Raw genomic sequence first — 66,679 nt, forward strand, 5'->3', positions numbered from 1 at the left:
CTTCAGCAGGAACACTGACCTCTCTTGGAACTCTCCACTGGAGCTTAGGATGAACGTGACCATGGCTGCTTGTCCTCAGTCTCAGTGGCTTCTCACCAGCTGATTCGAATAACAGATTCCTTCACTATCTGCTGGTCACTCCTCATGATCTTATCTTTAATTATGTGGTGGGGGAGGGGTAGCTACACATAGTATGAGTGTCCCAGAAGGCCAGAGGAATAGGATGTCCTGGAACTGGAGTCACAGGCAGTTGTGAGCTGCCCATGTGAGTGCTGGGAACCAAACTTGGGTCTTCTGCAAGAGCAGTAAGGCTCTTAACCACCCCATGCTTTCCTGAACCTTCCCAGTGGTGACAGTGTCTTTCCCAAATCACCTCTGTAGCCCTGTCCCCTTCCTGCCTGCTGATGCCTATCCTTGTGCTGAGCCTTTCCAGGACTTCTGACTGGTCAAGTGAGCAGGGATCAGGTCCATCCGAGCCTGATCACACCCGTTAGTGGGGATGACTACCAGGACAGTGCTTGCTAGTGCTATGGCAGTGCTGTTCCCATGGCAACCAGAATAGCCTGTCCAAGCAGGTAAGTGTCAGAGCTAGGGTAGACCTATTGGTGTCTCCTGGGAATCATCCACAGCTCTTCTGCCCAGCTCTGTTACACTTAGCTTAGTCTGCCAAGCATGTGAACTGTCTAAAAGACTGCTATTCCCAACCCTGCACAGGCCACACCCCTCCCTGCAGCTTGGCCAGGACCATTGTGGCTAGCTGTGCCCAGAGCAGCTCTGGCCTCAAAGCAGCCTTTGTTGCTGGGCCTTCAGCTGCATGAGCTACTTTGTAACTTGGCTGGAAAACAGGGCCTCTAGTCTCCAACATGCACTCCCACCTCAGCCAAAGATGAGGGAAGAGGACCTTAGGATTTCAGGGAGGCAGGGCCTGAAGTCAGCCAGTTTGTATGCCTCCTCCCACCTAACTAGAATCTACTCCCACCAAACTAGAATGTCCCTTCTTAACCCTAGATAACTCTTTTGCACCCAAAGAGTCTGTGGATGTGTTCATGAGTTCTCACAGCTACTTCTAAAAGTCTTAGGTCCTAGACCAGTGCCTCCTGCCCACTACCTCAGCTGAAGGTGGTCTAAGTATCCAGCATATTGGGAATCCAGAGCTCTGACCATTGTAGTGTCTGCCCAGTCCCATAGCCCAGAGACGACTAAGGCAAAGTTCCTGGGCCAGCCAGTTCTTTATTCCTTTCCCGATTTGGAAAGGCAGGGATCTCAGTGGATTTACTCATTGTCCACAGTGAAGGTGAAGGGACTGAGCTTGTAGCCAGTACCTGAGTAGAACTTGTTCTGGAACTCCACCCTGGGGGTGAGAAAGGGGCCAGTGAGGAGAATGCCACCCTCTTCCCTCCATGCCAAGGCTCACTACGGGTGTGCTCACCAGTGCAACCGCAGGGCATGCAAGAAGGCTGAGAGCCCTTCCATCACTAGCAAGATGGCCACAGTCAACACAGCAAAGGCAGCAAACACAGGGACCAGCACCACTGCTGCCACGCCCATCTCTCGACCCATACCCAGGCCTATGCGCATCACCATGGCCCACAGGACCTCAGATAGCTCTGCACATAAACAAGGGGACAGTGGGATTAAGGATTGAATTCTCCCTGGAGGTGGTGAGGCACCTCTGAGGGGAACCCAGTTTGACAGGGTAGGATATGGATGCCTGGGAGAAAGGTCACTCACGGGCATGGGCTAGGCTCAGGGCCCAGAGACGCAAGTAGGAGGCTGTGTTGGAGATGCAGCCCAGGCAGAATTCAATGGTGTGGATGGCCTGGTGCATAAAGACCTCAGAGGGGACAAACTGCATGATAAGAGGCAGTGAGACAGCAGCTGAGGCTGGCAGCCCCCTCCCAACAAGGAAGTGCTGCACCCACCGACCTCAGCTTCCTCATCATCCCCTGGGATCCCAGCCTTCTCCTCATCAGGGCTCCAGGTATTCTCCGAGGTGGAAGCATCGGAGGAGGCCAGAAGTTTGTCGCTGTCCTTGTCCTAAGAGCAGCAGGTAGCATCAACAGCTCCAGCCCCAGAGACAGCCCATGTCACCTGCCCATGCCACCCACCCAGCCGCATGGGGCCACAGGGAAGCAAGGAGCACCTCCCACACGGCCCTCCTTCCCCGTACTCCTCCCTATTTCTACCTGTTGGCCTACCGGCCTTCTCTGAGTATTTCTGTGATGGTGCTGCCGCAGCAGGTACAAGGGTGTGCCCAGCAACAGGATAGGAACAGTGGCCAAAGCCAGGACCACCAGCACATACTGTACCACTTCCTGTGGACAGAGGGCAAGGCCACCACACACAGTGTGTGCATGCGATGAGTGGCTCGGTATGGGACCCCTGAGAAGGGACTTGAGGTTCCCAGCACCCCCTGGTAAGGCCATCACCTTGGACATCATTGTCTGCAGGGATTCTAGTCCACAAGCCATTTCTCAAATGGCTCTGCAGGTCCAGGTGGCCCCGGCACTAAAGTGGGGGTCCCCAGGGAAAAGGGTCTGAGCCTACCTGCCCATGGAAGAGTGGCTGATTGGTCGGGCTTTGGGCAAAGAGGAACATATTGATAAAGTGGATGAGGATGCTGGGAGCCGTGGAGGCGCTGGCAGCTGAGACCTGCAGCCACTTGTAGACAATGAGGAACACAAGATAGCCAAAGAGGCCCAGCAGGAAGATGAGTTCGGGCAAGGTCTCTAGCAGGAGCCGGTGTGCCTGGCCAAAGTGCCTGTGGGAAGAGACAGGTCACAGAACACTCCTGGCCCCACGAGGACATTGCCCATTCCCACTGGCAGCTCGGGCTCACATGTGGTTGAAGATGCTGAGAAACACCCCGAAGGCCATATGGGTGACCCCAAGGATGACAGACATCTTCATCTTGAAAGAGTTGAGGAAGCTCAGGTGGTTGGTAGCCAGGCTCCAGATCTGGGGCAGTGGGAGAAGTGGGTACTGAGGGACACCATGGTCAGTTTTGCCAGGGCACCCCCAGTTGTCTCATCACCTTCCTGCTCCCCGATGAACCCAACCAGAACTCCCTCCCAAGTGTTTGAGTCACACCTGTGCACCATGACCTGCAGTCTGGATACTATTTTTACAGGCCTCTCTGCCTGTGTGCCAGCCTTAGCACAGAAAGTGTCCCGTGCCAACTGCCAAAGGGGGCAGTGGACAGATGGAGCTGTGGCGCCTTGGCCAGCCTCCCAACGGCCTCACCACTCACATGCACCAGTGTGGCCCCACTTACCGGGTCAATGCCAAAGGGATACGGTCCCAGGAAGACACCAGTGATGTTGGGGTTCAGGGTGAGCATGGGATGCTGGGACAGATACTTGTCACTGCAGTGATAGTAAATGATGTCAGGGCTGCACAGTGGACCAGGGGCCCTAGGTGGGTAGGGATATAGGTCCTACCTCCAGCCTGACTGGTTGGCCATGGCTGCCACACTCCAGCCCGAGGGGAAAATGGTAGTGGCGCGGCTGAAACACTCATTGTAGATGAAGCCAGTGTAGATGGAGAACAGACCCATGAGCAAGAGTAAGTAGCGCCCCCCGAAGAAGGTCTGCCAGATCTGGGGGAGTCGGGGAGATGGTGTGATGAGAGGCTAGGCTACTCAACGCTGTCCTGTCGTCTACCCCTGCCAGGCATGGATGGTTCGTACCTCATTTTGTGCGGCTTTCACGGCTGGCCGGTTCTCCGTGAGGACCATGGCCAAGGCGAAGAGAAACATGAGCAGTCCGTGACCCACGTCACCAAACATCACAGCGAAGAGAAAGGGGAAGGTGATGATGGTATAAGGAGCTGTAGGCAGACAGGAGACAGTCAGGCCGATTCCCACGGGGGGGGGGAGGGGGCAAGACCTGTCAAGAGCGTGTTCGTGAGGCAAGGATCACTCACAGTGTCAGCCCTGTCTGCCTGCTTCTCCACCCATAAAATGGAGATCCCAGTGCCACCTCGCAGGCCTGCAGGTGACAGGCTGTTCAATGACAGCCAAGACCATTATATAGAGAAACTGTCTCAGAATCAGAAAACAAAAAAACAAAACAAAACAAATGAAAAAAAATGATGTGGGGGCTGGAGAGACAGCTCAGAGGTTAAGAGCATTGCTTGCTCTTCCAAAGGTCCTGAGTTCAATTCCTGGCAACCGCATGGTGGCTCACAGCCATCTGTAAAGAGGTCTAGTGCCCTCTTCTGGTCTGCAGACATACACACAGACAGAATATTGTATACATAAGAAATAAATAAATATTTTTAAAAAATGATGTGGAACTCACTCTTGTAGACCAGGCTGGCCTCAAACTCACAGAGATCTGCCTGCCTCTGCCTCCTGAGTGCTGGGATTAAAGGCTGGGATTAAAAGCGTGCGCCACCACCACCTGGCTGAGCCTTGAACTTTCTATGTAGCTGAGGATAACTGAATTTTATCTTCCTATTTATTTATTTGGTTTTTCAAGACAGGGTTTCTCTGTGTAGCCCTAGCTATCCTAGAACTTGCTCTATAGACAAGGCTGGCCTCAAACTCAGAGATTCATCTTCCTCTGCCTCCCAAGTACTGGGATTAAAGTTGTGCACCACCATCGCCCAGCTATGACTGGTTTTTTTTTTATAAATATTTGTAGTTGTTGAAAATTTTTATTTATTTATAATTTATGTATGAGTTCTCTGCATGTATATCTACATGCCAGAAGGGGGCATCAGATCCTAACACAGATAGTTGTGAGCCACTATGTGGTTGCTGGGAGTTGAACTCAGGACCTCTGGAAGAGCAGCCAGTGCTCTTAACCTCTGAGCCATCTCTCCAGCCTGACTCTGAATTCCTGATCCTCCTGAGTGCTGGGATCCTGTGCTCAGTTTCTGCTGAGGATTGGGCCCGGGACTTCGTCAACTTGCAAGCACTCTATCAACTGAGCCCCACCCTCACCAGTTATCCCAACTTCCTAAAAATGCAGCGGGGCCAAATGCGCCGCCACTACAGGCTGCTCCGGGCGCTCCGACAGCCACCAGCCTTCCCAACACTTCTCTAAGGTTTGTGCTACTACTCTCGTGTTATAGACCGGGAAAAACGAGACCCACAGAAACTAAGAAACTCATCAAAACCAGTGAGCTAGACTTCAAGCCCCTCCCAAGCCTGGTTCCTGGACTGATCCTTGCTGGCTCCTTGTGGATTTAACAGCAGAAATAAATATAAAGTCCCAATGGGGACTAAAGCAAACTGGGGAATAAGCCTCTATTGCAAGAGGATGAGGTGGGCCCAGCTCCCAGCCCTCTCAAAGTGTGTACCCCGAAGGCAAAGGCCACCCTGAGATCCGGACAGAAGCTGAGAAGGCTGGTCCCTAGTGAGGATGCAGTGGCTCTCACCAGGGTTGACTTCTCGGTAGCGGCCCACACCATAGGCATCCACAATGCCCTGGAAGCTGGCGGTGAAGCGGTTGGTTCGGATGAGGGTCGGAGGCATGTCCCGGCTGGGTATGCGGTGAGCAACAGCACTCACTCCTGCCTCGCTCTGGGGTGCACGGGGGTAGAGAGGCAGAAGCTGATGGCGCAGGCTTCAGAAACCCTGGAGCCCCCACCCAGGCCCAGCCGAGACTGAACATGGCAATGGGATGGTGTGGAGGAGCTTGGTCAGCCTGTCAGCATTTGCCAAAGGAAAGTGTGCCTCTTCTCATCAGGTAGCCCAGGAGAGGGGCCCATGCCCACTCTGGAGAACCAGCTCTGCACCACCAGGTGTGTGCTATAATGTCCCCTTGGGCACCACCATTGGGAAGGGGCCTGAGGTCACATAACCGCTGCTTTGGAAGCGCAACTTTATAATTCTCTTGTGTAGCTTGCAGAGACTCCGAGAAATTGGAGGAGGGAGGGTTATGGGGCCAGGACCATGTGGGTAATGCCCCGGGGGAAGGGACTTCTAAGAAAGAGACCCCCGTCCCAATCCCACGGCAAAGGTGAGGTACTGGAAGCTTGAGGTGCCGAGAGCAGAAGGAGGAACAGCAAAGCATTTGCTCCTGGCAGCCCGTATGCTCACTGAGCCATCCTGGAGCGCCTGCTGGAGGGTGGGCAGGTCCCGCGTGGCACACCACACCTCGGCAATGAGGCACTTGTGTGTGGTGCTCACACTGCACTGATTGAGAGCCAAGTACACAGCCTTCATCTTGCGGATCTGCACCTGCCCTGGTGGCAGCAGCTGCTGTACCCGGCCCAACACCTGGCTCAGGAATCGTTCTGCTTCCCCCAGGACCTGGGACCAAAAGTGGCAATCAGAAGGGACAGTGAGGGAGGCTGTGGGGATCAGGCCACGTGGGTGCTCACCTCCTGAAGCTCCTGGCTCTGCTGCTGCAGCTGCTGCAACACGGCATGCCGGGCTTCCTCTTGCTCCAGGTAAGGAAAGACGTGACAGTGGAAGCTGGTGGGGAGATGGGGTTTTAGGAAGCCACCAAGCAGAGCTGGGGTCAGGACAAATTTGTTGGTGTTACAGGGGCCTGGGGTACACAGGGTCAGCAATATCTATCTGGGAGCCTAACGCGGCAGTAGGGGGCTGGACACCTACGGAGGCCGAGTGGTCACACACAGGAGGCTCACCAGTCTGTGATCTTTCGGATCTTCTGACCGATCTGCTCACCCCAGTAGGAGATGACAAAGGTCATCCAAGTTGCAGGCTCACCCTGAGGGAGTCAGGCTTAGTTAATCCCTGGAGTCCTGGCTCCTCCCAACCCCCCCTCACCCCGCCCCTTGCCAGCTCACCGTCACCGGGTCCTCCAGCTGCCCCTCCGTCTCCCGAAAGCTGGCAATGAGGAAGCCGCGGCAGGCTCTCCAGAGCAGGCGCTCCAGGGCAGCAGCCTTGTAAGGCTCCACAGCACCTGCCACAAAGCTGCCAGCGGGGCTGGAGGGGGGCTGCAGCCTCCCATCCCACCCACCTCAGCAGGAAGCACCCCGGGCATGCTCCCACATGCAGAGACGCAGGGGTCATCCTGTCCCTTCTCTGACTTATGGGAGAAGCCAAACTACACCACTCACTTGACCTTCAGGTCTGCATGTGGCCCCCGAGCGTCTGGAAGCAGGGGCGTTCTCTCAGAGGAGGGTCCCTCAGTGTGGGTAGCTGCCATCTGGGCACCAAGAGACATTGTGAGCCCCAGCCCAGGTCATCTCCTGCCCCGTCCCTGTCTTGGCTGGGGCTCACCGGGGAGCCGTGGCTCTGGCTGAGCACAGCTGAGTGGAGCTGCAGCTGGTGCAGCTGGGCCCGTAGTGCCTGCTGGTTGCCTCGAACATTCCGAAGTTCCTGGGCCAGGCGGTCCGTCTCCTCCTGGATTCGCAGCAGCTCTCGGGGAGGTGGTGCTGGCAGTGTCCCCTCAGGTGGGGGCAGTGTCAGGCCAGCCCGCTGTACTTCTTCCTGTAAGAAGGCTAGACACAGAAAGGGGGGTCAGGGGAAGCCACACAGGGTCATGCTATCTAATAGCCACTATTAGCTAAGGGCTGTTAGACATGCAGGGAGATCCCAAATGCTCGGCAAGTGCTATTACTAATCCACTGAGTCAGAGAGTTCCAGAAAAATCCCCGGTCATACTGCTGTTCAGAAAGCTCTGCTCCCTGGGCTCTGCCCTCGCCTCTGGCCTACGAAGAAGCAGCCCAGCCCTCGACCCCAGCCTCTGCCCAGACCAATCCACCTAGAGGAGAAAACTCAGCCCATGCCTCTTGTTTTCTGCCATTTATTCTGAGTTGTGGACTGACTCCAAGCTACTCCACCGCGCTGTAGGGCCTCTGCTCCACCCACTCAGAGTAAGGACACCCTACAGACCCCAGCAGCAACTCTGGTCGGTTCTGCCTGCACTCCCTGTCTCTGCCTTCTACCTGGGTAACCGAGGTACTTCCCCTCAGACCAAGTTCGCCCAGTCTCCTTCCGGGAAGGCAGCCTGGAACATGGGCCTGAGCCCAACTTACTGAAGGTCTTCTCTAGCTCCTCGCAGCGCCGGACATCCACCACAAAGCGCCTCTGGAAGGCACTCACGGATGCGTTGAGCTGAGAAGGATATACAGAGGATTCAGAGTCTCAGGGAGGGGACCAAGGAGATCACTGCTCTGGGATCCAGCCCCGAGGCATCGCCTCCAAAACGTCGCTAGGTGCCCAATTAGTCTAAAGATGAGCTGGAGCGGACTCAACCCAAGCCAATGGGCATGGGAAGAGCACCTGTGCTAGAAGGAGGAGGTGGGATGCTCCTGCAGGGGGCCAGAGGGCCAGGGGCCTTAAGAGGGCCCTTCTGGATGTGGGGTTACCTGCCCAAGACTCTGTCCCCACTCACGTCTCTAAACTCCACGAGGCCCAGCTCACCCAGCTGGCTCACGCAGGTGTAGGCAGCCGCTGTGGGCAGCAGGAGCTGGACCAAGGCCACCTCTTCACTCCGGAACATGGAACCCATGATCCTTAGGACAGGCAAAAAGGTTAGTCAGGAGCCCTCTCCAGGCAGGCGTCCATACACCTGCTCCCATCCACTGGACAGATAGAGAAACTGAGGCCCAGCAAGGTGGAATGAATATGAAGGTTGTCTTTAAGCTAGCTTTCCATGGCCTCCTTGTCCCAGGCCAGCCCAGCAGGGGCCAGACACACTGGCTCCGCCCAGTGCTCCAGAACCTCTCTCAGCCTGCCCTTGCTCTAGACTCCTGCTAATCCCTGGGATCCCAGGCTCTAGTCCTGAGGCTGTGACAGCTGACGTCCAGTGCAGCTGAGCGTCCAGTCGGCCTCCCTACACAGGCAGTGGGGTGGAGGTGGAGTGCCCTCTAGGTCTCCTGGGGCTAACAACCTGAAGAGGTTGATCGGCTGGGAGCTGCTTTTGGCCAGCTGGCTTGCCAGCATTTCCTGTGGGGTTGGGGACAGTTTTAGTGTTGAAACCAATGAAAGTGAAACTGTGGAGCAACGAACAGGAAGGCCTGGTGGCCTTGCTCCAACCCCAGCAGGCACAGACACTTCCTGATGAGAGTGGACTCCAGTGGGCCCTGGTCTGCAGCTAGGGGTCCTACTGGGACAGTTTCCTAGGCACACTATGGAGAGGAACTTTAGGGCCCAGCTTGTTATATGGGTCTGCCCAGAGACCACTTCCTCCCCAAGGCCTGGTTTTCTTAACTTAAAAGGGAACCACAGTCCTGTCCCTAGCCTGGGAGCAGAAAGAACTCAGAGGGTAACCAAAGACTTCAGAAGAGACAGGCCCTGAATAGGCAATGGTGGGCAGAAAGGGCTGGGTGCCATCACCCAAGAGCATGGCTCTGGCCACAGAGCAGAGGGCTAAGCACCAAGTCTCTAGGGTGCTGCCTAGATTGTGACCAACTCTGTGCCACTAAGGAGGTCACTTGCCCTCTCTGGGTCTGTATTTCCTCTTCATTAAATAAGACTCGGCCTTGCCGGGTGGTGGTGGCGCACGCCTTTTAATCCCAGCACTCAGGAGGCAGAGGAAGGAGGATCTCTGGGAGTTAGGGGCCAGCCTGGTCTACAAGAGCTTGTCAGGAGGCAGAGGCAGGCGGGTCTCTGTGAGGAGGGAGGTGAGCTAAAGAACAGAACCTCTGTATCTTCTATAAATACCACCACGCCAAGGCAACCAGCCTTTTTCTTTCTTTCTTTCTTTCTTTCTTTCGCTCACTCTTTTTTTTTTTTGTTTGCTTGTTTGTTTTTGTTTTGTTTTTCAAGACAGGGTTTCTAAGTACCCTGGTTATCCTGGAACTCACTACATAGATCAGGCTAGAGATCAGCCTGCCTCTGCCTCCAGAGTGCTGGTATTAAGGACGTGCAACGCCGGACAGCCGGCGGCCGCCACCACCACAATGGCCCACCCCAGCCTCATCTTATAGGTGAGTCAACTCAGGTTGAGTCAGGTGAAGTCTAAGGTCACATGGTCAGCTAGGCCCAAACCAGAGAGGGGTCTGTTGGAGACCAGCGGGAAGCTGCTATGGTGGTCACGTTCTGACCTGTCCCAGCACCATAACCAACACCGCTGGGCTGCCCCAGTCGCGGAACCCCAACCATCTAGATACAAGACAAACGGAAGTACCTCCCTGCCCCCTGCAGTCCACACTGTGCACTGGGATTTAACAGCTCCTGTCTCCTGCAGCCAGCAGGGCATCATCTGCTTGTGCTCCAGCCTTCCCCGGATGCCCTGAAGCTCGGTTTCACTCCTGCACCCCTTTCTTGGTCCTTCCTTCAGCCTCTTCTCCCAGCCCTTGCCTTTTGGAGGATAACGGCACGAGGAAAGGAGTTGGAATCCGCCTCGAGCCCCGCCACTTCCTAGTTAGGTGGCCTCTGTTTCCTCATCTGTAGAATGGGTCCCTCCCTAAGAACCAGACGCAGCAGGAGGCTCCCTGAGCTCAGGCCGGGTGAGGTGAACGCCGAACTTGCCCAGAGCTAGCAACCCATCCTCCTGTTCCTCCTTGCGGCCTGTCTGCACCCCATACGGCCTGAAACCGGCGCGTGGCCTCTGAGCTTCCTCCACCCGGAGTCGGGCGGGGTGCCTGGACCCCTGCCCGGGCAAAGGAAGCAGGTCGGGGGCAGGGCTGAGACTCCGCGGCCCCGCGGGACACTCACCCTGGTGGGCACGTCGCTCAGCGCCGGTTTAGGATCTGAGCCCGGGCAGCCGGCGGGAGCAGCTCACTCCAGCTCCGAAAGGCAGGGGAGTGGGCGTGGTCTGCAGCGCCCCGCCCACTGTCCGTCCCGTCCCGCCCCCGCTGAGGTCTGGCTGTTGGGGGGGGGCGCGACTAGAAGGAAGGTGGCATTTGGGAAGTTTCTAGGTGTCTCAGAATCGTTTACTCCCGGAACTGGGAGATAACCGACAACCGTGGTGCGGGGTAGGGCCTTGGGAATAGGCCACCTTCCCTTCCCTCTTAAAACCTACGTCCTGATGGGTCCTAGAGCACAAAGGCTGGTACTAGGATCCAAGATCTGTTGCTATCCCCACCTCACCCAGACCAGTCTAAGCGTCCCAGAAGGCTGGCACAGGGCTGCCCCACTCTTTGGGTACCTCTCCACTGGCAGCAGGGCGTTTGTCAGGCCAATCTTTGCTAAGGAAATTGCACCCAGGAGGCCAGAAGACTCTCCAGGAGCTCCCGGTCTTGAGGTCCCAGTGACTGGAAACTGAAATTCAGGGTCATTCAGCTGCCTGCACTTTGGACAGACTAGACTGTACCCACTGGGGACCACAGGAACAAGGGGCCCCTCAGCTCTGATGATCCTTGGACCCCATATAGTAAACAGGGCCTTGGTGTGTGTGGGGAGTATGGAATGAAAGCCTGGGGCTATCTAGAAATGGAGTCAAGGTGGGCATTCTCAGGACACAGCTGTGGCATGCCTGATCTGAGGTGTGAGAAGGACCCTCATACAAGTACAGCAGGGGTCATAGGTCAGTGCTCTTCAGTTCAGGCAAACCAATGACCACAGAACTGTTATGATTGCTCTGAGGTAGAGGTATACCTTCAGCCATGAAAAGCCAGCAGCCTCCCTGTGTGCACACATGGAACAGCCACCCTCTCCGTGTGTGTGTGCACACTGAACAGCCAGCCTCCCCGTGTGTGTGCACACTGAACAGCCAGCCTCCCCGTGTGTGTGCACACTGAACAGCCAGCCTCCCCGTGTGTGTGCACACGGAACAGCCAGCCTCCCCGTGTGTGTGCACACGGAACAGCCAGCCTCCCCGTGTGTGTGCACACGGAACAGCCAGCCTCCCCGTGTGTGTGCACACTGAACAGCCAGCCTCCCCGTGTGTGTGCACACTGAACAGCCAGCCTCCCCGTGTGTGTGCACATGGAACAGCCAGCCTCCGTGTGTGTGCACACATGGAACGGCCAGCCTCCCAGTGTGTGTGCACATGGAACAGCCACCCTCCCAGTGTGTGTGTGTGCACACATGGAACAGCCAGCCTCCGTGTGTGTGTGTGTGCACATAGAACAGCCACCCTCCCAGTGTGTGTGTGTGCACACATGGAACAGCCAGCCTCCGTGTGTGTGTGTGTGTGTGTGTGTGTGTGCACACATGGAACGGCCAGCCTCCCAGTGTGTGTGCACATGGAACAGCCACCCTCCCAGTGTGTGTGTGTGCACACATGGGACAGTCAGCCTCCGTGTGTGTGTGTGTGTGTGTGTGTGTGTGCACACATGGAATAGCCAGCCTCCCAGTGTGTGTGGGTGTGTGTGCACACTGAACAGCCACCCTCCCCGTGTGTGTGCACACATGGAACAGCCAGCCTCCGTGTGTGTGTGTGTGTGCACATGGAACAGCCAGCCTCTGTCTGTGTGTGCGCACACATGAAACAGCCATTCCAGGGTCAGAGGAGCCACACAGCTTGGCTGGGACTGCAAACTGGGAAGCTGAAGTCACGCAGCAGTCCGCGCGGAAGATGCAGGGAAAGGGGATGTAGCAAGAGGAGACATCCAGCTCAGAGGCAGCAGGACCTGTGTCATCCCCTTGTGACTGTCACCCCATAGCAGGCTTCCTGTTCCCTAAAGGACACCCTGGCCTGAGAGGCTCTCTGTGTAAGTGTACACAGGCACACTCTGGAGCACGCTCACAAGGAAGCCGGAGGCCGATGGCAGGTGCCTTTCCTCAGCTGCCCACCACCTGAGGCATTTTTGAGACAGGGTCTCGCATTCAACTTGAAGCTTGCCATTTTGACGAGATGGACTGTCCAGCGAGCCCTCAGGGATCCTCCTGAGTCCACCCCCAGCAGTGGGTGGCAGACGTGGCCGCATTTGCATTTGTGTGCACTCTCAGAACAGGGACACTTTACTCACTGGGCCTCTACCCAGCCTCCTGGACTCTGACGGACTCTGGCCTGAAGCCTGGGAAGGCTCCAAGTCCAAACAACTACAGCAATGTAGGTCTGAGAAGACAGAAGAACTGGGGTCCAAATCTCAGACAGCCACTACCATGGGGACAACAGGCCCATGGTGACCAGCATAGCCACGCCCTGCGGAGAAGCCCACATGTGTGATAGTTCAGGGTCCTGTGGCCAACCACAAAGAGGCCTGCTGGGCCTGTGAGTCAGAGGATGACGGGGTCTGGCTGTTAGGTCTTGTGGGCATGTGAGCTGCTGGCGCCCACTGAGGGAACAAGGCCAAAGGCCCATGCACCCTGGTCTGGCCAGAGGATGCCACAGGCCTCTGGCTGTGTGGGGTGGGTTCCACCCTGGCAAACAGATACAACACAACAGGCAGTTGTGGGATCATAGCTTCTTTATGGGCAGCAGGGGCCACAGGACTCAGCCAGGTGGCCCGATCACCGGTACAAGTAGTCAGCCTGGATATTGGCGGAGATCTCGGCCTCCCACTTGTCCCCATTGTTGAGCAGTTTTTCCTTGTTGTACAGCAGCTCCTCATGCGTCTCAGTGGAGAACTCAAAGTTGGGACCCTGGAAGAGGGAGGAAGTCAGCAAGGCAACCCCCGCCCAGGAGCCTCAGTGCAGGCTACCTCACCTGGCCCACTCACCTCCACAATGGCGTCAACAGGGCAGGCCTCCTGGCAGAAGCCACAGTAGATACACTTGGTCATGTCGATGTCATAGCGTGTAGTCCGGCGGCTGCCATCGGCTCTCGGCTCAGCCTCAATGGTGATGGCCTAAGGGAATGGTCACAGGTTACTGCCCTGGGTCTGCCCCTCACACGGATGCCCACATCCTCAGGCATCTGCTCAGCCCTCCATGAGCACCCTCACATGGCCCCTGTAGCCTCTGCCAGAGTTTTGCTCATCTCTTGACCAGGTGACCCTCCTGTCTCACAAGGAAAAGGCTTTGCTCCTTGAGAACCTGTGCCAGGCGGTGGTGGTGCACACCTTTAATCCCAGCACTAGGGAGGCAGAGACAGGTGGATCTCTGTGAGTTCGAGGTAAGCCTGGTCTACAGAGTGAGTTCCAGGACAGCTAAGGCTGCTACACAAAGAAACCCTGTTTTGAAAAACTAAAAAGGAAACCTGTAACCCTAAGGGGTTCCCTGGGACAGTAAGTGCCCAGTGACTGCCATATTGAACAACCTTTCTGGCAATCCCCACTGTTGGAGAAAATTAAGACTCAGAGAGGTCAAAGGATTTCCTGAAGTCACACAGTAATGAGGCACATAGACCAAACTTGAAGGTATATCTTTAACTGTTGGTTTCTGGGGTACAGCTGTATGCCAACCAAGAGTAAGGAGGGACAGCCTGGGACCCACAGGCCAGGAGAACTGTTAAGAACTTGACACTCCCGAGTGGCATGCTCACTACTCACAGTGAAGCCTTAGGAGGCTCATCTTTTTGTGTTTTTAAGAGTGGGAATAAAGCTGGGAGGCAGTGGTGCACTCCAGCACTCGAGAGGCAGAGGTAGGAAAATCTCTGTGAGTTCGAGGCCAGCCTGGTCTACAGAGCGAGTGCCAGGACAGGCTCTAAAGCAACACAGAGAAACGCTGACTCAACAACAACGAAAGAGTGGGAATAAAACCTCTACCAGCTACTGCTACAGTTATAGGGAGGGTATAGGGATGAGCCTGCTCTAAAGAGTGCCCACTGCCTAGAAGCCATGCCCGCTACTAATGCCAGGGGCATAGCTAGGAGCTGAAGCTAGGCATGGCAGGTCTTAGGGCTGCATCTGCTAGGGATCCTGCTGGGCACACCAAAGCCACCTCTGCCTCTTACTATTTCCACGAACAGCCCCCACGGCAGACGCTTCACATAGTGCTCATGAGCATGGTCATGCCCGAGGAGCAGCAACCAGGGATGGGAGCCTTGGCTGTAAGGCCTTGGCTCAAAGCCAGGACAGGCACACAGACAGGACTCCCGACACTAGCCCAAGGCTCCTGAGCCCAAATATTACACGGTCGACTGACTCCTAGGGTGGGGTATGGGTATGCGCGCCACATGGCCCACTTGGGATGGAGGCCACCACCGGCTTCCTGACTCAGCACCTGGACATCAAGGCCTCACTGTCCACTCACAGGATGAGGGTTAGGACTTTTGCCAGGAGGTGCAGCAGTGTGTGTCTTTATCTTGGTATTCCAGAGGCAGAAGCAAGCAGGTCTCTGTGAGCTCAAGGCTAGCCTAGTCTACACAGCCAGTTTTGGGCCAGTCGGGGCTAACTAGTGAGACTCTGTCTCAAAAGAAAAAGGGACTTTCCCAGGGCTGTGTATCAAGGCAGGGGCAGGGTTAGAGCTCACCTGCGCAGGACAGACGGCCTCACAGAGCTTGCAGGCAATGCAGCGTTCCTCCCCGGATGGGTAGCGGCGCAGTGCGTGTTCCCCCCGGAAGCGTGGACTCAGTGGGCCCTTCTCAAATGGGTAGTTGATGGTGGCAGGCTCCCGAAAGAGGTAGCTCAGGGTCATGCCCAGTCCTGTGAGCGGCACAGAGCTAGCATGGGGCTGCTCTCCTCCCCACACATCCATACCCGAATCCCACTTCTCCCCACTCACCTCGGATGAGCTCTGTCCACATCAGCGTCCGAGCTGCACGGTCAGTCACAGACTTCATGTCCATATCCAGCTCTTGTACATTCACATACTCTGCAGGAAGTCAAGACGGAGGTTAGGGAGTCTGCTCTGGAAGATGCAGCTCAACTCTCAACTCTAGGTGCAGGCAGGTAGGCTTAGTGAGGGCCCTGGGAAGCCCGTCTGCGGCCCTGGGAAGCTAGTCTGTGATCCTGGGCAGTCAGTGCAGCCCTGGGCAGCCAGTCTGCGGCCCTGGGAGGCCAGTCTGGGACCCCAGGAAGCCTGTCTGTGGCCTCTAGGCCCCGGAAAGCCAGTCTAGGGCCCCGGGAAGCAAAGCCTTACTGGTAACCCAAAGAGCCCCCAAGCAAAGCTTTTCAAGTTCCGGGTGAAAGGGTCGTGGGTCCCCCTAATGAGTCAAGCATTCCTCTTCAGCACACGCCTCCCTCCTTCAATGCCACCACAATGTCCGTCAGTCACATTCTCTTTTGATGAGGGTCCCTGGCCTCAGGTGTACCCGTGACCAGGAATGTCGGAAGACACCAGGTGGTACTCACTGTATGTTGCTGCCACTGCACTGCTATGGAGGCTTCGGCCGCTGAGACGTCCTGTGCGCACGGCCTGGGCCAGGGCCCGTGGTAGCATGGGTGAGGTCAGACGGTTCATCTGGAGCACAGGAAGGAAAGGAGGTGACGGGTCTAAATCTGCCCTCTCCAGCACTGACTCCCACAGCGCCCCAAGCCTCAAGCTGACCTCACTCTGCTAAGACTCGCCTGGCACTCCAAGTTCCTTCTACTGCAGCTCCTAAGAATCTCACTGAACCCAGTTCCCCTCTCTACGCCTCATCTGTAGCTCACACCTAAACTCCCTGACCACCACTGCATATATAGAGTTAACGCTGAGCCAGGCAGGCCTCAGGCCAGATGCCCCAAGCCCTGTCGTCCTGACATGTTAAGTGACTGTCCCAAAGTTAGTGGCACTGGAACCAGGGCAGGAACCCAGAAGTCACCTGCAGAAAAACCTTAACGGTTTAAATAATTCTCACGGTCAAGTTCCTCTCCCCAGCCCAAGGACTCTTCCCAGCCTGCCAGGTGACCTTGGGCAAGCGATGTCCTCTGACCTCAGGCTTTAAGCTTTCGCTAGGGGGGGGGGGGTCCCCGACAATTAGGGATGCATGCAACCAAGGGGATGTTGGCCAAGAACCTGTCACTCTACCAACGCTCCAAAGAGCCCCTCCTGTGACCTTTGACCTCTAGCGGGTCTGCCAACTTTAGATCCAGGACCACAGGTAATCCTGGAGCCCAACCTACCACTTTCTCTCAGACCTTCCCCTTGACCTCTGACCCTAAGAACGCAGAAGGCATCCGGCTATGCAGCGCATGCGCCTAAGGATGCCGGCTTTCGGCCTTACAGCTGCAAAAGGACGCAGAGGCCACGGGTACCGAGCAGACTCCCCCGGATCCCAGACTCCATGGAGTGAGCGGTGACACTACATTCGATCCCGTCGTCACGCCGCCACCCAGGCCCTGTCTTCGCCGCCTTGCCCTGGACACCCACCTTGAGGCGCGCCGGCTCCTTCACTGGCCCAGGTGTGGTTCAGCCGGGGGGCGGAGCCTAACTTTGGGATGCTGCCATTGGGCGAGCGACTCAAGCCTTTTCCTTGGTGACCTTTCCTGCTGTGGTCCGATTGGTCTGTGGTGCGGCTGCGGAGGAGGGTCCGAATTAACTTTTCTATGATTGGCTGACGGGAACAGGCGCTTGAAGTTTTGTAGGGAGCTGCCATATTGTATCGGCGAGGTCAATACGCGGACTTCCGAGCTGCTGAAGGCGGGACTTCCTGGGCGTGGTTTGGGACTTTCAATTCCCGGTGGGCGGAGCAGGGCGGTGTGGCTCATTTGAATACTGTAATGGTGGCGACCTCTTCTCTGGCCTAAGCGCTTTAGCCACAAGGCCTCATCTGGTCCTCGAAACAGCCGCGGTTAGCAGGACTTTCCTAACCCTGCCCCTGTGACTAGAGAGCCATGAGGCAGTCTGCATGTCTTGTTTGGAGTGGTCAGGGAAGGCTCCCTTTAGGAGTCCTGCGGGCCAGGAAGGACATGTTGACTTGGTCAAACCTGGCCGGGAGAGGAGACAGGATGTCAAAATTTGGGGTTTTAGTAGTTGAGTGGCTGGAAACGCCATCCCATGGAGCGTGGGGCCGATGTTGGTGGGATGTTTCACTTCTGAGTAGAATGGAGTAGATGGGGGTACCATGTGCAGAATTGAGGGGAGGGGAGTCATTGAGGGAGAGATCTTAGCCTTAACCTTGAGGCAGCACCTCCCTCCAAAAAGAGACAAGACACCTGTAGCTTGTGGTCAGCCCTCCTGCTTTTAATACTCCCGGCGACTGGAGGCTGTTAATTCGTTCCGATTGTGCAGGTAGAAACCCGAGGCTCCGCGGACCTAAACATGCCTGGTCACAGGATGTGGCCTATGCCATGTACCACTGCTTCCCTGCAACACTACCCACAAGAAGGTGGGCAGTTCAGAAGTGCCCGTTCCTCCCTAATGCCATGGGTAGCACTGGAGGAGACAGGCCACACCCCTTCTCACATCCACCCATAGCCTGTCCCAATCAGAACAGTCAGAGGTCCTAAAGGGAAGCCCCAGAGGGAGGGCGGCTGAGCCAACTGCTCTGCCACCTGGCCCAAGCAGACCACTTCCCCAGCAGCTGTGTCCCAGGGAGGCCCTGTGGCCCCAGTGCCCTCATAGTAGTGTGCAGCTGCAGCTCCTCTCCTCCATGGCCATCAGGAGCACCCTGAGGTTTCGGCTGGAGTAAGGCGGGTAACGAAGGTCATTGATTTTCTCCATCCCGGGGCTGCGCAGCAGACAGGCACGCTGGTTGGAAAAGGTGTCGAAGGAGAACTTGCCGTGGTACCTGCCCATCCCGCTCGATCCTGTGGGCAGCATGGGACATGGGCTTTAGGTCCTTAAAGGCCAGCTAAGAGGACATCACATAGACTGTGTTCTAACGGGTGGGCTATCTGAGCCTCTTTCCCCATCTGTTCAGTGGACTGATCGCAAGACATTACAGATAGAAGGCTGGACTCCGAGCCTGCCACCAGACCACTATGCCAGGTTTTGATCTGGAACAGGCAAACTGAAGTCAAGGGCATGAATTCTCGAGCCCGGCTGCCCAAAGTTAAATCCGAGCCCTGTCCTAAACAGGTATGTCGCTTGGGCAAGTGACTGCCTCAGACTCCTCCTGTGACAGTGGCACCCTCCTCCTAGGGTTGTGGTAGACATCTTCAAACCTGTATAGTTCTTAGTGTCTAGGAAGAGAGAAGGACTCAGCTCAGAAAGTCCAGGGGACATGGCCTGGATGGAGTTGGGAAGAATGGAGCTGGCTTGTTGGAAGAGTAAAGCCAGAGGAACGTAGAGTGAGCCAGATAGAGTGTGGGTGGGGAGGAAAGGGGGTGGGGAGGACTGTGGCTTGGGGGCAACTTAGCGCTGAAGGTGGGTAACATGTCAGGGCCAAGCTCAGTAACCCACAACAGACTAAGGGAGGGGAATGGGAGCAGGGCTCCAGGGCAAGACCTGGATGGGCCAGACCATGCTGTCATTCCAGTACTGATTATGACAAGGACACTTTCAGTGAGAAAGTAGACCCAAAGAAGAAGTGACTGCCAGGGCCACATGCTTTTAGGCTTGCTGGGATACAGCTGTGACATTTACAGTTGTGTGGGGGGGAGCATCTCCACATCCCTCCGGGAAGCAGAGGGGCCCAGAGCTGGGGTCGCCGGAACTGTGAAGGCTGAGGGAGCATCATCTGACCCTACCATGGAGGTGAAGGCACCAGGACTGAGTGTGTGGATGGGTGGCTATGAAAAAGCCAAAACCTGAAGGTTCCACCACAGACTGTAGGGAGGTGGGAGGCAGGCTAGGTGGACACGGTCTGTGGAGGGGGCTTCCTCTCGTGTCCGCTCCCCTGAGGGTGAGCCGCACGTCCTGTAGTCAGGGCGCTCGAGCAGCAGAGTGAGGATGCGACCGCGGATCAGCCCAGGAGGCAGAGGGCTGCTGCCACCTACCCACTCCTCCGAAAGGAAGGCTGGACAGGGTCAAGTGCATGAAGCCATCGTTCCCGCAGAAGCCTCCGCTGCTGGTCCGGGCCAGGACTTGTTTGATCACCTGGGAGAGAAAGAGGAACTTGCTTAGCACATCTGGCTGCACCTTGTTTCAATAGGGACTGAGGTCTAAGGTGGGTCTAATGGAACATACCCACAGACTCCACCCCGGGGACACGTTCTCTGTGTGTCCACCTTTGTGCAACCCTGGCACAAAGGAGAAATCATAAGACCTGGCATCATCTGGGAAAGGTAGAGTGGGCACAAGAGGTAGCTGCTGAGTCTTGTGACAGTTTTCATGAGAGAGAAGGGAGAGACTTTGTGGGATGAGTTTGGGCCGCTAAGGCCAGGTTTGGACTCAGCAGCCTGAGATTGGCCTTGCCTGACTTCCTTGAAGGGTTTTCCTGCAGTCTGCAGGTCTGAGAAGGCTCAAGGGAAAGGAGACAGGTTTGCCCTACTTAATTTCGTGTTATTCAGTGATGCCAGCTCTGAGGTGGGCTTTGTCTGGTGAAGTGCACAGGGTGCAGAATTGCCTCAGCCCGACCTCATTACTGATGGTTGTGAGCCACCATGTGGTTGCTGGGAATTGAACTCAGGACCTTTGGAAGAGTAGGCAATGCTCTAGCTGCTGAGCCATCTCTCCAGCCCGGGTTTTTTTTTTAATTTATTGCATTTATTTATAGTGTGTTTATGTGTACTAGTCTCAGTGATGATTTTGTGGGAGAAAACCATATGGGAGTCTGTTCTTCTACCACAGGATTCTTGGAGATTGGATGTTTTTACTGACTGAGCTATCTCACCGGTCCCCTTAATTGGTCAGTTGTTTGTTTTAATCTTTAGAGATTTATTTTATGTGTATGTTTTGCCTGCATGCATGTATATGTACCACGTATGTGCTTGGTGATTGAGGAAATAATAAGAGGGCATCAGATCCCTGGGATCTGGAGTTGGAGTTATGGGTCATTGCCAAACAGCAGGTGGTGCTGGGAGCCAAATCTGGGTCCTCTGCAAGAGCACCAAGTGCTCTTAACTACTGAGCCATCTCACAGCCTAATTTGGTAAGTTTTGTCTCATGTGCAGGAAGCATTAGATCTGTTTCCCCAGGATCAAAAATAACCAGGTGTCAGTGCACGCATTTATGGTCCTAACACTCAGGGGTGGAGTCAGAAGGGTCAGGTTCAATCCAAGACTACATAGTTTAAAGCTAGCCTGGGCTTCATGAGGCCCTATCTCAAAAAATTGTCTGTGATGTCATCCAGGAGAGTTTGGCCCGGGTAGGGTTTGACTTCTGGGAAGGAGGGCAGGGGCAAAGCCAAGAGGCCACCATGCCTGAAGTCCTATAACTACTCAGAGGGGCGTGTACCCTCTGTTCCCCCCCACACACACACAGCTCACTACTGGTACTTCATCCCACCTGGCTTCTCTTAGAGAAGGTGTACAGTGCGAGTGGCTTCTCCCGCCGGTTGATGAAGTCAATGGCCTCATCCAGGCTCCTCACAGTCACCACAGGCAGGATGGGCCCAAAGATCTCCTCCTGCATCACAGGCTCCGTCTCCTGCACGTCCACTAACACTGTGGGTGCTGCAATACAAGGGGCAACTCAGCCTCACCCATGGGCAAGACGTGTCCAGCTAGAGGGGCTCCAATGAAGGCAAAGCCTGTTCTCCACACAGGGCAGACCCAGGGCCTAACTCCCTAGGACCTCACACTTGCGGTCTAGAGTCTCACAGAGCAAGAAAAGCTAGAACAAAAGTTTAAGCCATACTCTGAACCTCTCAAGTGGGGTCATAGCCCAGTGGATCCAGAGTTGGGGAGTCACAGGCTCAAAGTCACAGTGATGGGGTGCTGTGAACTGGGCACCCAGGACTGGGTACTCAGGCCAGGCTCGAGAAGTGGGGCAGAGGATTCAGACACAGGCTGAGACCTGTAGTCCAGCATAGAAAGGTCTTGGCCCAGGTTGGGAAGAGAGGGACTCACCAATGTAGAGATTGCTCTCATCGCTCTGGCCACCAATGACCACGCGGCCACAGCCCAGCAAGCCCTGGAGCCGCTTGAAATGTTTCTGGTTGATGATTCTGCCCAGACTGGGGGAGGTCTGTGGGTTGTCTCCATAGAAACGTGTGATGGCATTCTGCAGGGCAGGTACCAGCCGCTCCTGCATCTCCTGGCTACACAGGATGTAATCAGGGGCCACACAGGTCTGGCCAGCATTGAAGTAGCGAAACCAGGCCACGCGGTTGGCCACAGTCTGGGGGTCGCAGTCATCGTCCACGTAGCAGGGGTTCTTACCCCCCAGCTCCAGGGTGATGGGCGTCAGGTATTTGGCAGCAGCAGCCATCACGATCTTGCCTACATAAGCGTTCCCTGGGTACATGGAAAGGGCCTAGAGTGGCTCACTAGTCAATTGGCTAAGTGGGTGGCCTCACCTGGATCCCGCACAGGGGCTCCAAAGGAAGAATTTATCCTGCACTCCCAACAGTGAATGGGACTCCATGAGCCTCTCCCGGGTGGAGCCTTCAGCTTCTACCTGTATCTGCTTCTGTCCCTGGCCCAACTTACAGCTTTTTCTCCAGCCTGTCATAGCACAAGGCATCTCTCCATCTCCTGAAACCTCTGATGTCCTCTGCCTTGTCCTCTAAGGCCACAGCCTAGTTCAGCCCGACTGATGCTCAGTTCCTCCTCTCTGTCTCGCATTCTTCTTCCCAGAGTTCCTGGTCTGCAGGCTCCTCCCCAAGTCCTGCCCCCATCTGCTCCTCCTCCAGGCCGTCCTGGTCCTTGTCTGCAGCACTGTAATTCTCCCAGTCCTTGTTTGCTCTCTGCTCTCTTTAGTTCAAACACTGCAGTGGCACCTGGCAACGGGACGCTTGCCTGTGCCTGTGATCCCGGTGCTCAGAAAGCTGAGCTAGAAGAGTACCTCAGGTTCAGTGCCAGCCTGGGCTACACTGAGATCCTGTTTCAAACAGTGGCTCTGATTGTACAGTCCTGTAATTCCTGCACTGGGGAGATAGAGGCCAAAGTGTCAGGAATTCCAGGCCACCCTCAGCTACATAGTGAGTCTGAGGCCAGCCTGGGTTACATGAGACCTTGTCTGGAAAAAAACAAGCCAAACCCAAATAAGAGCGACAACCCAAGGGCTGAGAGTATGGCTCAGTGGTAGAGCATTTTCCTGTCACGAATGAAGTTTGGGGTTTCATTCCCAGCACCTTACACACTGATAAAAGACTCCAGAATCCTAGCACTCAGGAGGCAGAGGCAGGCAGATCTCTGTGAGTCCGGGGAAAGCCTGATCTACAGAGCAAGTTCCAGGACTGTCAGGGCTACACAGAGAAACCCTGTCTCCAAAAACAAAACAAAAAGAATCCAGAACATACAGCCTCTGACATACAGTCTTGTGTACTCAACTGGTTTTGGGAGGAGGGGCTGATGTTCTTCCTAAGGACTGTAGCTATGGTAATGGATAGACTCTGATATTCTTCCTAAGGACTATAGGCTAGTCATGGAAAGACTCTGTCTTCTATGCAGACTGTGTTTTGGATTGCCTCAGCTGTACAGATGAGAACAGACTGGATCAGTCATGGGCCTTGCAGCGAGATCTCAGCCAGGTCTGTTGGGACCTGCCTTGAAAACTGGCCTTGGGCTTTGCCTTGCCTCTGCACCTAGCCGTGAGAACCTCACCTAAGGGCCACCATGACTGAAGGTGTAGGGGTGACTTTGACGGTCCCTGCCTCCTACCCTGCCTACTGAGACTGTTACCAATGGTTTTTCCCCACAAGGAAGACCAATCCACCTTTGCTTCGGCAGTTTTCCCTGTCCCCAGCAGGGCCTTTCCTAGGCTTGAGGCAAGATCTAGAGGGAAGTTCAAAGCCCACCTCTCACTTGCTCTAACCACCTGCACATCAGAAGCCAGCCAGCTTTTGCTCAGGCCCTGGAAGCATGCCCACTACCTCCTCTTCCTTTTCTATCTTTCAGAAACTGCATCATGGTCCCTTGAAGCAAGCTGTCTGGGACCGGGGACTTGCTAGTATAATGGCAGGTGACCTCTGAGAGCTAGCAGCACTAAGTAAGAGCTTGGGTGCAGATCCTATCCTGGCCAGCAGGGCAACCCTAGGTTGGGCACTGCAGCCCTTCAGCACCCCGGGGCAACCTCTCACCTGTTGGCACAGGGCCTGTTGTTAGGGCTAAAGGGAGGTTGTGGGGTCTGCTCTCAGGGCTGAAGGGAGGTCGTGGGGTCTGCTCTCAGGGCTGAAGGAGGTCGTGGGGTCTGCTCTCAGGGCTGAAGGAGGTAGTGGGGTCTGCTCTCAGGGCTGAAGGAGGTCGTGGGGTCTGCTCTCAGGGCTGAAGGAGGTCGTGGGGTCTGCTCTCAGGGCTGAAGGAGGTCGTGGGGTCTGCTCTCAGGGCTGAAGGAGGTCGTGGGGTCTGCTCTCAGGGCTGAAGCAAAGTTATGGGGTCTGCTCTCAGGGCTGAAGGGAGGTCGTGGGGTCTGCTCTCAGGGCTGAAGGGAGGTCGTGGGGTCTGCTGTTAGGGTCTGACTAAGTAGGAGCTTGGCCTGGGCAGACTTTTGGCTCAAGGTTGAGCTTGGTTGGTGGTTGTGAACATGAGCATCTGTCTTCCCTAAGGGTCTGGAGGCTGGAGCCACCCCCGAACCTTACCTGTGAAGAAGATATAGTCGAACCTGTGTTCCAGCAGCTGCCCTGTCTCCTGAGGTCCACCCAGCACCACGGCAAAGCAGCTCTGTGGGGGGCGGGGCAGACAGAAGTCCTCAGACCCAGCTTCTGAGTTCAGGGGTGGTCCAGCCTGCCTGGAGCCTGCCCACTTTGCTTCATCCAGACTTGGACAACCCTTCCTGAGAACTTCTGGGGGGCTGAGCAAGAATGAAGCTAGGGCCAGCTATAGGACCCCAGGGGACAGACTGCCCTGGCTAAATCCTAGAAGGGAGACTGAAGTGGGGCATAGTAATGTAGCCAAGGCCGTGCAGCTCAGAAGGGGTCCCCTAGCCAAGGACAGAGACTCATTCCTGTAGCTCAGCTCTCAGGAAGCTGAGGTAGGAGGAGCACTATGAGTTTGAGGCTAGCCTTGGCTACAGAGTGAGGCCCTCCCCCCCCCCCAAAAAAATAGAAGAGACCAAGACTGGAGAAGCCACTCAGCAGGCCAAGTGCTTGCTGTGCAAGCATGAGGACTGGAGTTCCATCCTGAGCACCCACTGAAAAGCCAGGTGTAATGGCAGGCATGTAATTCCAGCACGGAGCAGTGGAGAAAGACAGATCCCAGAGACTCACTGGCCAACTAGTCTAGCCAAATTTTCCATTCCAGGAACCAGTGAGAGCCCTTGTGTTAAAACGCGGGGTGAACATTTAAAGAAACACCAGAGGTTGAGCCTGGCCTCCTCTTACACAGAAGCATGCTGTGGGAGCTAGCCGGTGGTCTCTTACACAGAAGCATGCTGTGGGAGCTAGCCGGTGGTCTCTTACACAGAAGCATGCTGTGGGAGCTAGCCGGTGGTCTCTTACACAGAAGCATGCTGTGGGAGCTAGCTGGTGGTATCTTACACAGAAGCATGCTGTGGGAGCTAGCTGGCGGTCTCTTACACAGAAGCATGCTGTGGGAGCTAGCTGGTGGTCTCTTATTTTTTGTATCTTTTGGAAGTCACTTGATTGCACTTCTTGTTTACTCAAGTAATATTATTTCCCTTCTCAGGTCTTTGATGTGGTTGAAGACTAGACAGTCAGTTACTTTCCTCTCATGACTTAGCTAAGACATTTTTAATATAAGACTTAGAGCCCTTAGGATAGGATAACTATTGAAACATTTAGCATATGTTTCTTGTTTGATGTTGTTCATGCTGACTGTAATTCTAATTTTTTTGATATTTATTGAGCTCTACATTTTTCTCTGCTCCCCTCCCTGCCTCTCCCCTCCCCCCTCCAACCCTCCCCCAAGGTCCCCATGCTCCCAATTTACTCAGGAGATCTTGTCTTTTTCTACTTCCTACTTCCCATGTAGATTAGATCTATGTAAGTTTCTCTTAGTGTCTGCATTGTTGTCTAATAATTCTAATTTTTATGTATGTTTTTGCCTCTTCTTTTCCCTGGACAATACTTGATATTTGTTCTTGTATATAGTTTTGTATTAGTTAGAATGCTCTTATTTAGACAAAAGGAGGAGGTGCTGTGGGAACTCAGCCAATAGTCTTTATGATACTGGCCCACTTTGGGCCCGGTCTCATGTACTATAAATACAGACATGCATGGGGCCTTTTTGCTGCTGGTCTCTGTTCCAGTTCCCAGCAGAGGACTGCATATGGCTACCTTTTCTGTGAGTTTATCCCCAGATAAATAAGCCTTTGTTATACTCTATTCCGGGCTAATGTGGAACTCTTTTGTACACCACCATAAACATACATGCGCACACATACACATGAGCAAGCACAACCCCCCTCAAATTCACTCCCCCACACTGAAGGCCCTCCTGAGGTTGGGACGTGTCCCCTGCCTTACCCCCACAGGGAGCTGCCCAGTCCTAGGCCTCCACTATTCTTGGTTACCTGGTCCAGGTAGCGGGGCAGGACCTCAGCCAGGATCTTCTCAATGGCCTTGCTGGTCTCCGAGGGCTTGAGAACCACACAGTTTCCTGCAGTCAGCACAGAGGGAAGACTCGGAGAGGGCAGCCATGCAGGGTGTGTGCTGGCCACACTAGCTCTCAGTCAAAGAATCAGAAATGACGGACAGACCCTGGCCAGGGGCCGCCTGGGAGCAGGGTGCCAGCTCCCCTGCCTTCCTTTTCTGGTTTCCTAGGTAGCCCTGTGTTCTCCAGTGACTAGGGCTGTGGAAAGGTAGGGGTCTCACCTGCAGCAATGGCCCCCACCAGCGGCACAAGAGTCAGGTTCAAGGGATAATTCCAGGGCGCAATGATGAGCACCACGCCGAAGGGCTCCTTCCGGATGAAGGCTGAGTCCAGCTGTGTGGCCTGGGCCAGGGAGAGCAGTGAGGCTCTGTAGAACCACACTGTGGGAGCAAACAGTTCCCAAAGCCCACCTGCCGTCCTGTCCCTGTCCCCCAGCTTACCAGATTCTTGGACACTTTCTCATCCTTCATCCAAGACCTCAGGTTCCGGAGGGCCTGGTCCACCTCAGCCTGGCTGATGGCGATCTCAGATACTTCTGACTCAAAAGTTGACTACAGAAGAGAGTGAGGGTCAGGGCTGTCCTAAAGCAGCAAAGAGCTGGAGAGTGGGGAGGTACAGCTTTCTTCCCAAAGGTGCTACATCTCTGTCCTTCATTTATTCATTCACGCGCTCCAGGGAGCCATGGGCACCTGGAGGCAGAATACAGTGGGAAGAGAGCCTAGCAGGTGCAAAGACCCTGTGCTGGCAGCTGGGGCTTGCTCTGCTTCTGCTTAGAGAGAGGGGCACAAGGCATGATTCTCCTCGGTCAATGGTCTTTTTCCCACAGCCCAGGGGGACAGTACCTAGTGTCAGGGGAGAAGTAAGAAGACAAAAATCAATGGGATGGAATGGAGATGGGATTCAGCAGTAGAGAGCTTGCCTAACAAACACAAAACCCTGGGTTCCATCCCCAGCAACACGTAGACTGGGCACGATGGCACACACCTAGCCCTGAGGAGGCAGAAGCAGGAGGGTCAAGAGTTCAAGGTCATTCTCGGCTTTGTAATAAGGTTAAGATCCCATCTCAGAAAAGCCAGGACCATGCTTTTGCGTTCTGCAGGCTCTACACTCTGCCCCGGACTCTAGGAGGGACCCAGGCTTCAGGGTCAGGGATGCCAGAGCCAGGATGAATTGTGGCCATTGAAATACGAGTTCTCTTGGAGAGCAGCAGAAGAAGGAGGCCTGCAGAGGTGGTTCAGAGTGCCAGGAAGACCATACAAGGGGCTATGCCATGCAAAGCCAGGTGGGTGTTCTGAGCCACCCAACCCCACTGTACTTCCAGTAGCTGAGCATGGTTCAGGCGATGTTCAGCCACACACCACTCACAGCAAGCCTGGCATCTCCTGAGGTCCCTATCGAGGTTTGTGGGGTGGGGCAGTTAGAAATCAGTATGCACACAGTGGGCACAGTGACCTCAGGAGACCTTCTTCCTCAGGTCCTGCTTTTCCTGACTGTGTGTCTCTAGGCAAGAAACTGCCTTCTCTGCACCCTCCCCTGGGGATAGCTGGGTGTGACTGTCCAGCAGGAGGAGTGCTTGGGCTCAGATGAGAGTCTGACCACTGGGCAGGCACCACGGGCCAAGGGTTGAGACAGTGAGTAGTCTGACTGGATCAGAGGGAGGAACCAGGTTGAATTTTCTGGGCCGCTGCCTCCTTTATAAGGTCCAGATTTATGGAATCGAATATCACAGCAGAGGTGGAACCTGAGCAGAAGGGGGAAAGGTCAGGTCTTGGGGGTGCTGGGCGGGGCTGGTGAGAATCAGTTCCAGGAGCACCCATCAGACTGGAGAAGCCACTAGGGTAACAGCAGGGGATAAAGAGGAGAGGAACTCACTGGGACAGATCTGTTGGGCAGCCATCTTAGGACTGGGAGACCCGGCATGGCTGCTGCTGGATTTGGGAGGACACTCCAGAACCTCCAGGGTACAGAGGCTGTGATGTCCACAGTGCCAAGTGAGACCCAAGTCCTTCAGGGCGTGGTCCACTTCCTCAGGCCTTCTCACCACGTCTCTCTGTCTCTCACTCTCCAGCCCTCTGGTCTCTGTAGTTCCTCAGTTACAGGCACATCAAGCTCTCCTGCCTCAGGCAGGACCTTTGCCTTTGCTGTTGGGCCTCTTCCTCTGATGTCCGTGCAGCTCTTTCTCCCTGCTTCCTATCTCTGTTCCAAGGCCTCTCCTTCTCAGAAAAACCTGCATTGACCCCCCACATATAAACCAGCACCACCGTCTGACCCCTGACTTAACACTGTGATGTCTGCATCTCACATGTTACCAGATCACATGCCATATTGTCTCCACCCCTTCCCCGGCAGAGGTCAGCTCTGGAGACACAGGCTCTTTGCTCTCTGTGTGTTCCTAGAACCTGTCCTGGCACCAGTACCAAGCACATACCAAGTTTCCCATAAATAGCTGCAGAGTAGATAGGGGACAGATGGACAGGGGCCACCAGTCAGCTGTGGTTCACGACAGGAGCTGGGGTTCCACGGGCTTTCAGCTCCTCTTCGTGGAGGATGTGGCTGAGCTGTGTCCCTTATCCCAGCTGTACCACCCTTTCTGACCCGGGGTCATGCACACCCCTACCCCACTGTCCCTCCTCCATGCTACCTTGCCTAGGTCCTGGGCCAGCGCCTCCTGCAGCTGCTGTTTGTTGTCTTGAAGGAAGCGGCCCAGGCCTTTCAGCTGTGCAGCCCTGAACTCCGCCGGCCGCGTCTGCCCGCTGTTGAAGGCCTCCCGCAGCTGCCGCAGTGTGTCCTCAAACGAATCCATCCTGCAAGACAGCACAGTGTGAATCGCGTGGCTTGGACCACCCCCACCTTGGTGACCTTCCCCAGCCCCTGTCCAGCACCAGTGCCTCACAGTTCTCCCCAGGGCCTCCCTGGGACAACTCCACTGGTGACAAGAGTGGCCTTTGAGACAGAGGCGTGCCTCCCTCTGCCGGGTGGGCTATAGGAGGCTGCAGGACAGGGTATCGGTAAGGCTGGGCAGGGGAGTTCAATGGATTTCAGTGAAGTTAGCGCTGACGCAAGGCCCCTGCTCTAGTGCCCTCCCAGGGGCTATACTCCCCCCCACCTGCCTGGCCTGCGTAGAGTGGACAGGAATGGGAGACAGTGAGGGACGCCACTGCAGTCACCTAGCTCAGGAGCACTGCACAAGAGGAGCCAGGCTGGCTGGTGGCAGCTCAGAGATCTGGGGTGACCTTTGGCACACTTTCAGCCCCCTTGGCACAAAGGGAAAAATGGCTTGGGCTTCCCAGAGACCCTCCTGCTCACCTCAGCCGCGATGCCAACTGGACCACAAGAGAAGGGGATGGGTAGGGAGGAGTGCCAGGTGGGCTGATGGGCCGTCACCAGCCGGGACTGGCAGACAGGAAAGGGGCCTGATATTCCCCTGGGCTCATGCCTGTTTACAAGAACCTCATCAGAGGAGCCCTATGACACATTTGCTGCTTGGCCTGGTACCAAGGACCGATTGGGGACCCTTTCCTCTTTCCCTGTGACTTCAGGTCTCCGTGTAACTGAAACCCACTCCAGTGCTCTTCATCACTCTTACAGTGGCCTCTCTTGTGATGTACATGCGTGTATGTATGTGTGTTCCCAAGACCATACAGGCCCAAGGCTAATGCTGGGTCCTCAAACATTCTCCACCTTAATATTAAGTCAGAGTCTCTCATCTGAACCCCGAGTTCACAGATAAGACCAATCTAGGACTGGAGTTGTGAACTCAGCAGTTAAGGACAGACATGCTGCTCTTCTGGAAAACCTGAATTCAAATCCCAGCACCCACATCAGGTGGCCCATGCCACCTGCGACTTTAACCCCAGGGGATCTGGCACCTTTGGTCTCTGCAAGTACCTGCACTCACTCCCACAGACACATAATAAAACACAAAGCTTTGAAGGGGAACTAGAGTAGCCAGACAGTCTGCTCTGGGGATCTATTCTCTCCGCCTCTGGGCTACAGAGTTCCTGGCAGCTGTCACACCACCAGTGCTTGTGTGGGCGCTGGGCATCTGTACCGGCAAAAATTTCATCTGCTGAGTCATTTCTCCAGCCCCAGGTGTTTTGTTTGTTTGTTTTCTTGGCTCAGTGTGAGGCAGGCTGCCCTGACACACACTCTGGAGCTATGATAGCCTTGAACTTCAGGTCCTCCTGTTTGTATCTCCTAAATGCTGCGATCATAAGCACACAGCATCGTGTCTGTCTTAGCTGTCAGGTTTTGTGAAGATGAAATCTTGCTGTCTGCTGCTGGGCCCAGGTGGGCCCAGTGCTTTGCTCCTGTCAGGCAGCTGTTGTCCGGGGGCCTTTGTGGGAGCAGTGATCTGGGGCGATGAGCCACCTCAGCGGCTGTGCCGAGGGTCCATTGCTGACCCTTCAGGCCTCCTGCTCCAACAGAGACAGCAACATCCTCCACCCCCACCCCAGAGTGTCATCAGAGTGTCCTGGGGCTCTCCTACTATCAAGAGACCTGGGGCAAAGCCTCTTCTGACCTGCCTCAGTTTCCTTGCTGTTACAGAAGATGAAAGCCTGGTTTTCTGGAAGATCTGAGCACAAGGCAGCTGCCGTTGTTCCCGGAAGGCAGAGGAAGGCCAGCAGCCCATGAGTCACCAGCAGAGCAGGGAGGACTTCTGTGGTCAAAGCTCTTGCTGTGCAAGCAAGAGGACCAGAGTTCAGATTCCCAGGCCCAGGTAAAGGCCAGTGCGCATGCATGTGAGCTCCCCACGGCCCCAACCTCCCTCGGAAAGCAGACAGGACAAGCCTCAGATTGGCAAGTTCTGGGTTTGACTGAGAGACCCCACTTCAAAGAGAATAAAAGTGGGGAGCTATGGGGAAACCTCAGGCCTCCTTACACATACAAGCACATGTGCATCCCCCAGACGGTGAACTCACACACGTGAACGCACATAGCCCTGAGTAAAGAAAAAGAAATCACGCCACCAACAGTCGCTTCCTCCCCCCTGCTCACTGGAGGCTCTTCAGCGCCCACAAAAATGTCAAGCATGCCTACCAAACACTGGCTTGTGGGCAAGGGAGCTCTGTGGGTGGGCTCTATATGGAACATTCCAGAAGTGTTCCTGGCAACGCTGATGCTAACTCACCATGGCAGCAGGATACACACCTCTCCTGCAGGGCTGCCCACCGGGCCCACAATGTCTTCTCAAGGTTGGTCACTGTGGACCGAAACCTGACGGTGTGCCCACCAAAAGGGCTAGAAAGCCAGGTCGGACCTGATGGAGCAGAGGAGCCAAGGCCATCTGCCACCTGGGATCAGGTGGTCTTAGACTAAGACATCACAAGGCAAGTGGGAAGTCCCAGTGGACAGACACTGGGGGATTCCTGTCTAGCTCCACTGGACTGCACCCCATCCTCCCTCCCTGGGTACATCCCATCCTGGGTAAGACCATAAGGATGTCCACCCTGACTCCTTTAAACGCACAACAAGGGGACCGTTCCTCACTCCACTGAAGGAGACGAAGACCAGAGCACAGAGAGGACAAGAAGCTAGCCCGAGGATGCCCAGCTCCTTGACATTGGAAAACCTCTGCCCAGAGGCACAGAAGACTGCCTGCTTCAGTCACCCCATTCCTGGAGGATGAGAACAGGGCAGCCTGGAGTGCAGAGAGGAACAGACAGTCCTTGGGAGGAGGCAACGCTTGTGAGCTGCCGGTTCAGGACCAGAAAGAGAAGAGCCCCGTGAGCGTGGAAAGCCAATCCTCTGGTGTCTCTGTCCCTCAGTCCCGTCATTCCTAACAATCCCCACTATGTTGTCCTGTCCAAGCCCAGAGCTCAACTGCTTAGATCCAGGGCTGGTGAGCCCGGGGGTCTCCCTGAGGATGATGTGGGAGTTTCTGTGTCTGTTTTCCTGGGGCTTGAATAGGACCATGAGCCTAGGGATCCCTCTAAAAGCAGTAATCAGCCCGATATGATAAACCATGCCTCCATCCCAGCAGTAGAAAGGCAGAAGCAAGGTGATCACTATGAGTTCTAGCAAATTCCATATAAACCAAGGTTTCCTTATGAAACTGTGTCAAAAAAAAATATGGGTAAGGGAACTTGCTATGCTAGCTGGACGGCCTGAGTTTTCTCTCTAGAACCCACACAAAGGTGGAAGGAGAGAAGCAGCTTCATAAAGTTGTCCTCTGACTTCCACATGCATGCCATGGGATGCACCCCCCCCCCCACATCATAAATGCTTTAAAAATCGTACAGAAATGCCGGGCGGTGGTGGCGCATGCATTTAATCCCAGCACTCGGGAGGCAGAGGCAGGTGGATCTCTGTGAGTTCGAGGCCAGCCTGGTCTGTGGAGAGAATTCCAGGACAGCTATGGCTACTACACAGTGAAACCCTGTCTCGAAAAGAAACAAACAAAAAATAAATAAATAATTTAAAAAATTACTGAACAGGAGCTAGAGATGTCGCTCTGTTGGTGGGGTGTTGTCTGGCATGCAGGAGGATTGAATCTGATCCCTTGGGAAGTGTAGGCAGAAAGGTCAGAGTTCAGGGTCATCCTTGGCTATGTAGTGAGCTTGAGACCAGCCTGGGCTACGTGAGACTCTGCCCACACAAGCACAAACAAACTGATATGGCTATGGTAGGCGGGGCCAGCATGGGCACTTGCTGTGGCTGGGGCTGCAGAGTGAGCCTGGAAACTAGAGAAAATGGAAAAGGACTGAGAATGCGGGCCTGCACTCCTTCACCCAGGGGATGAGCCGCCAGGCAAGGGCTCAGCTGATGGTCCCTGCTCTCGCCTACCCCACTGGGTTCCTGTGCTGGAAAGCTCAGTCCTGCATCCTTCCTGCCTCAGTTTCCCCAACTACACCACAAGCCTCCATGGTCAGGGCTCAGTGACCTAGGCACAAATCCCAGCAGCTTGACCGGCTAGTGGTCCTGGGGCAGGTCTGTTGGGCTCTTCAGCTCACTCTTTACTTTAGCAAAATAGGTCAGTTCTTGGTGCCACCTGTAAGCTCGCTGTTGGGGAAACTCAGAGGCAGAGGTTTAGAAAGGCTTGGTCCATGCACGGCCCCCAGAAGCTCTTAGCCATGATGGCTGCGATGGTAACAGCACCAGGGGGCTGGGACAGGAGGACTCCAGGATAAGGACTCGGGAGGGAGGCGGGGATCTTGATGGCAGTGAAGGAAGGTGTGGTCTCAGGGCTCGGAGATCTTCATCAGTACTGCCAGAGGTGGGGGCACTAGGTCAGGCTGAAAGACCCCCTCCCCCCAGGCCCTGAAACTGAAGGGGCATTGGCTCTAATCTCCTATGTGTGGCCTCTGTGGCCTATGTGTGACTTTGCCCCTGGGCTCCAGAAGATCATCCAGAGCTTTGGGCTGCAGTGTCTCCTATGCAAGATCCCTGGGGGGCTGGGACCAAGACGTTCCTGGGCCTGGAGACTGACCCTGCCCTCGCATAGATAAGCTACAGAAGAAGAAGTCCCTGGAACCACAAGGTCCCTCCCCAGGCACAGCGGGTCCTGCCTCCCTTTCACTGGGCTCTGCTGAGTTTATTGTTGAGGAGGAGTCTTTCCTAAGATCCTTGGAACATCCCCAACTACCAGGCTTGCATGGTAGCTAGTGCCCTGGAAACGGTGCCCGGATGAGCCTTCAGGGGTCGGAGGCCATGCTCTTTCTTATGGCAGCCATGTCCCTCCTCCCCCTCACAGAATGAGTCCCCCAGGAGGAGAAGGGCAGGGGAGCGCAGTGCAGACTCAGGAGAGCAGCTGGGCCCTGTACTCTGAGCTCCTCAGTCCTCCCCCTCAGTCTCTTCCTTCCCTTTTCTCTCCAGGGTGTAAGCAGAAGAGGCTAAAAGACACAGGCTGCCTGTGTGTGAAACGGCCAGTTTCCAGACAAGATAGGGATCCCAGCACCCCAGAGTAGCTGGGCTAAATCCCAGCCAGGACAGATCAGTAACAGCTCCACTCCCATCTCCCTGGGTACAGTACCTGAGGCCTCACCAAGCTGCCCTTCTGCCTTCCTGGCTGTCCAGCCCTGCCTGTGCCCTGCCTTTATGCAAGGTTCAACAATGCCTGCCCCTGGGGCGGGGCCGCCCTGGCCCAGTGCCTGACCTTGGCTCCAGGCCTGGTGGAAGCTGCTAGCTGGGATTTTACCACAATATCTGTCTCATAGAGGCCCGGAGACTCTCTCAGATCACAGAAAAGAAGGCAGGGCCCAGAGAAGTGTGGCTTTAATTCAGGGTCACATGCTGTTCTGAGCAATGAGGGGAACGGGGAACAGAGGGGAGGCTGAAGGGTGGGAGGGAAGGCAGAGGTGAGCATGTTCTCACCACTAGGAGGAGAGCCTGGGAATTTCAGTGTGAAGGTGCGGCCCTTGACATCCCAGCCTGGAATATCAAGAAAGGCTGAACACTGCCTCCCAGCATTGTCTACTCCGAGTCTCGGTTTCCCAGAGTGCAGAGACAGTCTCAAGACTAGGCCCTCTCTCCGCCAGCGGTGCCCCAGGCCTCTGCCTACCTGTGACCCTCCGTCTACCTCCAACTGCAGCCCGCTCACAAAGGCGTCACCCTCAAACCTCACATTTTACAATGAGAAAATGGGGCCCTGGAGGGGACGGGCCTTGGCCTGCCACCCTCAGGACAGCCGTCAGGATACTGTGTACTGCTGAGGTGGCCCCTGGGGTCCTGTTCCTCTGCGGGTGCAGAGCTGTGCCTGGCTCTACCCCAGGGACACCTGTGGGAGCCTGCACAAAGAGGGGATGATCCTGAGCAGCTGCTAGGAGCAGACAGGCTGGCGGCTGGGTTACATGTACGTATGTGAGAAAAAGACACCCTTTGTACCTCTGCCCAGGCCACCAAGCAATCTTTCCCCGCAGGTGCCCCGGGTCAGCCTGGAGGCCGCTGGCCAGGGCCTCTGTGCCAACCTTGCACCTAGGAGATGCTCCTCACCGCCTCACCCAGCTCCCCAACCTACCTGGGAGGGCAAGGGAGGCCCACAGGCCCACGCCCCGCTGCCAACCCTGCAGGAGTCAGCTAAGCTGGGATAGGTGTAGGGCCAAGGGGCACTGAGGGCCCTGTCTTCTGCGTGGGATGGAGCCCCCAGCCGCCGCTTGTCACGTGGATCAGCATGTGACAGCCCTGCTGTGCACTGTCTGGAACTGAGCCAGACAGACGCACAGGCAGAGCGGGTGTCATGTAAGGCTGAGCTGGGGCTGAGCCTGTAGCTCTCAGCCAGAAATAAGGCCCAGAGAGGGTCAGCCACTGGTCTGAGGCCACACAGCAAATGAGGGGCTCGTCTGGGAAAGATCCTAGTAAGCAGGAGGGGTGTTGAATTCTCAGCGCCTCCTTCCTAGCCAGAGGGCTGCTGGGGCTTCCCTGAGTTCAGGGATTAAATTTGTCTCAATTTAGGAACAGCCTCAGATGAGGCCCACAGGAAGCCCAAATTTCTAGGACAAGGTACCTGAGGTGGCAGTCCCTGTGCAGACGCCTGGGACACAACTGAATCGCTGTCAGCCCTGAGAGGACAGCCTCAAGTGAAGAAACACCTAGATCAGATCATACTCGCCCACGGTCATGTCTGTGGGGGACTGGTCTAGGCTGGCCCGCCCATCGTGAGAGGGCCCATTCCCTGGGCAGGCGGTCGTAGGCTAAGGAAGCTATCTAGCTTGATACAAGAAGCAGCAGCCTCCACGGTCCTGCTGTGTCGCTTTGGCTGAGACATCAGTGCCTTGGTCAGGGGTGGTGTCATGGGAAGCAGAGAGAAAGCCTGCCTTCAGGTTCCATCTTGATTGCCTTGACTTCACTCAGTGATGGGTTGGGCTTGGAATTATAAACCTGACGAAAGCCTTTGCTCCTCGAAGCTCCTCGATCACAACAGAAAAGGAGTTGGACGAGACTCTGAGACAGTGTGCCCCACTGTCATTTCCCTTTCTCCTTGTTCCTCAAGGCTCCCAGGAGTGGCCCTGGCATTCATGGCCTTGCCAAGGGGACCCCAGAGGAAGTGGTGCCACGGGGGCCTTGTGTAGAGTGTGGAATAGAAGGGGTGCAGAGTGTGGTCTGAGCCTGAGAGCGCTCGCCGCTCACCTGCAAACAAGCCCTGACTGAGCCGCATAACCCTTGTGGGGTCTCGGTTCTTACCTGTTAAATGGAATTGGCTCTGCCTATGCAGAGCTCAGTAAGGATAGCTCAAGAACCATCCAGAAAGTGCCTGATGATACATCGGGAACAAGCCCAGCAGTAGTGGCCTTTAATACCAGCACTCTGGGGGCAGAGACAGGCAGATCTCTGCGTCCGAGACCAGCCAGAGTGAGTTCAGGACAGCCAAGGCTACACAGAGAAACTCTGTCTTAAAAAATCAGTGGCAGAGTGGGGAGAAGACACCTGGAACACAGCAGGAGATCAGTATGTCCTCAACATCAGGTACGAAGAAAGAGGTGCAGGGGAGTGTTCTTGGCCCCTTGGCATAGGTATGCAGTGATTGCCAGTCACCTGCTCCTTTGTGCGCTCAGCAGAGAAGCACCTGCTGTGCCTCTGGGCCACACAGTCTCCTACTGTTCCCAGGCGTCCAGCTGAGACTGCAGGCCCAGAGAGGGGTGGCCACTCAGCCACGGCTGCACAGAGAGGTCATGAAGACATCCACACTAGCTAGGCTTTTCCACACCCACACCGTTTTATGAATGCTTGGATTCATCATCCCTCAGTGAAGTCCTCTTTCCAGGACCACAGGTCTCAGTAGACAGTAGCAGCCGTGTTTCCTAGCCACTTGCTGGCACTTGCTGGGAGGAACTGGGCAGGGTCCTTGGATCATCTTTCAGCTACTCCAGTGCCCGACCTAAAGATCACTACTTTTGGTTTGGGTGTTTTGTTTTTGTTTTTTAGATTTATTTATTTATTTTGTATACAGTAGTCTGTCTGCATGTGTGCCCACACGCCAGAAGAGGGCACCAAATCTCATTACATATGGTTGTGAGCCACCATGCAGTTTTGGGAATTGAACTCAGGACCTCTGGAAGAGCAACCAGTGCTCTTGACCTCTGAGCTATCTCTCCAGTCCCAAGGGGTTGGGGTTTTTGATAAAAGATCTTATTCTGTAGCCCAGGCTGGACTCACATTAGGGGCAGATTGCTCCATCTCAGCCTCCTGAGCCTAGGCTTTCAGATCTGAGCCACCACAGCCCACGCCCCCCTGTGAGGGACATCGATCACTGTCACAAGGAGAATTTAAAAACATGAGATGTTGGGGGCTGGAGAGACGGCTCAGAGGTTAAGAGCATTGCCTGCTCTTCCAAAGGTCCTGAGTTCAATTCCCAGCAACCACATGGTGGCTCACAACCATCTGTAATGGGGTCTGGTGCCCTCTTCTGGCCTGAAGGCATACACACAGACAGAATATTGTATACATAATAAACAAATAAATAAATAAAACAAAAAAACCACCATGAGATGTTATTGTAGAGAAGGCATTGGGAAAGCATGTGGGGTGTAGCTCCTCAGGAGTGGGGTGCCGCCTCGAGCTGTCATGGTCTGACTAGAAGTGGCAGAGACAGAAGCCTTGCCAAGGTGGCACTGGGTGTCTGCCAGGGTGACATCTATTAGCCCAAAGCTCTCCTTTGGTGTTTTACAACAATGTGTGTGTGTGTGTGTGTGTGTGTGTGTGTGTGTGTGTGTGTGTGTGTGCGTGCTCAGAGGACGACCCACAGCCTTTGCTCTCCTCTCCCACTCTTTGGTGCTCCAGGACTGAGCCCAGGCTGGCAGACTTGGCAGGAAGCAGCCTCACTGGCTGAGGCTCATCTTAAGCCCTGGTTTCTGTCCTGAAGTCAGTGGCTGCCTGAGAGGAGAGCACAGGCTTTAGGAGCATGACAGCAGCTTCTGCCCCTTGCACGCGGGCCTTCTGCTGATATGACTGAAGGGGTGCACCCCTGGGAGGGCTTCTTTTGGGTCCCTCACACCCTTCTCCAGAGCAGCCACATAGCACAGGCCACACATGCCACACACACACACCCCATATTTTTCACTCACCATCCACTGCACTATAACACACATCTCAGACCCTTCCTTCCTTCCTTCCTTCCTTCCTTCCTTCCTTCCTTCCTTTCTTCCTTCCTTCCTTCCTTTCTCTCTCTCTCTTGTCTGTCTGTCTCTCTTTCTTTTTCTTTCTTTCTTCCCTTTGTTTTTTTTTTTTTTTTTTTTTTTTTTTTGGACAGAGTTTCTTTGTGTAGCCCTGCCTGTCCTGGAATTCACCCTTTACAGGCTGGCCTCAAACTCAGAGATTCACCTGCCTCTACCTCCAGAGCGCTGGATTTACAAAAAAAAAAAAAAAAAAAAAAATCAGGATTAAAGATGTGTGCCACCGCCCAGCAGCTGCTATCTTTTTTCTTAAATACTTTATTTAACTTTGCTTTATGTGCATTGATGTGAGGGTATCAGATCCCCTGGAACTGGAGTTACAGACGTGTGTGAGCTGCCATGTGGGTCCTGGGAATTGAACTCAGGACCTCTGGAAGAACAGTCAGTGCTCTGAACCACTGAGCCATCTCTCCAGTCCCCAGCTACTATCTTTCATCGCGCCTCACACCTGCCCTCGATTCTGTAGGAATGCTGAAGTCCACTGCCATTCCCAGTCCTACGATCACTCACTCTCAGGCTCACCATGGCCACCACATGGACTTTGTCATCACTTGAGACAGTGAACACCGGTGTCCTCTCTGACTGCAGCCACACGGCTGGCTTCCAGGCTTCCCAATGCCTACTGAAACCCTACTGTCCTGTGTCTCCACGCCCTCCACACCTCTGTTTTCTTTCGTTTTGTTGTTTTGTTTTTCAAGACAGTGTCTTGTGTAGTAAATTCTGATTTCAAACTCAAGAAGTGGCCCAGGCTGTCTTTGAACCCCCTGATCCTCTTTCCTCTACTCCTTGTGTGTTGAACACACAAGCCACCCACAGCCAGTTACATGGTGCTGGGGATTAACCAGAACTCTGCTCTTGACAGGCAAGCACCAGCAGCTGAGCTACACCCCGCCCTGGAGCCTCTAGGCACCAAGCCACAAGAGCCCACCCGTCAGTCCACCTCCCCCACAGCAGCACCCTCCGTCACCTGGAGATGGTCTTGCGAGCCAAAAGCAAAGCCCAAATACCTTCCCTATACCTCAGCCCCTAGACTCTCCAGGACCCTCTAGGGGAGGTGTTTGTCGCCTCTTCCTTCATCCTCTCCTTTCTTTATCTTTACATTTGTATACTTATTGATAATCTTCAGTCAGCTTCGAAAACAGTAAAATCACAGAAAACCAGATGGGAAGCGCATTTACAACCCTCTACCAGATGGCTTCTTCTTCTGAGAGGTGAGGGCTACAAGAAAACCACTCCACCCCCACTGTGTTTCTGCCACAGCCCCAGGGGGTTCTGCTAGTGTCTCCACTTTATGCATGAGCAGACTGGGGGACCGGGGACCGAAAGGTGGAACTGGTTTCATTTTTAAGGTTTTTTGAAATTTATTTTTATGTTATGTACTTTGGTGTTTTGCCTGCATGTGTGTCTGTGTAAGGGTGTTGGATCCCCTGGAACTGGAGCTACAGATGGTTATAAGCTGCCATGTGGGTGCCGAGGATTGAACTCAGGTCCTCTGGAAGAGCAGCCAGTACCCTTACTGCTGAACCATCTCTCCAGCTTGAGGAATTGGTTTCCTAAGTCACAAAGTCTTGCAGTGGTTGAACTGAGACTGGAACTAGCATCTCCTTGAGGCTGGGTTCCAAGATGCATACCAATTGCAACATCACACACACATATACCACACACTACATCCACACACACACACCCCCCACAATACATACCACACACACCACATACTACACACACCATACATACACCACATACTACACACCGCTACACAACACACACTACACAAACCACACACATCATACATATACCACATACTACACACACCACTATACAACATACACTACACAAACCACACACACCATACATACACCACATACTACACACCGCTACACAACACACACTATACAAACCACACACACCATACATACACCACATACTACACACCGCTACACAATACACACTACACAAACCACACACAGCATACATACACCACATACTACACACCGCTACACAATACACACTACACAAACCACACACAGCACACAAACACTATACATGCACCTCACACTACACCACACACACTACTCCACACACATAACACACACATACATACTATATGCACACCACACATACACATGTCCCACATCCCACATACAAACCACACACTACACACTGAACACATACACCACCCACCACACACACACACACACACACATGCATGCACACACACATACAGCACACACGCGCGCATGCACACACACGCATACATCACACACACATACACCACACACCAGGCACAGTACTTCTGGGAAGAGGCGGTCTGCGGGGTGGGTGGGGCGGACTGGACAGGGCGGTCTCTGATGAAGGAAGTCCTAACCTGCTGCTGGTGCCCAGAGCAGCGCGCTGCCAGCCTCAGGTCTGGTTCTGGTCATGGAGGTGGAGCCGCCGCTCTACCCTGTGGCCGGGGCCGCGGGCCCTCAAGGGGATGAGGACCGCCTCGGAGTTCCTGATGGGCCAGAGGCTCCGGTGAGCAGGGCGGGAAGCAATGGAACACCGTGCCGATTGCCTTCGGGGAGCACCCGGGAGGGGCAGGGACTCTAAAGAGGGAACCCAAGCACTCTAGAATGGGGCGCGGGACTCCACACGGGGGACCGTGGTCTCAGAATGGTGACATACACCCTAGGATGGGACTCCGGGTGGGGACCTGGAACTTTGAAAAGGGACCAGGACCCTGGGACAAGGGGACCGGGTCCCCAGGATGGTGGATTGACACCCCGGGTGTGGAGTGAGGACCCTAGGATGGGGACTAGGACCCCGGATGGGGAACCTGGACTCCGGGAAGGCGGAGTGGGGGCGCAAGGGCCGTAGGGTCAGCGTGTGATTAGCGATCCGCCCGCAGCTGGACGAGCTGGTGGGCGCGTACCCCAACTACAACGAGGAGGAGGAGGAGCGCCGCTACTACCGACGCAAGCGCCTCGGCGTGGTCAAGAACGTGCTCGCGGCCAGCGCGGGTGGCACGCTCACCTACGGCGTCTACCTGGGTAGGGCGGACGCACGAAGCCCGCTGTCCCTCCGCTACCCCGCCTCCACTCCCGAGCTGGGAAAGAGAAACCTTGCGGCCAGCTGGCCTCCTTCCCCTTTCAGTTCCCGGGTCAGAGCTGCTGTTGGCACGGCAGACACATGGGACAGGGAGGGGGTGGCACAGGCCAGTTTGCCGACGACCCAGCCAGAGAATAGACGCTGGTGGGTGGGAATGGGCTCTTGTCCTCCCTGTCCGGGTCCTGATGATCAAAGCAATGGGTCGCTTAGGTGAATTGGCGTCCTGCCAAGCTTGCCATGGTTCTTTGGTTGCTCTGAATCAGACTGCTTAGAGTCCTCCACGCTGCCCCCTGTCCCTAGGCCTCCTGCAGATGCAACTGATCCTGCATTATGATGAGACCTACAGGGAGGTGAAGTACGGCAACATGGGGCTGCCCGACATCGACAGCAAGATGCTGATGGGTATAAACGTGACGCCCATCGCTGCCCTGCTCTACACACCTGTGCTCATCAGGTGCCAAGTTGCTGTCCCCTGGCTTCCTGGGGTGCAGAGCTGCCCTAGGGTTTTGGAGGGAGGGGCAGGGAACTGCAGAGAGGCCTTGCTTGCCTGGGAAAGTGAGAAGCAAAGGGGGAAATCCCTGCTAGAGGAGGAACCAAGAACTTGCCCCCGCGTCCCCACCCCCTTGCACATTTGGTTTCTGCAAGCGATTCAAGCAGGTTCTGGCCTGGTGGCATCCTTCTACCAGACACAGGGTGACTTCCTGGACTGAAGCTGTGAAGTCACAGCCCAGTCCTCAGCCCAGTGAACGATGACTGTGTGAACGGCAGTTCTCAAGGGCCTCAGCTTGGAGGTCAGGTTGGAGGTCTTCCTGAGCTCTGGGGCATATATGGTCCAGCCTCCTGGACACTGCAGAAATCCCCCGTAGCCTGATCAAACCCCTGAAGGGGAGATAGGGTGAATGAGCTCCTGTCCTCTTTTCTTTTCTTTTCTTTCTTTCTTTCTTTTTTTTTTCCCCAACACAGGGTTTCTTTGTGTAGCAGTCCTGTCTGTCCTGGAATCAGCTCTGTAGACTAGGCTGGCCTCAAAGTCAGAGATCAGCTGACCCCTGTCTCCACAGTGCTGGGATTAAAGGCATGTGCCACCATCACCTGGGTTGTTTTGTTTAGTTTTTTATTTTTTAAAAATATTTATTTATTTAGTATGTATACAATATTCTGTCTGTGTGTATGTCTGCAGGCCAGAAGACGGCACCAGACCCCATTACAGATGGTTGTGAGCCACCATGTGGTTGCTGGGAATTGAACTCAGAACCTTTGAAAGAGCAGGCAATGCTCTTAACTACTGAGCCATCTCTCCAGCCCCTTATTTTTTATTTTTGACAAAGTCTCACTAAGTAGCTTTGGCTGGCCTGGAACTCACTTTGTAGATCAGGCTAGCCACAGTTCGTGGTGTTCCTCCTGCCTCTGCCTCCCAAGAGCAGGGATTACAGATGTGTATCCCATCCAGGCTTTCTTGCCTTCTGTTTAAAATTAAATAAAGGCTGTTTCCTCACTGGGCAAGGTGGTGCTTGCCTTTAATCCCAGCACTCAGGAGGCAGAGGCAGGTGGATCTCTGTGAGTTCAAGACCAGCCTGGTCTACAAAGCAAGTTTCAGGATAGCCAGGACTACAGAGAGAAACCCTGTTTCAGGCACTTGGAAGGTTTTATGGTCCTTTTGTTTGTTTGAAGACAAAGTGGCTTTGCTGTGATAGAACAGGGACTAAATGGAGCTTGGGGAGGGAGGGTTTGCTTCATCTTATAGCTTGTAGTCCATCACTGGGGGAAATCGGGGCAGGAACCTGGAGGCTGGAGCTGATGCAGAGACCCTGGAGGGGTGCTGCTTACTGGCCTTCTCCTCGTGGTTTCTCAGCCTGCTTTCTTATAGCATTCAGGGCCACCAGCCAAGGAGTGGAACTAGCCACAGTGAGCAGGGCCCCCTCCCACATTGATAAACAATCTAGAATATGCATCATAGGCTTTTTAAAGGGCTAACTTGTTTCAGGCAATTTCTCATTTAAGGTTCCTTCTTCCTAAATGACTAAGTTGTTGTGTCAAGTTGGCATACAACCAGCCTGCACACAGGGTCTCACCCACCAGCTCCAGCTGACTCTCAGAATTCTCCTGGTTCAGCTGGGACTATTGGCATGTGCTATCATGCTGGTCGGCTTTATTCCTTTTGAAACTTATCACCTTTAATAAAAACCCTTATTTTGTTCCATCATACAGCCAGGGTAGCTGCTACTACTTTAGACACGAAGCAATCTCGCAGTTTCTACACAGAGGGGAAGTGGGTAGCTGGTATGTTTGAGACCTAGCAGTGTGGCTGAAACCCACATTCTTGTCTCCTATCAGATTGCCAGGCCACTTTTCCAAAGGGCCATGTAGCCTGCACAGGCACTAGCTGTGCATCTCCTGCCCCCTTTCCCTCCTTCTTAAGTGTTGGTAATGGAATCCAGGACAGCATGCACTCTAGGCAGGCGCTTTAGCACTGACCAGGCTGTGGCACAAGCCCTAATGTGTGTTACCTATTGACTTCATTTACTTTCACATAGGGTCTCAAGTATCCGGAGCTGACATGGAAGGACCCAATTTCAATTCCCAGCATCCTGGTTGTAACTCGTTTCAAGGGGTTCAATGCCACTTCTGGCCTCTAGGGGGCACCAAGAATGCACATGGCCAGTCTGGGACCTATGAGACCTTGAGCTTTGGTTCTCTTGACATTCCCCCCCCCCCCCCCATGCCTGGAAGCTGTGGAGCAGGCATATAACTAGTATGCCCAATTTCATGTGGTGCTGGAGATCAAACCCAGGGCCTTGTGTGCTATGCAAGCACTCTACCCACTATTATAGCCCTAGGCCTGGTGCCTTTTTCTTTCCTTAAGGATAAAAATTTTTTTTTTACTGGGTGTGATGGCACACACACTGGAATAAGATGTCTTTATCCAAGTAATGGAGGATGAGCCAGGAAGAGCTGAGTTCAGCCTGGTCTACATACAAAGCTCCAGGTCAGACAAAGCTACACAATGAAACCCTGTCTCTGCTGGGCAGTGGTGGCACACGTCTTTAATCCCAGCACTCGTAAGGCAGAGGCCGGCAGCTCTCTAAGTTCGAGGCCAGTCAGAACTATGCAGAGAAACCCTGCCTCAAAAAAACATCAACCAACCAAACAAAGAGACCTTGTCTCAAGAGTGAAAAATAAAAAAGGACTGACAAATTTTTTGTGTATGTTTGCATGTGTATGTGTGCACATGTGTACAGCCAGAGGTCAACACCAAATCTATTTCCTGATCTTCTAACATTATTTTGGTAAGGATTTTGGGGTTTTGTTTGTTTGTTTGGTGTTGTGTGTGTGTGTTTGCTTTTTTTCTGTTTTTCAAGACAGGGTTTCTCTACATAGAACTGGCTGTGCTGAAACTTATTCTGTAGACCAGGGTGGCCTTGAATGTGCACCACTATTACCTGACAAGATTTATTTTAATTATATTTTATTTTATTTTTATATGTAGAGTGTTTTGCCTGCCCATACCATCTGTATGCTTGCTGCCCCTGGAGGCCAGAAAAGGTGTTTGAAACTGGAATCACAGCCAGTTGTGAGCCAGCACGTGGGTGCTGAGAATTGAAATTGGCCCTTTGGAAGAACAGGCAGTATTCTAGTGTTTTTAACCATTGAGCCATCTCTCCAACCCCTACCTAATTCTTTAAATTACTATTTTGTGTGTGTATGTGCATGTGTGGAGGTCAGAGGTCCACCTCGCAATGGCTGTGAGAGGCCCGTGGCATGGCCCGTGCTGCCATCGCAGCTGTGTCTGTGTCTCTGAGACTGCATCTTTCAGCCCCTGGCTCTCAGGCCAGGGCTTCCTGTGACCCCCCCCAGCCTTAAGAACTGGGACCTGAAGTCCTGATGGTTGGGGCCACAGCAGTTCCTAGGCTGTGGTACTAATGTCCCTCCCTCTGTACAGGTTTTTTGGTACCAAGTGGATGATGTTCTTAGCTGTGGGCATCTATGCCCTCTTTGTCTCTACCAACTACTGGGAACGCTACTACACGCTGGTGCCCTCTGCTGTGGCTCTGGGCATGGCCATTGTGCCTCTCTGGGCCTCCATGGGCAACTACATTACCAGGTGAGCCTGATGGGCAATGGAGCAGAGCTGGAGAACAGGTGCAATATTTATGTCCTTGCCAGCTTCAGCTCGGGGACCCCAGGCAAGCCTTTGACTCTGGGCCTCAGTTTCCCCACTGAAGCTGGCTAGCCTATAGCTGTAGTTGCAGGAAGAAGTGTGGCAGATGGCAGGTGGGGAAAACCCTCATTTTCTGTGCTCCAGGATGTCCCAGAAGTACTACGAGTACTCCCACTATAAAGAGCAGGAGGAGCAGGGGCCTCAGCAGCGCCCGCCACGCGGCTCCCACGCACCCTATCTCCTGGTTTTCCAGGCCATCTTTTATAGCTTCTTCCATGTGAGTGCTCCAGGAACCCGGGGAGGCAGATTGGGGATTCTAGATCCCACACAGCACAACCTTACAGTTTCTCAGCCCTCCTGAGCCAAACCCTGCTCGATCGCCTCTAGTGATGGAGAGCTCCTCCCTGTCCACAGTGACCAGAAGGAAGCTCTCCTGCCATGGGCACCCCATCACCACTGCTGAGCTATCCCTAGAGTTGGGGGGTGGCGTTCAGACTCCTCCCTAGATTTCACCTCCTGTTTAGTTCTGTCCTGAGCTCTGAACCCGACTGCCCTCCTTCCCACAGCTGAGCTTCGCATGTGCGCAACTGCCTATGATTTACTTCCTCAACTACTACCTGTACGACTTGAACCACACGCTGTCCAACGTGCAGAGCTGCGGTCAGTCCTGGGGCAGGGGGCGGGGCCTCCAAAGCCTACTTCCTGCTCACACTCCATCACCCAGTAGACCCTAGGCCTTCCTTTGCGCCTTTCAGGGCTGCAGACATGGAGGTGGGGGTGGATGGTGCCCCGTTCACAAACTGCCATCCCCCAAGGAGCTTGCTGGAAGAATGTTGAATGCCCCTATACCCCACCTCTACTGTGGCCCTAGTCGGGTCTCCACCCACCATTCCAGGCACTAAAAGCCACGGCATCCTGACTGGCTTCAACAAGACGGTTCTGCATACATTGCCGCGCAGCCGAAATCTCATCGTTGTAGAGAGTGTGCTCATGGCGGTGGCCTTCTTGGCCATGCTGCTGGTGAGTCTCGGGTTGGTGGGGAGGAGGGGTGGGAGCCGGTTCTCTCCGTGCTAGCGCCTATATGTGGTCAGGTTGGAATTGCAGGCTGGGAACCTAAGTAGAGAATCAGGACTGAGTTATGGTTGTAGGAGAGATGCCTGTCGACCAAGGCTGAAGTTGGGACCTCCAAGGTCAGAGGAAAAAGGACAAAGAGGGGACAGGTCCCATAGGGCTGGTTGTGACCTTTGAGGGGACTAGGAACACCACCCAGGATCATGGGCTGGCAAGTGTCACTCTGGACTGAGGTTCGTACTGGAAGGTAGAACTAAAGCCCCTAGCGACAGGAGCGGGGAGGTGTGGCTTTAGGTCTAGAGGCGGGGCTAAGTGCAAAAAGTAAGGCGCCGGCCTCTGGTTGTGTCTGGGACACAGCCTTGGGTGGAAACCTTTCTGGTATGCCACAACTTCGGTTAGGCTTGTAGGTGGGTTTTTTTTGGGGGGGGGGGAACCTCAGGACTGCAGCCCTTTTCTGCTTTTTTCTCTTCTTTTGTTTTTTGTTTTTTTTGAAATGGTATCTCTCTAGCCCTGGCTGTCCTGGAACTTGCTCTGTAGACCAGGCTGGCTTTGAACTCACTGAGATCTTCCTGCCTCTGCCTCGCGACTGCTGGGATTAAAGACGTACGCCACTACATCTGGCATAGGGTGGCAGCCCTATGTGGACCCGTGTCTGGGGCGGAGTGTCACACCTGTGGGTGTGTCGGTGGAGGGATGCCTGGCTGAGGATCCCTTCACAGCTCCTGTCTGCAGGTGCTGGGTCTATGTGGAGCTGCTTACCGGCCCACGGAGGAGATCGACCTGCGCAGCGTCGGCTGGGGCAACATCTTCCAACTGCCCTTCAAACACGTGCGTGACTTCCGCTTACGCCATCTGGTGCCCTTCTTTATCTACAGCGGCTTTGAGGTCCTCTTTGCCTGCACTGGTTTCGCCCTGGTAAGTACAGACAAGACATCTGGCTGAACTTGAATTTCAGACGCACGGTACATGGGTGTATTATTACGTCCAAGGATATCCCGCAGTATTCCCCTCCTAACCAGGACTGAGATCTGGACAGATGCTTGTAGACCAAGGCTGGTGTTGGGCTCCCCAAGCCAGAGGGGTCTTCCCTCTGTTTCTCTTCCTTCTCTTGATTCCATTACCTTTACCTTGAACAAGACATCTTTCGCTTTCTGTAGTTAGCCTAAAGGGGAACTAGCGCCAGGAGATCCAGATAGGGCAATGTGTGGCCTCAAGTAGCAGCTGGTGAGGGAAGGGCCAGGACCAGCTGGCTTACCTTTGCTCTCTTTCTCAGGGCTATGGCGTGTGCTCCGTGGGGCTGGAGCGGCTGGCCTACCTGCTCATAGCTTACAGCCTGGGTGCCTCAGCTGCCTCGTTCCTGGGGCTGCTGGGGCTGTGGCTGCCTCGCTCAGTGCCCCTAGTGGCTGGGGCAGGGCTGCACCTGCTGCTCACCCTCAGCCTCTTTTTCTGGGCCCCATTGCCTCGGGTCCTCCATCACAGCTGGATCCTCTACGTTGTGGCTGCCCTCTGGGGCGTGGGCAGTGCCCTCAACAAGACCGGACTTAGCAGTGAGTACAGCCTTAGGGACTGGCCTATCTGGGATGGTGGAGGGGCAGGCTATAGCCACCTCTGGGTGATTTGGGACCGTTAACATCCCGTGGGTTACAGTGGACTTAGGGGGTCTGCCCTGGAGTTCTGTGGGCATAGTAGAAGTAGGTAGGGATTGCTTGGCATAGTCTGGTGTGGAAAGAATCCTGTGGTCACTCTACAGAGAGATGGGGAAGTCCCGTGGACACTCTGGAAAAGTGTAAGAGCTCCACGCTGTGGCAGGCAGACATCACACTGAGTATGTGGACACACGGGGTAGGTGAAGGCTCTGTGAAGGCCTAGGGAGAGTACATAAAAACTCACACCAGCACTCAAATACCATGTTGTAATAATTTCCACGGCACAGGAGCTCCCATGGAGGGGAACAGTGGCAGGTACTTATCCGTACCCCAGATGTAGGTACAGAACTGGGTTCTTTCTTTTCTGGTTTCCCCCTCCCCGTTGGGACCTCACTATGGAGCTTTGGATTGCCTGGGATTCACCATATAGATCCCAGACTAGCCTTGAATCCACACACACACACACCTGCCTCTGCCTCCCTAGCGCTAGAATTAAAGGCGTGCACCACCACACTCAGTCTTTTCCTTCTCCCATTGTATTTTTTTTTTTTTTTGGTTTTTGTTTTGTTTTGTTTTTTGGTTTTTTTTTTTTTTTGAGACAGGGTTTCACTGTAGCTTTGGAGCCTGTCCTGGAACTAGGTCTTGTCGACAAGGCTGGCCTTGAACTCACAGAGATTTATCTGCCTCTGCTTTCTGAGTGCTGAGATAAAGGCATGCACCACTACCGCCCAGCCAATTGTATTTTTTGAGACAAGGTCTTACGCTGTAGCTCAGGCTAGCCTGGAACTCACCATAAACTCAGTCTGGCTTCAAACTTGTAGCAGTTTGATCCTGTTTTAGATCCCTGAGTACTGGGATTATGGGCTGAGCCACTGTCAGCCGCCTTTCTTTTCTCTTTTTAGTTATTATTATTATTATTATATTTTGAAACAGGGTTTCTCTGTGTAACCTTGACTGTCCTGGAACAAGACCATGCTGACCCTGAACTCAAATATTCATCTGCCTCCCAAGAGTTAAAAATATTTAATTATGTTATGTTACTTCTTTTTTTAAAGATTTATTTGTTTATTTTTATTATGTATACAACATTCTGCCTCCAAGTATGCCCGCGCGCCAGAAGAGGGCACCAGATCTCATTACAGATGGTTGTGAGCCACCATGTGGTTGCTGGGAATTGAACTCAGGACCTCTGGAAGAGCAGCCTGTGCTCTTAACCACTGAGCCATCTCTCGGCCCGTTATGTTACTTCTTTATTTAGGATACATGTGTGTGGGAGTGTATGTCATAGCATGAGTGTGGAGGTCCAAGGTCAATCTGTGGAAGTCGGTTCTTTCCTTCTACCACATGAGTCCTGGGAATTGAACACAGGTCGGTTAGGCGTGGGGGCAGGTACCTTTTACCCACTAAGCCATCACAATGGCTTCTTCCTCTTCTTTTTTACATAGTTTTGCTATGTATCCTTGGTTGGCCTGGAACTTGCTATGCAGACCAGGCTGGCCTCAAATTCATAGAGATCAGCCTGTCTCAGTCTCCCTAGTTTTGGGAATAAGGGGGCCTTTTTTATTTTATTTTTTTTATTTTTGGAGAGGGTCTAGGCACAGCCCAAACCCACCCTGCCCAGTCTCAGAATCCATGCCCAAATTTGGAGTGAGGTCCTAGGAAAAGCAACTATAGTCGGCCAGGCTTCAGCTCTGTGGGGTTGTCTGGTCTCAGATGGTCGTCATGTAGGTGGTCCTCAATGACACTGATTCTGATGGTCTGATGGTTAATAGTTCCAAGTATCCCCTGAGCCACATGATGGCAGTATTCATGTCCTGAGCCTGAACTTAGTAAGTAGCGGCCGCAGTCAGCCAGGGCTGTGCCACTTTCTAACTTCAGAGTTTCTAGCCCAACACACAACCGGTGTAAACTCATTCCACAATTGGGAAACGTCAGCTTTGAAGATTTTCTTTTCCTTCGGTTTTTCTAGACAGGGTTTCTCAATGTATACTTGGGCTGTCCTGGAACTCACTCTGTAGACCAGGCCTGCCTCTGCTGAGTGCTGGGATTAAAGGTGTGCACCACCGCCACCTGGCCAGTCTTGGAAATTTACGTAGCTTTCCTTAAATAACCGGTAGTGTCAGCTTCTGAACCTCTGGCTTTTCCTGAGTCCTGGACTCCCAGTTCCCTGACTGCCCGTCCCTTGCTGTTTCTCTACCGCCTTTCAGTGATCCCTCAGGACACTAGCCCACTCCATTCCAGGTTTGATTTGTGGAAAGGTCTCTCTCCAAGCCCCTGGTGAGGGAGAGAAACAGTGTGTGGGGCCACAGGCTACATGCTGTAGGCTCATCTTGACAGCGCACTAACCAAAGTCTCCACTAGGGGATAGGCAAGGATCAGCGCACAGCCCTGGTTGGTATTCCAGGCTATGAGCTGGAACTGGTACAGGGTTCCTTACCTGCCTTGTCCCTCCTGCCTGCAGCACTCCTGGGCATCCTATATGAAGACAAAGAGAGGCAGGACTTCATCTTCACCATCTACCACTGGTGGCAGGCCGTGGCCATCTTTGTCGTGTACCTGGGCTCCAGCTTGCCCATGAAGGTGAGGAAGGGAGGGAGTTTGGGTGTCCATGCCTCACCGGGAAACAGACCATGATTTCACAGCCCCTTAACAGGCACTGATCTCAGGACCCCTTAGTCCATGGCGTACCCCCCAACCCAGAACCCTACTTGTTGCTTCACCTACTAGTTTTGGTCTCTGTGGGCATGCCCAGCTGAACTGTGGGTTTTTTGGTCACCTGCTCATCAGCTTCTGGACTCCTGGACACCCAGGGTTTCTCCTTTCAGATCCTGTAGGAATGAACTCCTCCATGTCTTCATGGTCTTTTGATTAGACTTTTGTTTTGTTTTGGGTCTCACTATGTAGCTCCCTGACTGTCCTGGAATTCACTCTGCAGACCAGGCTGGCCTCAGATTCAGAGATCCATCTGCCTCTGCCTCCCCAGTGCTGGGGTTAAGATGCCACCATGCCCAGCTTTTGCTTTGTTTCTGATTGTGGTGGAGAAGGAACCCAGGGCCCATTCTTGCTACCCATCAACTGTACCCTTAAGCTCCTAGTCTGCTCCCAACCCCAGCAGGCCATTTTAGCAGGTCCTAATCACATGCTTTTGTTCGGGTTTATTTGTGGCTTTGAGTCAGGGTCTCAAGGTGGCCCGGATTGACCTTGAACTCGTTGCCTCGGCCTCCTGTGAGCTGAGTTACAGGCACGCTCTAACAGGCTCAGCTTTGGGCATCATTTTTATTTTCAGAAAATGAAATGAGTCAAAATGGCAGGGAATGGTCATACAAATACAAATGCATTTGTGTGTTTACTTCTGGGTGTGGGTTGAACTGTCTGAAAAGAAGAATAAGGCACGTCAGGGGTGAATGCTCTCCTGGCACATACAACAGACATGGCTCACCACCAGCACTGAAGACAAAAGGGAAAAACATTGGCAAGCATTGCAGTGGTGGTTTTTTTCATATATGTATGTATGTATACATGTATATATAAAGATATATATATATATATATTCTTTTTTCCTGATACACAATCTCTAAATGTAGCCCCAGTTGACCTTGAACTCTTAGAATCCCCCCAACCTCCCAGCTTCCTAAACAACGGGATTATAGGCTGTGTCTCTTTTTTTTTGTTGTTGTTGTTGATTTTGTTTTTTTGTTTTTCGAGACAGGGTTTCTCTGTGGCTTTGGAGCCTGTCCTGGAACTAGCTCTGTAGACCAGGCTGGTCTTGAACTCCCAGAGATCCGCCTACCTCTGCCTCCCGAGTACTGGGATCAAAGGCGTGCGCCACCATCGCCCGGCATAGGCTGTGCCTCTATGCACTCCAGTGTCCTACTGTGTTTACAGCTAGGGAATAATTTACCTGTGGTTTAGGGAAGCCAGAGCTGCTTTTAGACTTCCTCAGACCTTCGTGTTTTCTCTGAGGCAAAGAGATTAGCCCCTTTTTGGTTGGAAAACTGAGTCCTACTGGAATGTGGTGACTTTAAAGTCAGTGTTGGAATTTGAACTTTGTCCTCAAAGGCTGCCTTGGAAATACTCCGTGAGGGGATTGGGGAGGGGGAGAGCCAGGAGGCTCCTGGTGGAGGAGACGGACACCAGAGAAAGGAGTGATGTCACCTCTCCTTTCCCTTGCTCCCAGGCCAAACTGGCAGTGCTGCTGGTGACCCTGGTAGTGGCGACAACCTCATACCTGCTGATGGAACAGAAGCTGCAGCAAGGCCTGGTGCCAAGACAGCCGCGAATCCCAAAGCCACAGCACAAGCTGCGAGGCTACCGCTACCTGGAGGAGGACAACTCAGATGAGAGCGACGTGGATGGCGGTGGTGGCGAGCAGGGCCAGGGGGACTGCGCGGAGGAGGAAGCCCCACAGGCAGGGGCCCTAGGTACAGAGCCAGCTGGCCCCTGCCGCAGGCCCTGCCCCTTTGAGCAGGCTCTGGGTGGTGACGGGACTGAGGAACACTGAGAGACCCAGCCTGGCCCTCAGACTCAGCTTTCCCGCTTTTCAGTGTTAGTTTACTGTGTCTCAGGTTGAGGGTCCCCCAAAGTCCTCCTCCATCTGCTGGAGGGTCCTCTTTCCCCTCCCAGAACCTGGGGCCACCTGGAACTTCCTCCAGGGAGATGAGGGTCACCCTCCAGAACCCCCATCCCTGTTTAAAGGGAGTGCCTTAGCCGAGATCAGCGAGATCCCCTTCCTGCCTGCATGCCACACCTCGGGGTGTGACAGCCTTTGACTGGAGCTTTGCGTGTCTTGCCCACAAGTTCCCCCCCCCCCTCAGAACAGGGGGCCTTTTTTTTTTAAGTAGAAAATGATTAATAAAGAGTTTTGTATTTTCTGGAGAGGGTCTGAGTTGTATCGCTCTCAACCCCATTAGAATTTCACCCTGCAGAACAGAATCCTTGGTTGGTTGTGGGGGCTCAGGGAAGAGGTGTCCCCGCTAAGCCCCTCCAGGACCCATCTCTTCTACCAGAAGTACAGCCTATTGGCTGCACCCTGCCCACCCAGGAGCAAGGGTCACAGAAATGGGTTGCAGGGACTTCAGCAGAGGAGCAAGACTTGAGCCTAGATAGCAGGGCAGGAGCTAGAGGCCACTGTCCCTCCAGCCCACCAATCACCCACCCACTCCAGTCCACAAGCCTGGCCTTTTCTCTCTAGCAGTCTGTCTACCCATGGTGCTTAGGGGCTGCTTTATTACAGAACCTGGATAAACTTGCTCACGGCCCTTTTCTTTGACAGCCTGGGTAAGGATGCCCAGACCCCTGTGGCTCTGTCCATGGCCCTCTCTTCACCCCCTCGCTCACTCCATTAGAGGACACTGACACTCATTGTCAAGAGCCCTGAGTGGCTGGGTAAGGACAAAGGAATCATGGCAGAGGCATGGGGCCCCAGCTGTGTTCTGGCAGCTCTCTGCTAGGGTCATGCCTTTTCCACTCCCTACAGACCCCTGACCTCTGACTGAAGGCCAGACCCTGTCCCTGTCTCCTGCGTCCTGCCACACCCCAGGCTCCCAACTCTCTTCCTTTCCAGCTCCTCTAACCTCTAGCCGTGCCCGAACCAGACTCTGTGACCTTGGAAAGGTCTTGGGTTGCTTCTCTGGGTGCTGTGTGCACAGGGAGAAGTGTTAGACCCTAGATGCTCCACCAGCCAGGTCCTAGAGGGAACGCTCAGGCACAGCAGGAGATTAAGTTCGCTAAGGTTTGGGAGGAAGCAGTCTGCCCATTCGCACACAGCCTGTACTGTCTGTGAATTCCAGGTGTGGTCTCCTAGCACTCAGGAGGCTAAGACACAAGGATTGCTGAGAGTCTGAAGCCAGTCTGAGTGACATAGCGAGTGGAAAGCCTCACCTACTCATCTACAAAACAAGTTTGAAGCTAACTTGGGCTACACCATGAAATTGTCTCAGGACAAACATTTGAGCAAATGACAAACACCCAAACCAAAGAGCAAACACTATGTGGAGGCAGGTGTGGTGACATCCTGTCACAAGATTCTAGCTACTTCAGTCACAGTGGGTGATGAGGCAGGTGAGCGCCATTACAGCCCTGTGAATGAGACTTGGGTGTGTCTGCGAGTGGCCCTCCCTCTCCAGGCCTAAGTGGTGCTCACCTGTGATCACAAAATTTGGGAGACTGAGGCAGAAGGATTATGAGTGTAGTTTTGAGGTGGCCTAGGCTACTTAGTGAGACTGTCTCAAAAATGTAAGAAAGAAATAGGGAAGGAGGGGAGGAGGAAGATCTTTTCAGATCAGGCTAGCACCATTGCCTGGCAGAGCTGAGCTGGAGGGCATATTCATGATTATTTTGTGTTATTTTAATATTTATTTTTTTAAGTGGTGTTTTTGTTTGTTTGTTTGTTTTTGTTTTTGTTTTTCAAGACAGGGTTTCTCTACGTAGCCCTGGCTGTCCTGGAACTCTCTCTGTAGACCAGGCTGGTCTTGAACTCAGAGCTCTACCTGACCCTGCCTTCTTTCTTTCTTTCTTTCTTTCTTTCTTTCTTTCTTTCTTTCTTTCTTTCTTTCTTTCTTTCTTGTTTGTTTGTTTTTTCAAGACAGGGTTTTTCTATAGCTTTGGGGCCTGTCCTGGAACTAGCTCTTGTAGACCAGGCTGGCCTGGAACTCACAGAGATCTGCCTGCCTCCACCTCCCGAGTGCTGGGATTAAAGGCATGCACTACCCTGCCTGGCTTAGACCCTATCTTAAAAAAGGATGGGGAGAGAAGCTACTTCTATAAAATCAGATCATAAGAGTCAGGGCTGAGAGTGAGGACGTAGCCAGCTGCAGACAGAGGCCCTGCAGCAGGATTGGCAGGCCCCAAAGGTGGAGCAGGTAGACAGCGTGTAGCAACCGAGCAGGTGGACAGCATGCAGCCGCCGAGCAGGTGGACAGCATGCAGCAACCGAGCAGCTGGACAGCATGTAGCCACTGAGCAGCTGGACAGCATGTAGCCACTGAGAAGGCCTTGTCAACAGAGGATGGGCCAAAGAGAAGCCCCAGCAGCAGTTCTCTGTGTCCTTGCTACACACCCTGGGTGACAGATGACAGTGGTGGGGCGGACCCATGGATGCTGTTGTGTTTGTTAAGCATCTGTCATGCTATGGGGTCCAGGCAAGGAAGTTCCACCCTTGTTTGTCTGGTAAGCTCGTGGGTTTGTTTTGCCTCACATGGTTTTTAACATACCAAGCTCCCCAGGCTAAATTTACCCTGATAAGTGTATGAAGCAATACCCTTCCCACTTCCAGTCATTTATCAGGTGGCGTGGCAGCTAATGGTGTTTGTGGGTTCTCCTTGGTGAGCAATCACGCCCCACCCTTGAAATGGAGTAAGGAAGCATTTGTAGAAATGAGTCTTTCAGGGGCTGGAGAGATGGCTCAGAGGTTAAGAGCATTACCTGCTCTTCCAGAGGTCCTGAGTTCAATTCCCAGCAACCATATGGTGGCTCACAACCATCTGTAATGGGGTCTGGTGCCCTCTTCTGGCCTGCAGGCATACATGGAAGGAATGCTCTGTATACATAATAAATAAATATTTAAAAAAAAAAGAAATGGGTCTTTCAGGCCAAGTGTGGCTGAAAAGTCAGTCTGCACAATATGACCTGGCAGATCAGACTCATCAGAAGCCTATAGAGGACATTTTATATTTAAACTATAACTGATGGAGAGACCGACGCACCAGACCTTCTGGGGAAGAGTTGAATCAGTAACTGAGAAGGGAGTCTGGGATCTGTTACTGGATCTGTAGAAAGGCCACCTGATTGGAACATTGGCCATTTTGTTTGTTTGATCTGTCAAGACAGGGTCTCAGGTAGCCCAGGCTGATCTGGAACTCACTGTGTAGCCAAGGATGACCTTGAATTCCTGCTCTTACCGAGATGAGAGGGGTGTGCATATGGACCCAGTTTACAGTGGGGCCTGGTGAAAATGCAGACACCAGGGCCCCTCTCTGGGAATTCCAAGGTACTAGAGGCTAAAGGGTCCCAGAATCAATCCACTGAGTCCTGGATGGGAAACCAGGGGTCTGGAGGAATGGACACAGCTGTTTTTCTGTCCCCAAGAGGGCTCCCTGACCTGGGCACTAGATTGTCCCCCTTCCCTCCTTGCTCAGACAAGACCATCCCCTCTCTCAGGCCTCACACTTCCATGGCTCAGTGAAAACACCACTGGATCTGAGTTCAGACTTTGTTTCTTACAGTTCTGGTATCCGGGTGGGCTCTTCCAGATGAACACCAGCTTCCCGGCAGGTGGATTTCCTCCGCTCTGTCCCGTCCTCCCCCAGGAGATGGGGACAATGCCAGCAAGCCCTCTAATGTCTCTTCCTCGTTTTCTCTTCCTTCCTTTCTTTCCTTTTTTGCATGTGTGTGTGCGTGTGCAGTGTATGTGTGTGCGTGCATGTGGGTGCCCATGTGGGTGTCTGTGCACGTGGGTGGGTATGTGTGTGGGGCGTGCACATGGGTGTGCATGTGGGGGTGTATGTGTGTGCATGTGGGGGTGTATGTGTGTGCACGTGGGTGGGTATGTGTGTGCACGTGGGTGTGTATGTGTGTGCACGTGGGTGTGTATGTGTGTGCATGTGGGTGTGTATGTGTGTGGGGCGTGCACATGGGTGTGCATGTGGGGGTGTATGTGTGTGCATGTGGGGGTGTATGTGTGTGCACGTGGGTGTGTATGTGTGTGCATGTGGGTGTGTATGTGTGTGCACGTGGGTGGGTATGTGTGTGCACGTGGGTGTGTATGTGTGTGCACGTGGGTGGGTATGTGTGTGCATGTGGGTGTGTATGTGTGTGGGGCGTGCACATGGGTGTGCATGTGGGGGTGTATGTGTGTGCATGTGGGTGGGTATGTGTGTGCACGTGGGTGGGTATGTGGGGGGGGGGGCGTGCACAGAGGCCACGGGATAATCGCAGCTGATACTCCTCAGGAGCTGTCCACCTTATTTTATGAGACAAGGGTCTCTCACTGGACTGGAATTCACCAACACTGGCTGGTCAGTGAGCCCCAAGGATCCTCCTTTCCCTGCCCTACCCACAGCTCTGGGATTACAAGCAGGCAACACCACACCTAGACTTCTCACGCAGATCCTGGGGCGGGAACCAGACACTCCGGCTTACAAGCCAGGCGCTTTATCAACATGTCCCAGCCCTTTATCTTCCTTCTCTTACAGATGCACCCACCAGATCCTGCCCTATCTTCATGATCTAATCTAACCGTTCCCGCAAGGGGCTGCCCCCAAATCCTGACACTCTGGGGCTTCAGGTTTTACTACACAAACTTGGGGGACAGCATTTAGCTCACAGGCACACATGGACCTCCCTGGAGTGTCGCACTGACTCATCAGGCAACCTGCTACGTCCACACGGTGGTTGGTCACTTCCTGTACAAGTCCCCAGAAGAGAGCTAACCTGCCCCACTGCCACATCTCACAAGTTCCCACCTCATCCTCATGCTCACCCCCTGCAGCAATGTCTTCCTGAGCTTGTCTTATCAGTGTCTGGGGACACCCCACCTCACCCCGCGTGATACCAGCCGCTGTTTGTGGAGGAGCCGTAGAGGTTGTGGTTCCCCACAGGGTGGGAAGTGACCTCCAGGGGACACAGTCTTGATGTCACAACCGGGGGATGCGAAGCACCCAGCTGTCATCCCTGCACATGCAGATGGCAGTGCAAGAGTCACACCCTGCAACTTTCCGACTGCATGAACCTGCTGCGTGGGAACATGCCTGCCAGGTGTCTCTCTGCGAGCAGCTCCAAGCACACCCTCCAGCTCTGGCCTGTTTGCCCTTGTTGACTCGGGTGTGTCAGATCTGTCTATTTCAACCATGCTTGTCTCGCTGTATCCCTGGCTACCCATTCTCTATGCTCCTTCCCCATAGGCTGCCATTGCCCAAGACAGGTTGAAGGCCCCCACAGCTGCCCTCGGCCCTGAGCCCCTGACTCATACTTCAGGCATCTGCTCTACATCTCGCTGGGCACCACTAGCTGACCACTCTACTCAGGCAGGACTCAGGGTCCCTACCTCCCAGGGCACAGAACCTGAGGCCTAAGAAGCAACTTTCAGTCTATTGCCTCAGTTAAAACCTGGTCAGCCCCCCATTTCTCTCTCCCACCCCAAACCCTGGCTCCCAATCCAGAGCAGTCTTTGAAGTTCTCCCAGAAAGGGATTCTTCTTCATTTTAGGCGAGGTCATGTGATATAGCCCAGGCTAGCCTTCTACTCACTATCCTCCTGCCTCAGTCTCTGGAGGGCTGGGGTTATAGGTGTGTTTTCCCAGGACGAGCTCATCCCGAGTCCACTGAAACTCCAATAGTGACCCTGTTTGAAGTCCAAATGGCCTTGATTGTGGTCCCTGTCCAATTCTAACCCCCTACCTAGCAGACAAGATATTGCTGGCTGTGCCCTGCCTCTGCCCGAACCCTCTGCTGTGCTTTACTGATGGCTTGGGGCAGCTCTTCCTTCTCGGGTTCTCTGCCTCTCTCCCCTGTTAGCCTCCTCTCTGCATAGGCGTGGCAAGGTGCTTATCCAGTCAGTGGGCATCTGAGTATGCTTTTGGAGAACTGTGATCCAATGTTCCCCAGAAGTGACAAAGCAGTGGCATTTGCTCCCCTTGGTAAGTGGATAATAGTTCCTGTAAACAATGCCTCAGCCTGGCAGCGGTGGCGCACACCTTTAATCCCAGCACTTGGAAGCAGAGACAGGTGAATCTCTGTGAGTTTGAGGCCAAACTGGTCTACAAGAGCTAGTTCCAGGACAGGTTCCAAAGCAATAGAGAAACCCTATCTCAAAAAATAAAAATGAAAATTATATTTAAAAAACCCAATACCTCCTAACTCCTGGGGCCTGTAAAGGTGACGCTGTGGAGAAAGGGTCCTTCCAGATCTGGTGACATTAGGGATCTTGACCAGAGGGTCATTCGGGTAGGAGACAACTTGAGTCACAGTTGTCCTCGTAAGAGAAAGTGGGAGGTTGCTCAGGGGTAGAGCACATCCTGAGCATGAAGGAGCTTCTGAGTTCAGTCCCAGCACTATATGGGAGGAAATTGGGGGGGCAGTGATGAGACTGTGGGCCAAGGGTTGCTGGCAGTTACCTGACGCTAGAAGAGGCAGACTATAATCTCGAAAAGCCCTCTGGGAACTGGGTTCCGTCTCATCTCATCTCAACTGTTGGCAGCCCTTCTCTCTTTCCTTCCTTCCTTCCTTCCTTCCTTCCTTCCTTCCTTCCTTCCTTCCCTCTTCTTTCCTTTCCCTTCCTCTCCCTTTTTCCCTCCCCCTCTCTTTTTTTCCCTCTCTTTCTTTCTCCCTTTTCTTTCTCTTTTTAACTTTGAGACAAGGTTTTACTCTGTATCTCTGGCTAAACTAGAACTCTGTGTACACCAGGCTGGCCTCAAACTCATGGCTATCCTCCTGCCTCAGCTGCAGGACATCTGGAGCTACAGGTGTGAGCCACTGTATTCAGCTGGATTTTGCATTTCTCTCTTCAGCGTTGAGAGAAAACACAGCGCTGCTGTCTCACCCACTTGGGGTCCTTTGTCACTGCAGTCCCAGGACAGGACAGAGCAAGGTCAGGAAGCTCCCTAATGGCTATCTCACACTCTGGCCATTGCTGAGGGGATCTGGAATGTTTGATTCACAGGCTGTGTGGGTTCCTTTCTGGCTTAGTTTTCTTTAAGCTGCATCTCTACTGAGCTAGGATTCACACAGCCTGGAGCCTACACACCATGGTGCTTTAGCTGAGCGTGGGAAATCATCTCCTGGACCCACCTGCTGCTCTTAGGCAAGGCCACCCCTGAGATACCATCTGGTGTCCCCTTGGCTCACACTGTGTTCTCTTCCTGGGCCCACACTGGGCATTTAGCTCTGAACTAGCAAAGATTCAGGGCCCAGGGGTTGGTAGTATATTGTGGCTACCACTGGCCCAGCTCCAACAACAAGGAAAGGTTATGTATTGATGTCTGTGTCAGGGAGGGGTGGAAACAGGTCTGGACACCGGTGAGAGATGGCAGCAGGGCCTGGGCCCAGTCTCCTGGGTCTCAGACTCTAGGGGTGCTCAGTGAGTGTGCACAGAAACACTGGGAGCCAGCACTGCCACCCCAGAAACACTGACTTGTGCCAGAAGCTGTATCGTGTCTCCTCACTCCCAGGAGAGTCTCTCTAAACAATTACAGTTACACTCAGGGAGGTTAAATAAATAACCCAATTGGTGCCGCACAGAAGCTAAAAATAAGATATGAATGACATCCCCCTCGGCAAGCTCCTCTCCCCTCTCCTTCAGGAGACCCTCTACAGCCGGCAAGGACCCTTCTTCTGCCCCATGTGTGCCATTTGGTCACAGGAGAGTGGAAACGAAGGTGCCTCAATAATCCAGGGATACTCTGGTTGTGCGTGCGTGCGTGCGTGCATGCATGTGTGTGTGCACATGCATTTGTGTGTGTGTGAAGGTGGAGATGATTAACCTGTGAGGGGTTCCTAAAAGAGGTAGCATTGCTGGTAGAGCTCAGGTGAAGTTTGTCCTGGGACGCTTTTCTCCTTCCAGCTAGCTTCCCACCTGCCCCCCACCCCCACTTGGTAGCTGATTGAGCAGCCTGCACACCCCGTCGTTCCAGTTTTCCTCCGTGCATCCAGGGAAGAACTGAGATAGGAAGGGCGTGGGGTTTAAAGACAGCTGCCCAACCAGGATAGATCCCCGTGCTGTCAGGCGTGGGTGCAGGAGTGTGGTCCAGGGGCACTCGGAGGAACAGGCAGAGGAGGGAGCCATCAGGGTAGAAGAGGAGCTGCATGCCTGGAGCCAGAATGTCCAGCAAAGGCCAGTACCCAGAGCCGGAGCAGGGGTAGGTGAACCTGCTGGCAGAGGACCTAGGGCCATAGACTGGGGCTAGTGGCTGAGGGAGAGGGGATGCCAGGGTCACAGGAGGGGGGCAGGACTACAAGTCCAGGGGTGGCAATGTGATAGGTGGCCCAGGGGGCTCGTGGCACAAATGTGGCTTTGTTCTTCCTTACCCCAGCCTCACATCCCTGTGACAGGCAGGTTCCCCATCTTTCCTGGAGAAGTTCCAAGCTACAAAAGGCAGCTGTGTGGGCAGATGGGGACCTGGTAGGACACTAGAGGTGTGACCAGGTTGTTATAAAGAAGAGGGCTTCTTGGGAGATGCATTCAGAGCTGAGTTTCTGGTTCCGTGTTTTTTTGTTTGTTTGCTTGTTCTTTGGTTTTTCGAGACAGGGTTTCTCTGTTGCTTTGGAGCCTGTCCTGGAACTAGCTCTTGTAGACCAGGCTGGCCTCGAACTCACAGAGATCCGCCTGCCTCTGCCTCCCGAGTGCTGGGAATAAAGGCGTGCGCCACCATCGCCTGGCTCTGGTTCCGTGTTTAAAAAGCCATATTTCCAGAGGGACACAGAGGCACAAGCTGTAATCTCAGCACTCTAGAGACTGAGGCAGGAGGATTCTGAACTCAAGGACTGGGCTATATAGTAAAATTCTGTATGGGGGGACGGGCGGGAGGGAGGGAGCCTGGGGCTGTAGATGTGTTTCCCCAGGACCAGCCCATCCAAAGCCACGGAAACTCCAATAGTGGCCCTGTTTGAAGTCCTCATGGCCTTGATTGTGGTCTGTGTCCAATTCTAACCCCCTACCAGATGACTGTTCCCTGCCTCCTGCCTGAACCCTCTGCTGTGCTTTACTGATGGCCTGGGACAGCTCTTCTTCCTTCTCGGGTTCTCTGCCCCTCTCCCCATTTGACTGTTAGCCTCCCCTCTGAATGGGCATGTCAGTAGACAGAGTGCTTGTCTAGTGAGCAAGAAGCCCTGGGTTTCAGCCCCTAGCACTGTGTAAACAGATACTAGTCATCTTAGCACTGGGGAGGATGTGGAGGCAGGAGGATGTGGGGTGGGGAGGGAGGATTCAAGATCATCCTTGGCTGCTTAGCAAGTTTGAAGTCAGCCCAGGCAACATAAGATTCCATCTCAAAAAAAAAAGAGCTGGGGCTGAGGTGGAAGGTGGAGGCGGAGGGTGTTCTTATGTCTATGGAACCATTGCATTCTTTTACATTTTTGTTTTGTTTCTTTTTCTTTTTTTTTTGGCTTTTTCGAGACAGGGTTTCTCTGTGGCTTTGGAGCCTGTCCTGGAACTAACTCTATAGACCAGGCTGGTCTCAAACTCACAGAGATCCACCTGCCTCTGCCTCCCAAGTGCTGGGATTAAAGGCGTGCGCCACCATCGCCTGGCGTTTTGTTTCTTTTTCGAGACAGGGTTTCTCTGTGAAGCTTATGAAACTGTCCTGGTACTCACTCTGTAGACCAGGCTGGCCTCGAACTCACAGAGATCCACCTGCCTCTGCCTCCGAGTGCTGGGACTAAAGACGTGTGCACCACCATCTGGCCCAGAATTACATTCTTATTGCAGAAAATCTTGAAGTTCCAGGAAGGTGCTGATGATAAAAGGCATGCTCCTAGCACTTAGGAGCTGTCTCGAAACACACACACGGAGGGCTGGGGAGAGGGCATAGTGGGTAAAAGGTTGGCCACACAAGTATGAAGGCAGAACTCTGTCACACACACACACACACCCCATTGGCACATGACTGTAATGTTGGTGAGAAAAGAGGCCTGTGGGGTCCAAAAAGACCCATTGTTTAGCAAGCACTGTGCACAGGACAAATTAGCTGCTGCTTGGAGCCTTAGTTTCCCCATCCTTACAATGGAGCAACACTGTGTTCCAGCTTCAATATTACGCTTTCTTCCAGCTCCCTTCCATGTTGTTTTTGATGGCCACAGAATCCGTCGCAGCTTCCTGTGCAGCAGGTCCTGCCAGGACAGCTGCTCTGCACCGCTCATTGCTGACCATCGGCATCACAGGGCCTTTGCCCTGCTGCCCCACGTCCACAGCGTCCAATGCCCCTGTGTCTCCATTGCAGTCAGAGCCAGGGTGACTCTCAGAGCTGCCTCTGGAGGTGTCTGTGTGCTGATCCTGTATAATTACCATCTCGTGTCACATAACTGACACGTCAGCCAGTGACAGTCAGATGTACAACAGTAATCCTACGGATTATAGCCAGGCTGAGTGAAGGAGGCTGCCCCACACTAAGGAGCCCTGGGGGCCTCAGCACATCCCAGGCTCAGCCCATGAAGGCAGTAGGAGGCCATGGACAATGTCAGAACAAGGCCAGTGTGACCAGGAGCCCGCAGAGCCCAGGCAGGGAGCACTGGCGAGGGCTGGTGACATTGGCACCCCAGAAGGAATGCTCAGGAAGAGGCCTGAAAGGCGCTAGGGCCTAGAATCTAGGCCAACTGTGCCAGCCGTGCCGGCTGAGCCAACCAAGCAGGCTGCCCAGCCAGGCCCGGTTCCTCCAGGGAGCCCCTGCAGGGAAAGGCCCCTGGTCCTCTGGGAGGGGGTCTAGGTGTAATGAAGTCAGGCCTGAGTGTAATGAAGGAGGGTCTGGGTCCCCATGAAGCTCTGGCAGGAGTTGAGCCTGTGTGAGCTGTCTCCTGCCAGTCCCAGACAAGGGGGATGTGAATGTGGAAGACTCAGCCAGGAAATCAGCAGCACTGTCTGAAGGCAGAGGGCAAGTCTGCCTTCTCCTGTCCCCCACATTTGTCAGCTGGGACAATCCCTCAGAGCCTGCAGTGGCTGCTCTATTTACCCCAGGCTCTATCCTAAAGAGTTCTACTTACAGGGGCGCTGTCCTGAGAGTTCTGTCCACAGGGGGTGCTGTTCTGAGAGTTCTGTCCACAGGGAAAGCTGTCTTGAGAGTTCTGTCCACACGGGGCGTTGTCCTGAGTGTTCTGTCCACAGGGAAAGCTGTCCTGAGAGTTCTGTCCACAGGGGGCTCTGTCCTGAGAGTTCTGTCCACAGGGGGCGCTGTCCTGAGAGTTCTGTCCACAGGGGGCGCTGTCCTGAGAGTTCTGTCCACAGGGGGCGCTGTCCTGAGAGTTCTGTCCACAGGGGGCGCTGTCCTGAGAGTTCTGTCCACAGGGGGCGCTGTGACTGGAGAGGCAAGGGAGCACCTATGCTGTCCCTATAGGAGCATTGCTCCTGAGAGGATTGTTTTGAGAGCTGTCCACTGTGGGGCGCTGTTCTGACATGAATTCTGTTCACAAGGAGTGATGGTGCCAAGAGCTCTGTTCAAGGAGTGTGCTGGTCTCCAAAGCTACGGAGAAACCCTGTCTCAGAAAACCAAAAACCAAACCAAACCAACCAAACAAAAAAGAGTGTGTTGGCTTTAGGGGAACCTCCAAAGGCCATGAGCAGGTCCCAGCATGGGCAGATGCCGTTCACACAGATGCAAAGCCTTCACCTGAATTCATTCAGGTCATTGCAAAAACCCAACACACACACAAACACACACGTGCACAGATTCAGAATACAGACACTTATTCAGACACATGGATGTAGGCACTTACACACTGACACAGCAATATACAAAATGACATTCAGCCTTGTGAGTTAGCTTGTGCCAGCAATTTCAGCTCTGTTAGAAGCAGAAGCAGCAGGATCAGGAATTCACAGGTCGCTTCTAGGTATCTAACACTTTGGAGGCTACCATGAACTACATGAGACCTTGTCTCAAAAAAACCAACCAACAGATGAATAACAACAACGACAAAACACTCTCTGGACCCAGCATTCAGAAGAGCTCAGCCCCACCGCAGTGTCCGGCCTGTTGGGTCATAGGATGAGCTTCTGGGGGTGGCACAAATCATGGGTGGATGGATTGTGTCTTAAAGATGGAGACAATCCCAGACACCCAGTTATCTGCCCCATATTGCAGGATGGACCCCTTTGAGGAAAAGCTGTGGAGGCTGAAGGAGGCCTTCAACACAGGGAAGACAAAGTCGGCCAAGTTCAGGGCTGAACAGCTACTAAATCTGGGCCACTTCCTACAGGATAACAGCAAGGAGCTGCATGACGCCCTGGCTGCGGACCTGGGCAAGGTGTTGTGGGGCTGTGGGGTGGGGCACACAAAGGTGCTGATGTGTCTTTCCCAGGCTGGGCTACATTTTTTTTGAGACCTCGAGTAGCTAAGGAGGGCTCATACCTTGTAATGTGAGCCAAACTGTATCCTGAATACTCAATCCATGCCTTCTATGCAGAATGCAGCATTTACTCTGGAACACACAGAGCCCCACCCCACCCCACCCCCGCCCCAGAGGCAGGCTGGATGGCTGTTGTCAGGTCACAAATAGGGAAACTGAAGCACTCCCGTTAAGTCACTTGCCTGAAGTTACAGGACCAGGCAGTGGCAGCTCAGAATGCAGCTCCCATGGAATCACCCTGCTGCCCTTACACTGCGTTTATATGCTCAAGGTCACTACCTCACGCCCTTCCCAAATGGTAGACCCCAGCCCAGCCTTGAACCAGACCTCCCCACCCCACAGTCAGCCTTCGAGTCAGACTTGAGTGAGATCATCCTGTGCCAGAATGAGGTGGACCTGGCTCTCAAGAACCTGCAGACCTGGATGAAGGACGAGTCTGTGTCCACCAACTTGGTGAGCACCGTTGTCTAGGGGATGGTGGTGGAGGTGGCAGCGCACAAGACAGCCTGCCCCACGCCCCTTCCTGCCCTTGAAACCAAAGTAAGCCAGTCTTTACATTGGGGACCCATCACCCAGGGAGGTGAGGACCCATGGGAGTGGGGGAGGCTGTTAATCATCTGGCACCTCACTACCACCCTGCATCCTAGCTCACGAAGCTGAGCTCAGCCTTCATCCGGAAGGAGCCCTTTGGCGTGGTGCTCATCATGGCACCCTGGAATTATCCATTGAACTTGATGATCATGCCCCTAGTGGGGGCCATCGCTGCAGGTGAGTGGGGTTTGGGAACCCCCTAGTCGGACAGTCCTTCCCAAAGAGGGCATCCAGAGTTTCCTGGAGGGTGCAGGCACAGGCCTTCACTCCTCTACTTCCCCATTCGCTCCTTCAGGGAACTGTGTGGTGCTGAAGCCATCAGAGATAAGCAAGAACACAGAGAAGGTGCTGGCCGAGCTGCTGCCCCAGTATCTGGACCAGGTGGGTATGGCTCTGCCTGGCAGCACCCGGCATTCCCATATCCCTGTCCTGGCCAGTGGGGAGGTCCCCGCTGTCCTGGCGTCTGCCTCCTGAGCTGCCATCCTGTTTTGCAGAGTTGTTTTGCTGTGGTGCTGGGCGGGCCCGAGGAGACTGGGCATCTGCTGAAACACAAGTTTGACTACATCTTCTTCACGGGTGAGGATGGCCCTGGCCAGGATCCTGGGCATGGGGACAGCAGAGAACACGGCGTAGAGAACAAATCAAGAGGTGGAGGTGTCCCTGAGGGTGGCTGTCCAGGACCTCTGAGAATCTTGGAGATTGGATCCTGGGTGGCCAGGATAGGTGGAACAGCCCAGAACTTGGGCTGAGAAAGGTGTCTGTGGAGAGGGGAGGCCAAAGTTCATGCCTAGACCAGTTGTCCAGGTGAAGATGGTG

The 66,679-nt window shown here is 53.9% G+C and overlaps 5 protein-coding genes across 15 annotated transcripts in view; 2 read left to right on the forward strand and 3 right to left on the reverse strand.

Annotated features, from left to right (window-relative positions):
* Positions 1–1,210: 1,210 nt before the first annotated feature.
* Tcirg1 (T cell immune regulator 1, ATPase H+ transporting V0 subunit a3) lies at positions 1,211–10,682 on the reverse strand. 3 transcript variants are annotated; one of them, XM_075972975.1, is made up of 20 exons: positions 10,586–10,682; positions 8,319–8,439; positions 7,960–8,038; positions 7,202–7,422; positions 7,039–7,127; positions 6,766–6,892; positions 6,604–6,686; positions 6,334–6,427; positions 6,050–6,262; positions 5,386–5,530; positions 3,689–3,828; positions 3,441–3,598; positions 3,275–3,365; positions 2,840–2,958; positions 2,548–2,761; positions 2,199–2,315; positions 1,927–2,037; positions 1,732–1,849; positions 1,430–1,607; positions 1,211–1,351 (listed from the first exon to the last, which is right to left on the reverse strand). In XM_075972975.1, the coding sequence occupies exons 2-20, from the start codon at positions 8,433–8,435 to the stop codon at positions 1,273–1,275; spliced, it is 2,493 nt and encodes an 830-aa protein (XP_075829090.1). In that variant the 5' UTR covers positions 8,436–8,439; positions 10,586–10,682; the 3' UTR covers positions 1,211–1,272. The 3 variants fall into 3 exon arrangements, with proteins under 3 accessions (XP_075829090.1, XP_075829089.1, XP_075829091.1); XM_075972974.1 differs by having other exon boundaries at positions 2,187–2,315; XM_075972976.1 differs by lacking the exon at positions 2,199–2,315.
* Positions 10,683–13,206: 2,524 nt separating this feature from the next.
* On the reverse strand, positions 13,207–17,120 carry Ndufs8 (NADH:ubiquinone oxidoreductase core subunit S8). Of its 6 annotated transcripts, none has more exons than XM_075972981.1 (6): positions 16,991–17,120; positions 15,991–16,099; positions 15,422–15,511; positions 15,170–15,342; positions 13,477–13,605; positions 13,207–13,399 (listed from the first exon to the last, which is right to left on the reverse strand). In XM_075972981.1, exons 2-6 carry the CDS (start codon positions 16,097–16,099, stop codon positions 13,268–13,270), a joined length of 633 nt encoding a protein of 210 aa, XP_075829096.1. In that variant the 5' UTR covers positions 16,991–17,120; the 3' UTR covers positions 13,207–13,267. The 6 variants fall into 6 exon arrangements, with proteins under 6 accessions (XP_075829096.1, XP_075829094.1, XP_075829095.1 ...); XM_075972979.1 differs by lacking the exon at positions 16,991–17,120 and adding an exon at positions 16,845–16,984; XM_075972980.1 differs by lacking the exon at positions 16,991–17,120 and adding an exon at positions 16,744–16,978.
* Positions 17,121–17,782: 662 nt separating this feature from the next.
* On the reverse strand, positions 17,783–35,244 carry Aldh3b1 (aldehyde dehydrogenase 3 family member B1). 2 transcript variants are annotated; one of them, XM_075972978.1, is made up of 10 exons: positions 35,114–35,244; positions 28,799–28,961; positions 26,598–26,708; positions 26,379–26,499; positions 26,078–26,163; positions 24,186–24,267; positions 21,514–21,900; positions 20,951–21,117; positions 19,501–19,600; positions 17,783–18,369 (listed from the first exon to the last, which is right to left on the reverse strand). In XM_075972978.1, the coding sequence occupies exons 2-10, from the start codon at positions 28,958–28,960 to the stop codon at positions 18,179–18,181; spliced, it is 1,407 nt and encodes a 468-aa protein (XP_075829093.1). In that variant the 5' UTR covers position 28,961; positions 35,114–35,244; the 3' UTR covers positions 17,783–18,178. The 2 variants fall into 2 exon arrangements, with proteins under 2 accessions (XP_075829093.1, XP_075829092.1); XM_075972977.1 differs by lacking the exon at positions 35,114–35,244 and adding an exon at positions 34,130–34,232.
* A 5,374-nt stretch (positions 35,245–40,618) lies between these two features.
* Positions 40,619–53,099, forward strand: Unc93b1 (unc-93B1 regulator of TLR signaling). Of its 2 annotated transcripts, XM_075972985.1 has the most exons (11): positions 40,620–40,778; positions 41,152–41,293; positions 41,652–41,805; positions 45,289–45,450; positions 45,652–45,784; positions 46,074–46,167; positions 46,403–46,527; positions 47,311–47,493; positions 47,852–48,125; positions 50,686–50,804; positions 52,402–53,099. In XM_075972985.1, the coding sequence occupies exons 1-11, from the start codon at positions 40,683–40,685 to the stop codon at positions 52,723–52,725; spliced, it is 1,806 nt and encodes a 601-aa protein (XP_075829100.1). In that variant the 5' UTR covers positions 40,620–40,682; the 3' UTR covers positions 52,726–53,099. The 2 variants fall into 2 exon arrangements, with proteins under 2 accessions (XP_075829101.1, XP_075829100.1); XM_075972986.1 differs by lacking the exons at positions 47,852–48,125; positions 52,402–53,099 and having other exon boundaries at positions 40,619–40,778.
* A 7,878-nt stretch (positions 53,100–60,977) lies between these two features.
* The window catches only part of LOC142850001 (aldehyde dehydrogenase family 3 member B3), an 11,065-nt gene continuing 5,363 nt past the window's right edge, over positions 60,978–66,679 (forward strand). The window contains exons 1-7 of one of the 2 annotated variants that reach the window (XM_075972994.1): positions 60,978–61,074; positions 61,877–61,954; positions 65,008–65,170; positions 65,615–65,725; positions 65,920–66,040; positions 66,159–66,244; positions 66,358–66,439. In XM_075972994.1, coding sequence (XP_075829109.1) covers positions 65,009–65,170; positions 65,615–65,725; positions 65,920–66,040; positions 66,159–66,244; positions 66,358–66,439 — 562 coding nt within the window. In that variant the 5' untranslated portion in view covers positions 60,978–61,074; positions 61,877–61,954; position 65,008. The remainder of the gene's footprint in view (positions 61,075–61,876; positions 61,955–65,007; positions 65,171–65,614; positions 65,726–65,919; positions 66,041–66,158; positions 66,245–66,357; positions 66,440–66,679) is intronic. The other variant, XM_075972995.1, reaches the window with a different exon arrangement.

The sequence above is a fragment of the Microtus pennsylvanicus genome, chromosome 5, assembly GCF_037038515.1.
Source record: "Microtus pennsylvanicus isolate mMicPen1 chromosome 5, mMicPen1.hap1, whole genome shotgun sequence".
In the NCBI taxonomy this organism is placed as follows: domain Eukaryota; kingdom Metazoa; phylum Chordata; class Mammalia; order Rodentia; family Cricetidae; genus Microtus; species Microtus pennsylvanicus.

What these genes read in the sequence shown, in the direction of transcription:
- Tcirg1 (XM_075972974.1), bottom strand. Translation starts at nt 8,435, where the DNA reads ATGGGTTCCATGTTCCGGAGTGAAGAGGTGGCCTTGGTCCAGCTCCTG. An exon ending in GGAGCTAGAGAAGACCTTCA is followed by an intron (nt 7,423 to 7,959) that starts GTAAGTTGGGCT and finishes TTCTGTGTCTAG; the next exon opens with CCTTCTTACAGGAAGAAGTA. An exon ending in GGGATGATGAGGAAGCTGAG is followed by an intron (nt 1,850 to 1,926) that starts GTCGGTGGGTGC and finishes CTTATCATGCAG; the next exon opens with TTTGTCCCCTCTGAGGTCTT.
- Ndufs8 (XM_075972981.1), bottom strand. Translation starts at nt 16,099, where the DNA reads ATGAACCGTCTGACCTCACCCATGCTACCACGGGCCCTGGCCCAGGCC. An exon ending in GTGGACAGAGCTCATCCGAG is followed by an intron (nt 15,343 to 15,421) that starts GTGAGTGGGGAG and finishes TGCCGCTCACAG; the next exon opens with GACTGGGCATGACCCTGAGC. An exon ending in CTGTTGACGCCATTGTGGAG is followed by an intron (nt 13,400 to 13,476) that starts GTGAGTGGGCCA and finishes TCCCTCTTCCAG; the next exon opens with GGTCCCAACTTTGAGTTCTC.
- Aldh3b1 (XM_075972978.1), bottom strand. Translation starts at nt 28,960, where the DNA reads ATGGATTCGTTTGAGGACACACTGCGGCAGCTGCGGGAGGCCTTCAAC. An exon ending in TGAGAGCAATCTCTACATTG is followed by an intron (nt 21,118 to 21,513) that starts GTGAGTCCCTCT and finishes CTTGTATTGCAG; the next exon opens with CACCCACAGTGTTAGTGGAC. An exon ending in CCTTCCTTTCGGAGGAGTGG is followed by an intron (nt 18,370 to 19,500) that starts GTAGGTGGCAGC and finishes TGCTGCCCACAG; the next exon opens with GATCGAGCGGGATGGGCAGG.
- Unc93b1 (XM_075972985.1), top strand. Translation starts at nt 40,683, where the DNA reads ATGGAGGTGGAGCCGCCGCTCTACCCTGTGGCCGGGGCCGCGGGCCCT. An exon ending in TCTTTTATAGCTTCTTCCAT is followed by an intron (nt 45,785 to 46,073) that starts GTGAGTGCTCCA and finishes TCCTTCCCACAG; the next exon opens with CTGAGCTTCGCATGTGCGCA. An exon ending in GTCCAACGTGCAGAGCTGCG is followed by an intron (nt 46,168 to 46,402) that starts GTCAGTCCTGGG and finishes CCACCATTCCAG; the next exon opens with GCACTAAAAGCCACGGCATC.